At 43.1% G+C, this 70,812-nt stretch overlaps 3 protein-coding genes across 5 annotated transcripts; all 3 read left to right on the top strand.

Annotated features, from left to right (window-relative positions):
* The first annotated feature begins 4,150 nt into the window (after positions 1–4,150).
* PIGA (phosphatidylinositol glycan anchor biosynthesis class A) lies at positions 4,151–11,745 on the top strand. 2 transcript variants are annotated; one of them, XM_054840280.1, is made up of 6 exons: positions 4,151–4,243; positions 4,523–5,187; positions 5,755–5,887; positions 7,166–7,298; positions 8,688–8,894; positions 10,614–11,745. In XM_054840280.1, the coding sequence occupies exons 2-6, from the start codon at positions 4,536–4,538 to the stop codon at positions 10,854–10,856; spliced, it is 1,368 nt and encodes a 455-aa protein (XP_054696255.1). In that variant the 5' UTR covers positions 4,151–4,243; positions 4,523–4,535; the 3' UTR covers positions 10,857–11,745. The 2 variants fall into 2 exon arrangements, with proteins under 2 accessions (XP_054696255.1, XP_054696248.1); XM_054840273.1 differs by lacking the exon at positions 4,151–4,243 and having other exon boundaries at positions 4,273–5,187.
* Positions 11,746–18,053: 6,308 nt separating this feature from the next.
* Positions 18,054–32,007, top strand: ASB11 (ankyrin repeat and SOCS box containing 11). Of its 2 annotated transcripts, none has more exons than XM_054842990.1 (7): positions 18,054–18,240; positions 21,244–21,323; positions 24,362–24,469; positions 27,377–27,527; positions 27,733–27,867; positions 28,793–28,984; positions 31,824–32,007. In XM_054842990.1, the coding sequence occupies exons 1-7, from the start codon at positions 18,063–18,065 to the stop codon at positions 31,946–31,948; spliced, it is 969 nt and encodes a 322-aa protein (XP_054698965.1). In that variant the 5' UTR covers positions 18,054–18,062; the 3' UTR covers positions 31,949–32,007. The 2 variants fall into 2 exon arrangements, with proteins under 2 accessions (XP_054698965.1, XP_054698975.1); XM_054843000.1 differs by lacking the exon at positions 18,054–18,240 and adding an exon at positions 19,464–19,593.
* A 16,123-nt stretch (positions 32,008–48,130) lies between these two features.
* On the top strand, positions 48,131–66,587 carry ASB9 (ankyrin repeat and SOCS box containing 9). Its single transcript, XM_054812503.1, has 7 exons — positions 48,131–48,480; positions 55,093–55,172; positions 56,353–56,460; positions 57,388–57,538; positions 58,561–58,695; positions 60,083–60,274; positions 63,705–66,587. The coding sequence occupies exons 1-7, from the start codon at positions 48,387–48,389 to the stop codon at positions 63,827–63,829; spliced, it is 885 nt and encodes a 294-aa protein (XP_054668478.1). The 5' UTR covers positions 48,131–48,386; the 3' UTR covers positions 63,830–66,587.
* The last annotated feature ends 4,225 nt before the right edge of the window (positions 66,588–70,812 follow it).

The raw sequence follows: 70,812 nt of genomic DNA on the forward strand, positions 1-70,812 counted from the left end.
ACAAGGCAGAATGCACCCAGCACCCAGGCTTTGTTTGCGACAAATGCTCCTGCTAGGGACTGGGAAGGACTCTGAGACCAGGCGCTCGGGTGCCAAAATGGTCCCTGCATAGAAGTGGTGAACGACTTACGCCTAGGTGGTGTAAAAGAGGATTATTCACTGCAACTGTCAATGCGGTGCAAGCAGCTGTCCTGTACTGGTAAGGACACAGATGTGACCTGTGTGTAAGCCCAGGGGACTGAGTGATCGAGACCTCGGGGCATGTGTGAGGGGCACAGGTTACATACAGATCTGAGACCTAACTAGCCTTGCTGATCAACTTCTCACTTCTGTTAGCAAATTCATCTGCCACAGATGAATTCCACCCTGCTTGGAAGGGAGACGTGCCTGTAAAATGGAAAACCAACTAATTTTTCGGCGTCTAAGAAAGAAATCTGGCTTAAGGTAAAGAAGCCCTTTTTACAGTTTGTGTTTAATGGTAATTTCCTTCATGGACTACATTGCAGTTCGTTAACCTTTCAACTTGAAACCTGTATTTTAAAAGTACATTAACATGTCATTTAATCCAGCTTCTGTGGAATTTCACAAATACGGGAGAAAGACCCAGGTGCTTGAATGAGAAACCCATGATTTTTCTTGGCTGCTTTGTGGGTGGTATTGCAGCCAGATACAGGATTGGCTGTAGGCAGCAGAAACCAGGCAAAACCAACCTTTTTAAGTTACTACAGAAACCTGTTAGATCCTGTTGTTAATTCCTAGCACCAAAAACAACAGCTGAGGTAGACAGTTGGGCCCTCACTCTCTCTTCACTTGAGTCTTAGGAGAAGTGACCGGCTCTCCAGCCTTACCATATAAAAGTAAACCAAATGGAAGGACAGTTCGTCCTTTCCTTCAGGACAAAAATTCCAAATATTGCTTTCCTCCTCATGTTGGAGCATATTTAATTCCAGCAGGATCAGAAACTGAAAACACTGTGTGTTTTTAAACAGGGTGTTGGGCTGTCTCTGGCTCTCTCCTGCTTGGTTTTACTAATCAATCCCGCTCTGTGCTTGCATCTATACACCACGATTCTCCATTTGGCAGTACTATTTTTCACTAATGTTCTCCATTTGGGGCTTCCAACAATTTCTGCTGTCCTGAATCCACAGAAGGAAAACGTCCTTCGGTGTGAGCCAGTTGTGCACTCCCACACCACTATCCCACGTCATGAGATTTCTTTTCCAGGAGCACTATGGCTCCCTCGCCGTGGCCACAGGCTCTGGAGCAGCACTGCTTTGCAACTCTGTTGTGAGCTACTTTGTGAACAATTGATTGCCTCTTTTTGTCAATTACTAATGTTTTGAAATAATAAATGTGCATACTTTAGGCATATCAAGTGTAAATAAATGCATTAATTTAGTACACCAGCCACTTCACCAAGCTGCTAGTTTTTCGTTACGACAGACATGCAGTAGAAGCAGCATCCTCCGCCAGGCTGGGGACAGAGTAGCAAATTCAGCCTGAGAGGAGGCTGAGAGGGAGATGATGGAGCAGGGTACCTGGCAGAAATTTTTCTGGCATTTTCAAGAACACCAAAGTGGTCTCCTTGAGGCAAGACGGCATCTGCTACCAGAACAAAGTCACAGGAGTCTCTTTAAGTCTCCTCCATCTTCTCTCTCCATTAACTCGATTTATGAGGGTGCTTTAGGGAGCATTTGAGGATCAGGCCTAGAAGCAGTAATTACTCTGCTGTCGTTGGTTTAACTTCTTTACTCTCTACTTTACATGTCCCACATTCTCACTCTGACCTTGCATGTGCTTTAAATGAGGGAGTGAATGCATCGAGTTAAGGCATTTAGAACGGAAGAAAATTTGATTCTCTCTTCAGCTGTTGGTCCCTTCCAAACAGCTTCACCTCGGATCAGGGCAGGGCAGACTCTGGATCTGCCCAGGATCAGTGACAATTTTATGAATAAACAACACAACAACACAGCCAGCGAAAAGTGCGGGGTACCCCATCCTTGTGGACAGAAAATTTAGCAGCACCATTGCCAACCTGGCAGTGGCAATGTTCCTTTCCTTTCCATTAAGGTGACAACGGGAGGAGGCGGCTGATATAGGGGGAATGAGTTGGACTATGGACAGGTATGACATTAAGCACAAGTAGATACATTTAATGAAGAACACGGATGTCAGATCCCCAAAGCTAACATACCAGGTCAAGGGCAGGAAGGCTTGGGCACAATACTGTTTCTGATTTCCCTCAGAAAGACGTGCAGAGCCTGTGGCCAGCTGCTGGGAAAGCACCAAGTCCTCTCCAAAGTGCAGGTAAATATAGAGGGACAAAAAATCACAATTGCTGTGGCATAAAAAGAGTGTTCTGAGATTAAGTGGATCTGTTCTGTGGAAGGTTTTGTAGGTCAGTGCCTGGTCAGTATTCCGGATTTGCACAGTGGTCGGTCAGCATCTGCTTATGGAACATGTAAAATCCCAGTTCTTTCGCTGAAGAGAGGGGCTGCTATGTTGTATACCAGTTATGATTTCTCTTTGGATTTTTTAAGCTTGCATACCAAGAATTATAACTTCTCTAGACAGGAAACAAGAAGAACAAGTCTAAAAAAAAATACAAATTTTCCAAATAGTTTAAACCATAAGCATTGTTTTTCTGACAAATAAAATTGGAATGACTAGTACAGCTTGATTCTTCAGGGCAGCCTGACACTGAGGGAGGTCACCATCGTCATTTACCAAGGATCACATCATGGGGTGCTGCAGCTGAGAACCTCCAAGTGCTTTCCTCCTTCTCTTGGCACTGGAATTTAATGCAACCTGAATTTCAGAATGGGAAGCTAAGTATGAGGCCAGAAGGTGGGACGCTTCTCACCTGCAGTGGGAGGTATCCTGCTGTGAAAGAAGAGGCCGGGGACCAGGTGGCCATAGGGATCCTAGTTCTCAGAAGAAACTGCAGCCTCCCACCTTCTGGCCTCATACTCAGCTTCTCATCCTGAAATTCAGGTTCTTACCACCTAGGAGGAGCTCCTGATGATGAAATCAGATTTACCAATACTGGTCTCGCCTTTCTGAACACGTGGGAAAAATTCAAACAATGAGCAATATTTTTCTTATTCAGCACACTAATGTCTTTCATTCCTTTCAGTCCCCAGAATTAAGTGTCTGATTTCCTCCTTGGTCCTTCTTGGGATCAGCGCCTCCAAACCATGTCTGTCCAAACTTGAACCTAACCAGGAATCCAGCCAGCACTGCAGCCTAGGTCAGCTTGTGCCGTCACTCATGACACACATATTTGCATAGGTGCGATGACGGAATCAAATCTCACAAAATTAATCTCAGAAATCTTGGCAAGAAGTAGCTGCCAAATATAATTTTGGGAAAGTTATAGGAAAGACATGAACAACCCTAGCCTGGTGAGGTAATGTCCTTCTTGGCAGTCAGCAGCAGTCAAGCCAGTGCTGGAGCTGCTTATGGCTGCTTGCAAAGCTCCTGGAGACCAGAAATACACAGCCAAGCGATACCAGCCCGGGGCATCAGCGCACAACTCACACAACCTAGCCGCATTTCTCAGAGTTCAAGCTCCTGGACTGTCAGTAAAAATCACGGTATTTTTATTTTCATTTAGACAGAGCAAGCTTCCAGCATTTGAGAACATTTTGGGAGTTCCAGCTGTGACTGAGCCAAACAGTACAGCAGAAAAGCTTCTCCACTGGGGGCAGGGCAAAGCCTTTGGAGTTTTAACGCACTTCTATGACTTTACAGCGTGTAGCTCACTTCGCTTTTTCGTGTACAAGATTTTTTTTTTTTCACAGCTACTGGCCGAGGCAGGCTTCCCACCTCGGCAAGGCCATCGCTGCTGCAGGACAGCGGACACCCCACTGCCCGGGAGCTCGCCTGGAACACCGGCCGCAGGCCTGAAGCGAAGCCCGCCGCTGCCAACGGCCCGCACTTCCCGCCCCTCCGCAACCCGGCACGCGTAGGGCCCGCCCCGCTTCCGTCACACGTCCCTTCCCTCTGTCGCGCGGTCGACATTCCCCCGGCCGCTTCGATTGGCCGTTTCTTTTCCCGCGTGACGCAGCGCCGGGCGCCGATTGGCTGCGACACTACGACAGTCTGGAGGCGGGAGCGCTCGGTTGCGGGGCGGAGTGTGTGTGTGGGAGGAATAGTCGTGCGGTTGCCGTGGTGACGGGGCGGCCGTGCCCGGAAATGGGAGGGGGCCGGGAAGCGCCCGGCGAGCGCTGGCGGCCGGCAGGTACGTGCACGCGCGCGCGCGCGGACGCACGCTCCCCCCCATCCCCCCCCTCCCTCCCCACCCCCTCGAGGCGGCCGCCGGTTGCCGGGGTGATCGCCCTCTTAAAGGGCCCGCGGCGGCCGCCCCTCCGTGCGCGTTGCTGGCGCTGGCGGGGGCCGCGGTGCGGCCTGCGCGGGAGGGATGGCAGGGCCCGGCGGCGGGGACGTCGGCAGTGAGGGGGCCGGGGGTCCTCGCGGGCGGCCGCCGGCAAGTGATGGCGCCTTGTGGTTCCCCCGGCAGGAACGGGCCCGGGATGGCGGCCGAGGGCCCGGCGGGGACGGCGCACAGCATCTGCATGGTGTCGGACTTCTTCTACCCCAACATGGGGGGCGTAGAGAGCCACGTGTACCAGCTGTCGCAGTGCCTCATCGAGCGGGGCCACAAGGTCCTGGTGGTCACCCACGCCTACGGCCGCCGGAAGGGCATCCGCTACCTCACCAACGGGCTGAAAGTCTACTACTTGCCCCTGAAGGTCATGTACAACCAGTCCACGGCGACGACGCTCTTCCACAGCCTGCCCTTGCTCAGGTACATATTCGTGCGGGAGAGGGTCACCGTCGTCCATGCCCACAGCTCCTTCTCTGCCATGGCCCACGACGCCCTCTTCCACGCCAAGACCATGGGGCTGCGGACGGTGTTCACGGATCACTCCCTCTTTGGGTTTGCAGATGTCAGCTCCGTGCTTACCAACAAACTTCTGACGGTGTCCCTGTGTGACACAAACCACATCATCTGTGTCTCCTACACAAGTAAGGAAAACACGGTGCTGCGAGCAGCTTTGGACCCTTTGATAGTGTCCGTCATCCCCAATGCTGTCGATCCCACCGACTTTACTCCAGACCCGTCAAGGAGGGATGACAGTACAATAACAATTGTTGTTGTCAGCAGACTTGTTTACAGAAAAGGTAATGGGGGATAAAATGTAAGTTTATTTTGGTTTTTTGGAGGGTTTTTTGGTGTTTTTTCTCTCTAGGATATGGTAAGAAAGGTCTTGGTTAGGTACCACTTACGCTGTATCTGTGGCATAGACTGGATTTTAAATGGGAGTTGTAAGGTGACAGTTCTGAGCTTTTGTGTCTGTGTGTTCAAGAAGAGGGAATGTACATTTCGGTTTGCATGTGTTGGGTTCAGAAGTGCATTGCTTTTGTAATATTGAAAGTTGAAATTTGAAAAATGGAAGATTTTGCTTGTATTTGGGCTAAGATTTAGGCCATAACTTACATATTCTCTTAAAAGTATTTTAACTGTTTTTTTATTTAATCAAGCATCGGCAACTTAAGTGATTTTTTTCCCCATATTTGTCTCCTAATAGATCACAAGTTGTCTTTTTTCAGAATTTTGTGCTCAGTGGTGTAACTGTCTTCAGACACTTTTTTTTTCTTCTCTTGATGTAGCCTACTACTATAACTCTATTCATGATGAGTTCTAAAATCATATACAATAATCGCTTGCTCTAACTTTTCTACTTTTAGGTATAGATTTGCTTAGTGGTATCATTCCTGAGCTCTGTCAGAAATATCCAGAGTTACATTTCTTAGTTGGTGGAGAAGGACCAAAACGAATCATACTGGAAGAAGTCCGGGAAAGATACCAGTTACATGACAGGTTTGTTCTATGCATGCCTATCACCCTTCAATGTACTTTAGGGGTGGGGAAGACAACAGCAACATCCTTTCTGCCTGCCTTCCTCCCCCCACCCCCGGAAAAAAAGCACCCAAAAACATGAGGCTGGAGAAGATGACAATTACTGAAGGCAAGGCAGAGACACCAGACACTAACTGAACACTTAACAGAGTTGGACTATGAACCTGCAAGTTAATTGATAGAAATAGAGCCTGTATGAACCTTCACTCAAGTCAGGGTATCATAGAATCATAGAATGGTTTGGGTTGGAAGGGACCTCAAAGACCATCTAGTTCCAACCCCCCTGCCATGGGCAGGGACACCCTCCACTAGACCAGGCTGCCCAAAGCCTCATCCAGCCTGGCCTTGAACGCTTCCAGGGATGGGGCATCCACAGCAGAGTAATCTGACTTTCAGAGAGGAATATGATTTATGTCAAACTGTGATGCTTGGATCACCTTTTACCATATGGCTTAAGGTGTTAGGCAGCTAGTTTGTGTCACTGCTGCTTGCGAGGATGACTGCTAGTGATTCATTTCATTATTTCAGTATGCCACGCTTCAGTGTGGTGCTTATCTAGTATGTGTACTTGTGGTACTCCAAACATGTTCCCTGGTGCTACAGTGTTCTCAAAATGTTTCTTTGCATATGCATTTGTGTATTTCTTTGCAGTTTTCCTGTTCAAAGACAGTTTTATGTGGCAAGGACAAGGTGCTTAATTTTCCTTTTCCTTTTCTCTGTTTTCTGTTGCCCGTTCTGTACTTCAGCCAGTGATTCCTCTGATAAAATTGTTTGTTAGTATCATTCTTGTTTTGCCCTTTTCTGTTTCCTAGTATCTCTTCAAAATAAGTATTCTAAGTACTTCCCCTTCCCACCCCCTTCAGATTTTGAGATTGATCAGACCTTACCTTGAAAATTCAGATAATACACCTAAACAAAGGAAGGATGACAAATTTTAATTATTAACTGCATGAAGCCATGTTCTCTTACAGAACTAGAAAACTCAGAAGCAATGTTTTGAAGGCATTTACTTTTAAAACAAAGTAACTTCTTCTCCCAACTTTACTTTCAGAAGGTTTTTTTAGTGTGAAAATAAGAAGCAGAGTCTTCTATGTCTTCATTTCTGGAAAAAATTCGTTCTCTTGCTATATAAGTGTGAAGCATTGGTACATTTTTCAGAATATGTATAACACTATACAGCATTATTACAGTCCAAATCTAGTGTTTTTTTGTTTTTTGTTTTTTTTTTCTTTTATGCAGGGTACGTCTCCTAGGAGCCTTGGAACACCAGGATGTTAGAAATGTTCTAGTCCAGGGGCACATTTTTCTCAACACTTCCCTCACTGAGGCTTTTTGTATGGCAATTGTGGAAGCAGCAAGCTGTGGTTTACAGGTAAAACCAAACAAACAAAATACTACCTGGAATGCATGTATCCATTTTAAACAAAGGTTATGATTAAATAATATGTGCTTGTAACATTTCATTTCATCTGAGGCTCTGTCTTTACAAAGGTGAGCAAATACTATCCCCATTTACACATCACCTGGAAGCTGGGGCAGAAGGGTTAACCAAAACTGCTCAAGCTCCCAGAAGAGACTTGTGCAGAATTGGGAATAACATGTAGATCTGCTAACTCTCAGTTCTCTGAACTAACCAGGCTGCCTCTCCAAAATGCTATTTTTTTATGTACCCCTTTACAGAGTTTTGGGGTAGTTACTGTTGATGAAGGTTTACTTTGACACTACTTTAAGAGGAGCTGCAGAAAAATGGATTATGAGCATGGGTGACTGGTCAATCAGGCATATTGAATTACTAGACTAAACCATTGTACTGGAACAGTTTTCTTCCTGCGCCAAGAACTGACATTTGTTTTCTTCTGTTAACTGAGGATGTATTTGCCTTACCATGTAGGGATTCAACGTGAGAGTTGGTGAGAGAGAAACTAGTAAAAGCCTTTTCTGGGTAATTTACAGATTAACAACTCAAAAAAAAAAAGTTAAATCAACAGACATAACTTAGATTCTTACATTAAAATATAAAGAAACTTTTTTTAAAAGACTGATAAGAGTATCTAATATACAGGAAGTGTAGAAAATGCAAGGGATTTTTTTTTTTGCTCCAATATCCTTTGACAGTAGTTACTACCTAGTTGTAATTATTCCCCTGTCATCTGTTTTCTTCTATAGAGGTAAGGAAGTTCTGCAGTTTTCTTACTGTTACCCACTGTTTAGAGATAATTGTATAATGTAGGCTTTAGTAGTTTCTGATTTCCCTTTAAAAATAATAATTCAGATTAAAATTAGTGAATTTCTAAAGAAATTCTTGTAAATGTTCAGTAGCCTGGAAGGCATAAACTGGAGTCAGATGTGGTAAAACTGTCCTCTCCAAGTAGGGATAACAGTTTTCATGAGGGACTCTGGAGAGAAAGTCCAAAATCTAGTTACACAGATTTAGTTGTGTACTGTGACAAACACCTGTAGGGAAGATGTGTCATAAACCACTCCTTAGTCTAAGTCTTCTGTTTTATCATGCTACCAAAGAATCATTCTGAACATCATTAAAGGTAATCTGCTTGCTAGATATTTTCTAGGGCCTAGGCCGTTAGGTTGCATATAGGTAAAAATCCCAAAGCATGATATCAATCTTTGCCTTCATGACAACCACTCGTATTTTTTTTTCCTGTTCTTCTTAAGTGCTGCATCTAAACAGTGTAATAGCAGTGTCATCACTCTATCTTATTGTTATGCAGGATATGTGCTATTTCTTTTGTTTCTTTTAAAGGTGGTGAGTACAAGAGTTGGTGGGATTCCTGAGGTGCTTCCAGATAATCTCATCATTTTATGTGAACCGTCCGTGAAATCTTTGTGTGATGGATTAGAAAAAGCTATTGCGCAGCTCAGATCAGGAACACTACCATCTCCAGAAGCTGTCCATAGTAAAGTAAAGACATTTTATACATGGAGGAATGTAGCAGAGAGAACTGAGAAAGTATGTGTAACCTCTTCTTTTAGATTATCTCAAAGTACGATTCTGAAACAGCTGCTTCTTTGAAACATTATTATGTGTGTTTTCATGTATTCTCTATGTAATCTTTCAGTGTAATTTTTCAGTGTGCTTTCTGTCAGAACATACATGGTTCAAAAAGGTTCAGAAAATACTTTGTTTTTCCCCACTAAATACATCCCTGGATAGGTGTTTATTTTTTCTATTTGCATTGTTTTATATGTTGTAACTGCTGATACATATTCTGAAGAACAGCCTAGATCTTTAGTTACATTTCTACTCATATGTTTTCCAGTCTTTACATTAAGTAACTTTTCTGGCATAACTGGAAAACATGCTGTATAGGATGTATGAAAAGGAAAGGACAGAATTCATGACAAAGTTTTGTCAGCCACATGCTAACAAGTGGTTTAAAATTCTGAGAGGTAGTTTAATACTGGTAGGCTGAACATAGCTGAATTTATATAAGCTATGGATGTAATGAAAATAAATTATCACACTTTTGAAATCATATTTCAGAATTAGAACCGCGCTTCAGCATAAAAACTCTGCCGTTAACAAAGAGCATTAATTGCAATAATGTTATAAATGCCTGTGGAGATCTGTCATTTCTGACTTCAGACCCTATGTTTTAGGCAAGAGAGTAGCTGAATCACATGCCTCTTAATTACATTGTAGTGTACTCATATCTATCTATCTATCTCATATAAGTCTCCTTGATGTATCGTGTACAACCAGTTTATTTTATAGTTTTCAAGTACTGTCAGTACAATTCATTTTATGATTTTGTCACTGCAAGCAACATTTCAATTGCAAAGTTTTTATAGAAGTCAGACTACTTTTCAGTATGCTTTATAGCCCTTTCTTAAAAAAACCCACAACTAAAACTCTGTAAAGGAAAATACTAGTATAATTGGAAGAAATATGCATGGAACTTACATTGTACAAAAGATAGTTGTTTGTTAGCTCATTGTGAAGTTACCCATAGGGTGAAGCCTGTAATGTTCTCAAGGGAAAAACTGTATCCTTTAAGCCTTTTTTGAGTTCTGTGTAGTGGGTATTTATGTTTCTGTTCTATGAAACACAGGAATATATATATTTTTTTTTTTAGTGGTTGTGGTTAATATGTATATTAAGTCACTAGTAGCATGTATTTCCTTTTCACATTCATAGAATTTTAAAATTTCTACTAGCAATTACTAGTGTTTCTTTAAATAAAAATCAGTATCCTATTTTGATTAGCTTGATTTTTCAAATAGAGGGATTTGGAAGATTGCCAACTCCTCTATGAGTTCATCCATCATTGTGTGGAAAATCTAGTAATTGCATGTTCAGACTCCTTTCCTATGACTGATGTGAATATGAGATTAATTCAATTAATTAAACCCCCCCAACCCTCTCTATATAGTATTACATGAGAGACAAATTATGCAGCCTTCCTATTTAATGAAATACTCTTGAGGTCTGTCAAAAAAATAGAACATTTCTTTTCCTTTTTCTCCTTAAATAAATTAATGAAATTTCTAGAACAGTACTCATAAATCAACATTTAAAATCTGCAAGACTTTTTTGGGGTAATATTTGTCCCATCTAGTAGTTAGGAATAGATAATTTATGTTGCGCACTGACAACAAAGTACTGCCTGATTTTTGAGGTGGAAGCAACATGTTTTAAGATCTTACTTTCTGTCTCTTCTCCTTTTAGGTGTATGACAGGGTTGCAGATGAAGTAGTTTTACCAATGGATGAGCGACTTAACAGACTAATGTCTCACTGTGGCCCAGTGACTGGGTATATTTTTGCTCTGTTTGCTGTTCTGAACTTCCTTTTCTTGACGTTTCTGAGGTGGATGACTCCAGATTCCATTATTGATGTTGCAATAGATGCCACAGGACCTAAAGGTGCATGGACTAAACAGTATTTTTTGGGGAAAAAAAGGAAGAGTTAAAGAACAACTTCCAAGCTCCTAAAATGCTCAAATGGAGAGGAAAGAACCCATCAGTCACTAAAAGTTTTAATGCTTGCTGATAGAGACATTACTCTTAAAATTCTTCAGTTTCTTTCTGAAGATACTGGAAAGAAACTTGGTTAAATGTGCTACCTCAATTTAGGATTATGTTTTAATTTAGTTTTGGATTCATGCAAGTTTATGGGCATCTCTTTTGCACTTAAAACTGGGAGGAGAACAAGGGTTTTTATAGGTGTCAAAAGCCTTTGAGACAAAAATACAAGATTTTTCTCAACAACTTGAATATTACAGAAAGTGACTGTAAACTTTAGTGGTTTTTGGGAAAGCAAAACACAAAAATTATTAGCTTACTGTAGTCCCTGCTAATTCCTGATATTTACTGTGATTTTTACTTTGAGACTCATTTAAAAATATTTAATTAAAAACCCAACAAGACACACCTTTTTCTCTCCTCAGATGAAAATAGCATTTGACATTAGTCATGGAGTCTGTTACCATGGAAATTTCAGACTTAGTTCTAGCAGTTGTGTCCCAGTGACAGTGTTTTACCTGCATAGCGTTATTATTTTGGTCTTCCCTAGTAAAACTGGATCATCCTGTTGCTAAATCAAAACTCCATAACGAATTTTTGATATTTTCAGAGGTGCTAAATTTGTCCTCTTCACTTACATGTGTGAAAGTAATGTAAAGCTTATGTCATTTTTTTAAAGCACATAGGTGAAGAAATTATATTCTTTAGAGATAATACAGCCTTCAGAAACAGCTCAGGCCTGATAACTCCTCCAGCAGACTATGCCAAAGTGTGAAGTAACACCCGTATGTGTGAAGTAACATGTGTGTATGTGTGTGCGAGAGAGAAATCTGTGAAGGGCTTAACAAGCACCATCGTGCTCGCTCGCTCGCTCTCTCTCCCCTCCCACCCACTCCCCCTTCCTCTGTTTTCTTTTTTTTTTTTCTGTTTTCTTTTTTTTTTCTGTTTTCTTTTTTTTCTGTTTTCTTTTTTTTTCTGTTTTCTTTTTTTTTTCTGTTTTCTTTTTTTTTCTGTTTTCTTTTTTTTTTTCTGTTTTCTTTTTTTTTTTATGTTTTCTTTTTTTTTTTCTGTTTTCTTTTTTTTTTCTGTTTTCTTTTTTTTTTTTCTGTTTTCTTTTTTTTTTTCTGTTTTCTTTTTTTTTTTCTGTTTTCTTTTTTTTTTTCTGTTTTCTTTTTTTTTTTCTGTTTTCCTTCCCCTTACTTATGACCAAAATGGCATTTCAGTCCATCTCTGGGAGGGATGGTGTTTAGTGTGCGTGAGTTCACCTACACCACATCAGAAACACTGTCAGGCAGGTTCTGCAAGTGGAATCTTGGGAAGGTATCCCTTAAATGGAAATAACCAATAGCTATGCTTTTCAAGGAGAGGAAAACAAACAACAAAACAACAAACCAACAAAAAAGAAGTGGCTTCTTGCATCTGTTAGCAGTCCCAAGTAATATATACCTGGGACAACAGGCGGCACAACATACCAATGTGTGAGGGGAGGCATTGATCTCATTTACGTCAACCACATCTAAAACTGCCCCCCTCCCTAATGCACTGGGTTAATTTTTTTTTTTTTCAAGCATCACTGAAGACTGAAAATCTTATGATTTTTATGACTCTGACTATGTATTAATATTAAAAGAACTGTATTAATATTAAAACTGTGCAATATGAAGATACTGTTTCCAAACCCTCAAAGGGCAGTATTTAAAACACGACTTCTGTCGATATCATCTGGTTTGTGTAGAGCCATAGTTACCCTAACATCTGACACTTTATAATTTCATTGAACGTATTTTCACGAAAACCAGAAAGGTAATGTGAAATAAATGCCATATACAAAATCTATTTTATTTTACTAGAATTTTTAGCCTTTGATATGTAATGTACAATGTGCATTGTATTACAATTTGAATTTTTCAAGCTCTGCATTAAAAGTGGAGATCAGCTAAAATGGTGCCACACAGATTATGGATAAATGGGTGGAATTAAGGTAATAGTTTACTTTTCAAAGTTACTTCCTCCCCTCCCCTACAAACATTCAAGTTTATAACAACTTTTTAAAAATACTGATTATCATTCCAGGGAAATGTTATATATATATATATATTTAAATAATACTTTGTTCATTTGGGTTTATTTCTTTTTGGTTTCCTGCAACATCTACAACCACAAATCAAGTTTTCAACAGGATTGTGAGAGTCTATTCAAAATAGTTCTCTCTTCTTTTCTGGAACATTGTCTACTTGTGAATAACATAATAAAACCTTGTTGTAGTCTTGTTTACAAGACAAATTTACAGTTTTTCTAAAAGTTAGTTTACCTTAGCATAAAGAATGGATATTTTTAATTAATATGTGGGAACACACAATGAGAAAGTACAGAAATACACTCCATATTGCTGCTTCCTATCACTGGTGGTTGGACTTCTTATGAGAAAGATGATTATTACAAAACATGCTGCACAAGCTGCCACAAAAATTTAATCCATAACTGGTTTAACTGGAATTATGCCTTTTCTCATCAAGTAATGCAAGTATTGCATATAACTCTTTGCAGGACTGATTCACTTACTGGCCTTGTGTAGTAGAGTAAGGGATGGTGTCACTGAATCATTTACGTTTAGTTTTAAAAAGCATCAGTGGGTGAAATGGAAAAGTTTAATAAAACAATCACAATAATAATAAAAAATACCCCGAACAGAGATAATGAGTGTATTTAGAAATTAATAAAAAATAACTATTTTAAAAAATCTAAGATGTTTCAGTTGTGCTTGAAAGTAACATTTGATCATTGTGAAATACTGGGGAAATGTTACCAAAGAGAGAGTGATACTGAGTAATGTCTTGCATAGAGCAGAGCCTCTAGTGTGGAGGAGGAGGGAACACCCCAAAATCTTCTATATAGAAGGGTCCCCCCCACCTTTCATAGAAGGGACCATTGATCTGCAATGAAATTCCATCCCACGGGCACAAGGAGAAACTGTTTCCAATACATTATATGCAGACACTGTGATTTAAGGTATAGACCACATGTTGATAATTGAAAATTGCGTGTTAAACCAGAACAAGTATCAAGTAAAGTATGAATGTTAAGATTTGTCTTTCAGATTGTGTTTTAGTGGATGTGGGTAGATCTGTAAGAAGGTAAATACACTGTAATGTACTTATTTTTGTGGTCAAGTTTTTCTGCATCTTTTTAAAATAAACTTATTTTTTCCTCTTTTTATATTTATTTCTCCTCATTAGTCCTTTGTCGTATGTGCTTAGGCCTATAAAGAAATAATTGTAAAAGTGCATCTTTTTGATGCTCCGGTAAAATACAGACTTAATGTAAATAGATAAAAGAACAATCAATCTCAAAAGAAAATGCTTTTACAAACTTTTAAAAATTAAATATATTTAAATATATTTAATGTTTGATTTTCTATCATGAAACTACTCTCATCACATTTGCTGTACATCTTTCATGACACTCAGTAGTACGTTGACTTCCACAGTTTTTCCTAATTACTTGAGCATTGACATAGATAAAAAGTGGATATTTTTTGTTAAGGGAACAAAACTAAAGGCAAGATGCCATTATACATCTGAATTTACCGTTGCACTGAAATTACGCATTTTGCTTGTAAACTTAACAGGTAGACTGGGTTGTTTTCAGATGACCAACACTGGTGTAACTCTGGAGATGGTATTTGTGTGGGATTCATTGAATTTTAGCCGTGCATAAGCTGTTTGCCTAATGCACGCTAGTTCTTTAGCTGGTTGTTGAAGCAGGAGGGACCGATGGCATCTAGAGAAGGAGTCATGCCCTGCTAGCACGGGCGTTGGAGGCAGATGGGAGGGGAAATTAATTGCCTGCCGGAATTTGCTGCCTCCCTGCCCGGGCAGCAGCAGGAGTTCAGATAACCAGACCTAATGTGGTGCGATGGGTGGCGAGAGGTGAGATGAATCCCATATCTGCTTGTTTGAGAACAACCAGTGAGTCACTATATGCATCCCCTTTTAAAAGCAGGAGTGTTTTAAGTGTGCTGACCCAAGGGTGCAAAAATGAGGCAAGGCTTATATGAGAAGTAGTATCATTTATTAGATCAAACTGATAGAAAAGAAATAGCTAGGCCCTCCAGTACATCTTTGTTCTCATCTCTTCCCTTCGAGATAAAGGGTTTCTGTCTCCTTTTTTTCCCCAGTTGTCTTACTTTGGCTGACCATATTTGATATTCAAACTCTCAACTATATACACTAGAAATACGCCGCTGTAATTCAAAGAGCATCTAGCATAAGAATAGACCAATACCTCTTTTACTTTCTTTAAGAGGATCCCTCTCATCTTTATTTCCTTGCCAAATACTTCAGGTCACATCTGAAATTTCTCACTGTTGGCTGAAGTTAAGGTTAACCCTAATGAAAATGAGTTGTCTAAGCTGGACTGCCTTTTGTGCTTATTCCTTGCATGTTTGTAATTTAAGGATATATAAATATTAGCTTTCCAGTTCTTTGGAGGATCTAGATAAACTACTATTCATTCACCATCTCATGACAATTTTATTGAAGGATTAATATATTTTCTCGATGTTTTAACAATTCAGTAATTACTCTAGCCAAAAGCTAGAGTGATTCATGAAGTAGTTTGGGCATCCTGCAGAAATTCTCAATAAGGCATGGTTTTTCTATGGAGGGCTGACTTGTTCCCTCCAGCCTATCGATGGAATTGCATAACCCATCTCATTCAACCCACAACGAAGCTGCCCAAAACAGCAAGGGGGGAAAAAATGAGATTCCTGTTTCTGCGTTGTCATTGCTCTTCTGTTGTGTTATATCTGTTCTCATGCCTATGTTATGTTGCTCACCTTTCTTTAGTTTCAGGAATACCAGGTGTTTCTTCCTACAGCTTACCTGACTACCACCTTCACCAGTATTAATACTTCCACCATGCTGTTCAGCCATCTTCCCAATGATGATTTTTTTTTAATCTACCACAGTCATTTTCCTAGTGTTCTTATGCACTAAAAGCAGATTAAGCAATTACATGAATTTTTCTCAAATGACTCCATCATTTAACTAAAAATCTTTAGTTGTCTTTTCGGAAGCCAGGAGGGTCATTTTGCTACTACACAAATGGAGTTTGTCCTTCTGGAAGAGTCACGTTCCTGTGACTGCTTCCAAGTGGTCAAACTTCTTCATGGTTTTTTAGACCACCTGAAGAGCTCTTCAGCATTATTGGAATTTCACCTTCCTCTAGGGATAAGAGAATTTCAGTGGAAATCACCTGATCTCCAGTTTCTTGTATTTTTCTGAGGATTGTGGACTTGTACAATTCTACCTACTATCTGGCAGGCTGATTGTGACGGAAGATCAACAGATATCCTTTGCAACCTAAAGTCTATTTTCTGGTCTTTCTCTTAAAAGGTGATACTCCTTCTTGCTTACATCCTATTGAGTGCCAGTTTTGTAGATCCCACATGAGAAAGATTTCTCCATCATCCTTTTCTTTGTAATGATTTTTTCTCCCTGTTTCTTCTTTTTCTCTGCACCCTATATTCTGTTCTTTACACCTTTTGCTATTCCTCTGGCTTCAGGAGGAGTGTTTTCATTATCTCATATTTGTCTAGGGCTAACCGATCATCCATTTTTTGCTCCATCTTTGTTTGCTAATTTCTTCTTTTTGTTTCCCAGTTGAGCAAGCTTAACTGTTTTTCTCTGATTCCTCAACTGAACTTCTCTTGTCATATAATCCATATCTTCAGCTGTCTTGTCCTGTGGCAAACAGTATTAAAGTGACTAAAAATAGACAATTTTCCTCTTTCAGATTCACAGGTATTCTAGTTTCTACAGGTATATTATATTACTGTGGAAGGAGAGGTATACATAATATTTATGTAAGATGTTAATTTACTGGTAAAAAATGTAATATCTTGCTTTAATTCAGAATTTTAGAAAAATTGGTTCACTCGAAAAATGAACAAATAGGTTGGGGTGGTTTTTTCAGTCTGTCCACATGTATTTTATATAGCATTCTAGTGCAGCTGGGAGGGCAGAGTGCTGAAGACAGCAAGGTACTGAGCCAGCCGTATTGCTGCAAAATAAAACAAATTGCATCTAAAATGTCCAGGGAAATAATTTGCTGTAAAATTTCTTTCTGCATATCCACCATCTCCTTGGGATCGCTCAGAGAGGAAAGCCATCCTGTTCTTTCCCTTGACAGGTAAATCAAAGGGTAAGAGAACCTGGGCAAGGAGAGGATTAAAAGAAAGAAATAAATCTCTCTCCTGCTGTGCATATAGGAAAACAGGAATCAAGAGAAGTTTAAATGAAAAGGAAGTGGGGTATTCTACGTAGATTCAATTAATTACATGCAGAAAAAATACTCTGTTCTCTGGAAGCCATGTGCCCTCAGAAAGAAAAAAACCAGGCAGTTAAAGAAAGGGTACATCTTCTTCAGTTTCAAATATTATATCTTTGAATCAATGATGGATAATGTAAAAATATTTCCATTCTTTCAGTACAGTAAGATGCTCTTTGCAAGGGATATTAATGGACACAATTCTTTATCCCTGAGTGATGGAAAATGCCAGTATATTGCCATGTCTTGCTGATTACACACTTTCAATATATTTTTTCCCCTCCCGCAGTAATTTTGACTTGTTAGCCCTGGCTTTGAAAATATGTGGGTTTATCTTAGATTCTTTCATGATAATGCTTTTTCTTTGATATGTTTGCCTTTGTTCTGTATCTGAGAACCAGCAAAGCCTCTTACCAAGACAGGAAAGACAGAAGAGTATTCTTCTTGCGCTATCCCTGAACAATTTCTGCAACTTTACCTATGCAGCCTTTCTAAATGTAACTGCTACATCAAAGAATACATATAAAGTGGATGTATAGGCTTTCAGGTGGTATGGAGAGCTTCTGCCTGAAAATTTGTTCTAATTCATGTGGGTTTGGAAAGGATTTTCTGCTTGTTTCCTGTATAGCAGGGGGTGTTCAAACTCTCTTATCCTTGGTATTGTTCTTTAGTATCAAATAGCCCATACCAAATAAAACCAGAATGTATTTCTGGTAACTGGGGAACAGCAGGTTCTGGAGAGTTTAAAATAGATGACACATGATACCAAGAATAGCCCGGTGCAACTTAGCCAACCTGAGAAACTATTCAAACAGCAAACCAAAATGGAGGGCAGTTCTATACTCCATGCTTTCACTAACATTTATTTTGCCATTTTTGCTTTGTTTTGCTTCAAGCTTTTAATTAAGATTTCCTTGGCTCTGCTGACCCATTTCTATATTGTTAAAGGCAACAGAAAAGAGGCTGCCAGGATAGCAGAAGAGATCTATGGAATAGTCCCAGGTAAAGTAAAAATAAGGACACTCTAACATTCAAATGTGTATTATTTGCTACATTTTTGTAACTTGAGGATTTAAATCATCGAGTTGCCTGAGATGAGGAATCTGTTGCTAAATGCATGGGTGAATGTTTTAACCTGAAGTGCCTTCCATTGCAGTGTCTTTGCAGTGTCAGTATGTGTTGGCATGAATTAGGTGTGCAAAATATGAGACTCCAACAATTACCCAGCTAGAACGAGGACAACATTTGCTCAAGGCACTACGGTAAATAAAAAGATTGTTCTCGGAAGAAAGGCATTCTTTAGCGGGGGTTACAGATGGTTTTACTAAATAGCTAGCTTTACTGCCAGAGAATATTTAGGGAAAAGTTTTAGCATGTTGATTTTCTGAAAGGAGATACTAGGAGGATATAACTAATGACTTTATGAATCCAAGCCAAGAAACCCTGTTTTGTTAAATCAGATGATAAAAATGGATACAGCTAAAATTATTCTGAAAAATATACAGCATGGGAATATATTATATTTAGTAGGTAATTTATTTTTTGGGTGTGGTTTTTTTTTTTTTTGGTAAGTGATTTTGCTCCTTCATATCATTGCCATAATAATGGACAGGTGTTTGCATGCCCGGTAATTCCACTAATTAAAACGACACAGTATTTTAAATTTACTACTAATGAGAACATATTTTCCTACTTGAAGTTTCATACCAACCTTGTGACATCAGAGATTTTTATGTGACTCATTTGTTGGGTGCTTGCTTCATGATGAATATTGCCGCCATGAACAGGCACCTGAGCGAGAGCAGAACACAGGTGGCGCAAGATGGCCACCCAAAGCAGAGATATTAAGATCCGTCCAAGAGAAATACTGCAGCAAAGCATTTCTTACGAAGCATTTTTATACAGGTGTCTCTCTCTGGGTTATTAATTTATTTGTTATTCTCCAGAATATAATTCCAATCACTTATTACTGTCATTTTTTTCCAAGTGCCTTCATGCAATTGTGGTCAGACATGTGGCAAACAGCAGTTTTTCCTTCATGCAGGTTCTGATCAAAGTGCCTTGAAGTTTAGCAGACTGCAACATATTTTTATCTGCAAGTTGCCATTTACAAAAAGCCATTAAGGATAATCTTTCAAAACATACGATCGTGTTGCTGGGCACTATATTGGATTACAGGCGGAGCTCCGCAGCCTATCTCTTTGCTGTGAAGTAGTGGAGCAGCAGCAGCAGCAGAGCTGCTTGATTTATCTATAGAAATTTAAAAAGATACAGTAGTTTGAGCCATGTCAATCACAACCGTGAAGGGAAGATGTGCCCCGTATGGGAACTATATTTGCCACATGTTTCAGGGAGGTAGGTTGCCGTGGCTAGCATGGAAATACGCAGCAGCATGTGTTTTCATGGTGAGGCCTGTGTGTGCATACACACGCATCGTAAACGCATGTGACGTGCGCTTGCACACGCTATACTATATACATAAGAGGTTAAAGCAAGCCCTGGAGCTCTGCTGTCTGAGTTATTTCTGAATCTTCCTGCTGTATAAGGGCTCTGGTTTTTGTCACTTGCAACGTCTTCTAACTTTTTGAACTGAGCTTGCCTATTTCAGTCGTCAGCATGATGATGAGGGATGTGGGTTTTTTGGATGTTTTCAGGAAAATGTTTCTTGGTCCCTACCTGGGTCCTGTTTCCATCATTTTGCCTGCTGCGTCCTTCTCGGTCCTTAGGAGCATGGTCACACATTGTGCCGGCTGGCCTTTCCACGTAAGCTTTTTCCCTTAGGAGCCAAGAACAGCTCCTTAAATAAATGGAAACAAAAGTAATAACTGTAGTTAAAACCATAACCCCACGAGCCGAAGTGCATCCCAATTCTCCCGTAACAAAAGGAGACTCCCTTGGCCAAGGCTGAAATCTCAGCTGTGTCCTTGGCCTGAAGTCTCCGGGGATGTGTCTGTGCCTCTCATTGATTTCTCTCTGCCTTGGGTAATACCTGAAATGGAGATAAATCACCCTTTCCATTCTCTCTGGTGTGCAGCATAGCTGAAAAAATTAAACAGGACAAGGGTTTCAAATACAGTGCTCACGGGGTTGCTGTACAACAGAGCATGAATGCAAACACTGGTATTGCTTCTGTCCTGTGGCACTGTAAATGCAGCCGGCCTTTGGAGAAATACTACACACTGTGTCGTGGTATGGTTATAAATTTTAATATAGGACAAGTAAATTTTGTCTCCACTTGAGTTGCAGGGATTTAACCCAGGCTGACTGACTATGCCTGTAGGTAGTAGCTAGGCTAAGGAATTTTTTTTCCTGGCACATGAATAGATTAAGATAAGAAAAAGGGCAGGCTAGCCTACATAAAGGAGTCTGAACAGTTCAACAACTCAAAATGATTAAGGAAGAAAAGTAAAGCTTCAGTCAGATTTTATTTTTCCATGTCTTTTCTGAAACCTTCCAGCGAGAAGGAAGATGAAACCTGTTACCTGGTAGTCTGAGCTGGAGGATATTATTTATGAAATTGTCAGTTCAGGAAAAAAAACTGCCAGGGACATGCCAGAATTCATTTGACGGACAAGTCATCCTCGCATCTCCCTGCTATGAGTCTCTTAATGAAGTGCAAGAGAAGCTGGAATACAATTTGTGACAAAAGTTCCCTAGGAAAGATGGAGGCTGATATGGTTTTGAATAGGAGAAGTGCAGGGTTCTGAAATCCCTGGGTGAGTCCCAGCAGCACTAAACTCGTGGTCTTTGCTGAAGCATGTTTTTAGCTATTTTTAAAAATTCTGCCAAGAAGCTTTTGTTTAGGTCCCTTAGTGAGCGGCCGGTTTTCTCAGGAGTGCTGAGCCCTCAGCTGCTCTGCTGAAATCAATTTATCAAAGTTTCACCACTGACCCCACATTGATTTCAGTCCTGATCTGCATTTCCACACTGCTGTTTTTTCCCTGTCCTCCCAGGATCTGCTTTCGCTGCTTGCCTGAATTAACTTTTCTGCATCTGGTGTTCCAGGCAGCTGGGCAGACCGATCCCCTCTTCATGACGCTGCCTTCCAAGGACGCCTCCTGTCTTTGAAAACCCTGATTGCACAGGTAAAAGCCCACAGGTAAAGAAAAGATTGGGAGGCAGCATAGTTTCTGTTGAATTACATCTGGGAGTTGGTGAGCTGGTAACAGACTGCAGCAGGGTATAAGAAATGCAGTTGTATAAATAATATATCTGCATACCCGCCTTTGGGCATGTGGTAGTTCGCTTAGTTAGGATGCTGGGGACAAGCCCAGGACAAAAGCTGTTACAGCTTGTAGTTTGCTGTATGATAAACAATGATCCTTGGGCTCTTTCTCAATGATAAACCATGCAAACCGGGCTTGAGAATAGGGACAATATATTTATCAGCTATTTAAAAAAAAAAAAAAAAAATCGGTAGAAAGCTCTCAAAGTGCATCTTGCTTTACAAACCAGCAAGCATTTTCTTCCTAAAGAGAGAGCTGTCAGCCAGAAACCCTCTGCTCCAAATGAATCCAAGAGCTCAGGCAAAAGAGAGAGAGGAGGAAAGAATATACTAGAAAGGACAAGAAGCTGGACATGAAAGCGGGCAGCTGCAAAAGAACGGGTTACGGTTCTTTGTGCTTTGCCAACCGCCTTCCTTACTGCCTTTGCTTAAACTCAGTGCCCTCATCTGGCACAAATGAGCAACTGACCCCCCCCCCCCCCCCAACCAAGGCAATTGCAGGGAAATCAATTCCCTGAGTGTAAGTTCTGTGACTTGGGCATCAGACTTTTTATATTTAAGGTAAATACTTTTTACCAGTGAGGCCACAGCTCAGGTGGACAACGTCCTCCAGGAGCGGAGCCGCCAGTGTAAAAGCCTCAGCTCTGGACACCTATCGAGGCATGGCTGCAGCTAAAAGAGATTGCTGTTTACGGCCAGTTTTCTCCCTCCCATTTCCTGATCCCTCTTTCCTTCACCTGCTGATATCGAATGATTTTACGGAAAAGAAAGTGACGGAGGTTAGAGATAATAAGGAAGAGCGCTCAATCATTCAGGACTTTGCCGGTTTTCTGACCCCCTCTATCTCCATTTATGTTGACCTTGCATCATCTCATTAGTGAGGGCCACCCAGAGTTGTGTTTAGACACTAGATGCCTCGGTTATACACTGGTCATGGTTATGCACTGGAGAAGCACCCGGTGTTGTGGTTATACATCATTTAATTAGTTCACCCTTTCTCCTTCTCCCAAAGACATTTAATTTTGGGAGTGAAGGATGAGGGTCCTTGCTGATGAAAAAAGATCAAGGCAGCAATGTCTGCAGAGAGTGAACTGGAGCTGATTCACCACAGCTTGGTAAATGTAGGGACAAAGCTGTCCATGGAGCAGCATAATCATTGCTCATGGCTTCTAATATAGTTACACTAGTAGCCTAAAATTAAATATGGAGCTATGCTTTAGAGTATACAGCGGACACTCAGAAGACTCTGCTGTAGGACCGTAGCTTTCAAGAAAGCCAGTGAGGCTTCTGGTCCCAGGGGATGCCTGGACATAACGGGACAATGGAGCACTGGAGTTTTAAAAGAGCTCAAGAACTCACCAGTGCCTGTTCCAGCACCAAAAGAATAGTTTAGTTTTTCAGATACATTGAGAAGAGTTTATAACCATCTGAAAACAAGGTTTAACATGAGCAGTGTTTGGGAAACAGCTATAGTAAGATCTATAACTCAATCTCCATTTCGTAATGGAAGGGATTTCCCAAGATATCAATACTTATTCTTTCACTCGCAATGACTGTTTCATTTTTTAAATATATATATCTGAATAATGATTGAGAATAGCTCTCTTCTTATCTGGACTATCTAGAAGACATTCCTCTTGAAGGAATATGCTGATCATTAAGTATGAAACATCTATACAATTAGAAAATGGAATAATCTCAACATTTTTTCAAGGTTTTATCTATTCCCCTGGCACTGATGTAATGTACGGGAAATTTTTAGTGACAGCTTTCACATTAATAATGCTTTCATGTAACTGAAAAAAGATTGTTTTTCTATCACAGAATTTCTATCTTAAAGTGGTTACAGTGGTTGCTTTTAATGCTCATTGCACGGGGACTGGTGACTTTTACAGTGTTAACATTACTCACGGATACTTATTTTTGCCCATCGCCTTTGCTACTGCCTACCAAAAAGTGCATTGCTGCCATCTTGTGAGCTGCCTGGTTTATAGCACATCAGGTAGAGACCAACTGTGTTACAGAATACATCAAGCAGAAAATGGAGCTGCTTCCAGGCCTGTTCTCAGATGTGGTTGTAAAATCTTAATTACCAGGAGATTTAGCTGCATTCTGGGGAAAATGCCTATGACAATTGCTTTCTCCTTTGTGAATACGTCTGGTTTCTGTTTGCACAGGAATAGATTTAAGAACTGTCATTTAGGCTAATACCTGTAATGAGGAATTTGTAGATCACAGTTCTTTCCTTCCAGTGTAAAATGTTTCCTGGGTGGTCAAATAAGAGGAACAGGTTCATGGGTGGGATTTGTATCATCTATTTTATGGGTCTACCAGGTACTTACTACCTCTGAGTGAAACACCCTGGGCACCCCATATAGTCAGCAGAAGTCTCTTTGAGACAGAATTCATCTGAGCTACTAGAAACAGCTGCTTTAGCATGGGATGAATCATACCCCAGGGGAGCCTGTTTCTCCCCACCGAAGGAGCCGAGGGCTCCAGCCAAGCTGCTGATACCTGTGCCAGAGGCATCCCCATTTGGGGAGGTGAATCCCACTAGCTGGACTTAACAGGGAAGTCAACATCACCCTTATAAGCTAAAGAAATGCAATGTCTTTCCTGCGACTGACTGTGCAATGTAAAGAGCTAGAAATACGAGACACAGCTTGTCCTCGCTTCCTCCTTAACCCCATCACCAGCTGCAGTCTTTGGGCACGAGCACCGAAGCACTGAGCAGCATTAATCCAACCCATGCACCTTCCCCGGACACGCACCCTGCCATGCCCACCGCATGGGTCTCCCCCACCGCGGTCTGACCGTCGTTTGCACCCGCGCCAGCCCCGGGAGAGCCGTGTGTTTCGGGCAGGGCTTTCCCCTTACACCCCCTGCCCTGCGTTGCAGGGTTTCGACGTGAACCTGGTGACGACAGACCGTGTGTCGGCTCTCCACGAGGCCTGCCTGGGAGGCCACGTCGCCTGCGCGAAGGTGCTGCTGGAGAACGGCGCTCAGGTGAGTCCCGGGGGTGCCGGCGGGGACGCCTGGAGCAAGGAAGCTCCCTGCATCAGCGGGGATGTCGGACGGGCTGCCCGCGGGGCAGCACCAGGATGCAGATGGACAAGAGCATCTCAGGCAGAAGTGGGAAAAAATAAAACAGTGCTTTGCTTCTGTGGGTGATGGATTTTCCTTCCCCTGGTGGCTGCTTGGGTCACCCCGTTATTCTGTTTTGTTTTCCCTCCGTATGTGAAACGTAGTCACAATTGATGGAAAAGGAATCAGAAGTACTAGGTGAAAATAACCTTTAATAAATTGACTTATCCCTTTTTTTCCCTCCATAACAATCACTGAGATTGCCTCTGGTTTTCTGTGGGATGGTTTGGGAGTCTCATGGAAGTTAAAATAGACGTGCACCAAGCAATGAAACAATTTATCTGCTAATAAAATAACATTTCACCCAGCTGGACCTAAGGTAGAATACATGTTTAAAATGGAGATACAGGAATGAATGAAATATATAAGAATATATTTAATTCAGCTGGGTTTTCAAGTACAATTTATATGGCAAGAAAGTGAGCAACACCAAAACAGGCAATCAAGCTATTCTCTGCAGAAGAAAATGCATTTGTTAACTTCCTAAACGGTAAGTCAAATTTCAATCCCTTAGAAAGATGAAAGGAAAACCCCTTTCTGCTTAGTTTTACTTGATTTTGGTATATTAATAGCATTATCTTTTTATAACTCAGAGAATAACTTCTGAAATACCTGTTGCTTTCCTAAGAAATCAGCCTATTCCTGGTATGATATATAGCTCCGATGTTTTTTGTTTTTTGTTTTTGCACCATTCTCTGTTTATACATAAAATCAACAGGCTGTTGTCTAATTTCCGGGAGAAAATGTGCCATTCTGCTGCTCTCCTTTATTGCTCTGCTCTTCTTTACTTCCTTTTTTTACCAAACCATTTACTCCACAACAGCTGCCTTACTATTGTCTTTCCTCTTTTACCAGTCAAACCAGTGCCCAGTGGAGAGGGAAACCAAAGAAGTAATTCTTATTATTCTTCTTCACTTATCTCCTTGCTTACCCTTGTTTATCAGCTTGCCTGAATCACGGGCCCTGTTGTGCAACGATGCTGACAGACCCCCAGGACCTCCAGCAGCTCCAGCCACATCTGCCCGATGGGACTGGGGAGGAGGTGGGGGGCAGTGCTGGGCTGCAAGGCTGCAGCATGTAATCTGTCTGAAATACAGATACCCCCAAAGCACATCTATTTCTGTTTGGGTTTTGGGGTTTTTGTTGGTGTTTTTTTTTTTCTTTTTTTTCCCCTGTTTTAGAAGTTGTGCTGGATCGGGGATAGTTTAGCTGAGCAATTAGCAGAAGGGGAGGAAGTTCAAGGAAGAGGACAGGACCTGTAGTGATGATGCTGTTGAAACAGAATCTTGGTTGAAGCCCTGCAATTTCAGGAAGAGCAAGCTGCATTTTGGGCTCCAAAATCAGAGCAGACAGATGTCCCCCATGCTGTGGTACCTGGTATCTCCCCATATCATGCCAGCTTGCCCACCTCCTGGCCCTGTTACGATTATTTTCCAGCCAGGTCTGTTCCTCCACTGCTTTTCCATGAAGGTGAACAAGCAGAGGAGGCACCAAGGAGCAAGGAGCTGCCTCCTCCAGCGTACTTGCCAAATGCACAAGTGCAGCTTCACGTGGGGGAGCATGCCCTCACGCCGGCTGCTGCACGGTTGGAGCCTGCTGAAGACGGCAAGGACTCAAACACTGGAAATGGCAAGAACTGGCTTATAGCTGTGGGAAAAGCACTTTGTGGGAAAAGGAGATAACTCATACAGCATCGTAAGCAAGTCAGTAGTTCAAATGAACAAGGACAAACGATGTTTAGGAAGGTATCAACTGCAGACAGTCCACCGCTGAATTACTCAGAATAGACCAATAGGTTCTTAAACATCTCTGCCTTTCTCTGCTTTAAAGGCAAAATATCTTGCCAGTTAAATTGTCTGGGCTGAGGTATTTCTACCCCGGCGCTCCGACCCCCTTGAGATAAAGCTCCAGTGCTTGCACTGGTAGCAAAGTCCTCCAACTTCTCTGGTCACCCAGGACTTCTGCAGCCCTCCCTCTCCTGTCGCTTTCCTCTTCTCCCTGATTTGGAAATGGCACAAATTGCCACATGCTTGCACAATGCCTCGCTCTTCTCCAATGTGCCACAGAATTAAAGACATGCAGATTTGCTGCATTAATTGCCTCTGAGGGCTTGCTTTGTAGTTAAACGTAGCAGCTACGGCACTGTGCACAACACAAGCCAGGGGCTGTGCTGTCCCCGTGGACAATAACGAACGGTGGAGTTCTTGCCAGGTATTTACATTGGAGGTGGAGGAAGGAAATTTTTTCTCTCTTATACACACACATACACACAAACTCTTTCAAGCTCCTTTTCTCTTTGGGGTTAAGACTATGTTTCCCTGAAAATTTCTTTCGTTGGAAATGTGTTTTCAGGTGAAAGTATTAACCGTGAAATAAATGTTTTCATTTAAAAAGCAAAGCCATTTTCATCTGAGTAGATTCTGGCTTTGGGTTGGTGCAAACTAGATTGTCATGAAGATATTCAAGTTCTCCACATTAAAAAAAAAAAAAAAATTAAAGTCTGCATTTTCTGAGCAACTCTAGGAGGAGCCTTCATAGCAGGCAGTGTCACTGCCTTATGGCACCAGCTCTTTGGGAAAAAGGGCAGACCTCAAAGGAGAATGTTATATGTGTTGTGCCACAACATATAACTCTGAAAGTTGTTAACAAAATCAATTCTGAAATTGAACAAGACAAGCATCTTTTCCTGGTGCATTTCTGGTGCAACTGGCACGCTGCAAGGGCGTTCCTCTTAAACTGAATTATCCTGAGCGTGTCTTGCTGTTCCAGGTCAACGCAGTCACCATCGATGGGATCACTCCTCTGTTTAATGCCTGCTGCAGTGGCAGCGTGGCCTGTGTCAACATGCTGCTCGAATTTGGAGCCAAGCCGCAGCTCAGGAACCACCTTGCTTCGCCCATTCACGAAGCGGTCAAGAGAGGTAACGTTCAGGCTGTGAATGAAGCGAACAATAACTGAGGAATACATCTTTTGCTGATGTTAAAATATTTTAAAAAAACAACCAAAACTTGTCCGTACTGGTATGGATAAATAGGTTTGGCTTATTCCCAGCTCTTCTGCCTCATTGGTTGTATCTGGGCGTATTCTGCTCTGCAGCACTTCAGTGACAGCTCTTCTCTCCACAGGTCACAGGGAGTGCATGGAGATCCTTCTGGCCCATGAGGTTGACATTGACCAAGAAGACCTGCAGCACGGGACTCCGCTCTACGTGGCTTGCATGTACCAGAGGACAGACTGCGTCAAGAAGCTTTTGGAGCTAGGTACACCTGGAAAAGGGGCCGGGGGGGAGAGCTGTGGTGGCGTGAACCAGCGCTGCTGGTCGCTCCGGGCTGCCTCTCCACTGCAAACATCATGGGTTAATTTCACAAGAGGTGTTTGGGCAGCCCAACTCTGTGAGACTCGTTTGCGGCTATTAAAAATTTCACCTGCATTCATGAAGAATTTATGATTTCCTCATTAAAAAAGCCCTAATTACAGAGGCCTCCCTGAGACTGTCTGAATGTGAAAATAAAATACTTTTAGTTTTCTAGAATGATAACAGGAAGCACAGACAAGGCTGGCTAATATTAGTGACCAAAATCAACTCTTGATTATGATAAACTGCCATGCTAAGCATTAACTCCACCTGCTTCTCAGTGGATGATGAAGACAGCAGTAAAGCTGCTTGAAAGAATAATCACTGCAGGTCGAGGCACAGCCTATGAGCTAGCACAAATTTTTGCTGTCACTGTATATTAGCTGACTCGCACCTGCTCAAAATGTGGCCCTGCTGTGCCTGGAGAGCCCAGGGCAAGCATTTCTCTTGCTGTGCTCCCAGAGTTATTACAATGAGATACCTAAAGGGTCTTTTTTCCCCTGGTAATTAAATTAACATAATCTATGTTAGATTTTATGTTATTAACAAATCTGAAGAGCATATGGTAGGCTTTGAACATCTATCGGGTTGAAGGTCAAGCTGCTCAGCTCTGTCCATCGCACACAGGGTTCGGTGGCTCAGAGGACATTTATACAGCAGCAGGTATTTGACCTGCTGAGTTTTGCACTGCTCCTGCTGAGAGACATGAAGGGGGCCTGTGTGCCATCCATCCTCACTTATAGAGGGTGGTGGAAACCAGCCTGTGTGATGCAGGTTCGGACAGTTCCTGCTGCCTCCCAGGTCTAACCGTGCACTCTCGTTCACTCAAGGAGCCGACGTTAACGTGGGGAAGCGATTAGACACCCCCCTCCACGCGGCAGCAAGGAAATCCAGCGTGGAGGTAGTCGTCCTGCTGACAGACTACGGTGCTAACCCAAAATGCAGAAATGCTGAGTTCAAATGTGCCCTGGACCTTGCTGTACCCAACAGCAAAGTGGAGCAGGCGCTTCTGCTTCGGGAAGGTAACGGTTTCCTTTCTTCTTCTCCTTTCTTAAGTAGAACAGTATTTATTTCCTTTACCTAAGTACATTTTCTTAACTGCTTTTAAATGCAATGCTCTATATAAGTTCTCTTAGCTTTTCTACTGATTTCAGGCCTGCAGCACATGACACACAAGTGACTAAAGAGATTTCTGTTTTGTTGCTAGATCTGCCACCAAGTGTCAGGGTTTTAGCGGGTAAATTGTCAGTTGTTCTGTGCTTTCTTTCCCTGTCTACTGAAGGAAAACTATACTTTTTTTACCTATCAGGACTCTAAGGATTAAAAACTGCCGTGAGAGTTTACTCATCGATAATATTTTAGTACCGCCATCTTCTGTTCGGCCTAGCACCGTGGCTCAATGTCCTGCTTCCCGCAGAAAAGCGGCAGAGCGCGCGCGCCCTCAGAGGAAAACAGAGATATTTGCCAGGCGGCTGTTCAGCTCCACAGCACGCAGCTCTTCCACGCGGTTCACGGGGCTGCAATCCCAGCGCAAACCAGCAGTGCCCTTCACAACTTACTTTCAGCCTTCCTACAATATTTCTAATTATCCTTCCAGTCTATTGGAAGAAACTCCTGAGCAGAAATGAATCTAGATCCTCTTGTGCCATTTTCGCCTGCATCACATACAGCCAGAACTTGATGCATCCGATAGCAATATCCCCGGGATACGGACATGCTGAATTAAGTGCCCCTCTCCTCCTCTAACCTCTGCATTTCCCAGCTCACCGGTACGCTGTTAGTCAGTCTGTGCACCCCGGGGCTCTGCTGGCACGGAGGGTGAGTGGTGCTCCCCCACGCAGGCAGCCTGCCGCCCTCCCGGGCACAGCTTGCTCCCCACCAAGGAGCAAAGCACGGTGTGCACAGAGAGCCTGCTTCCAGCTGCAAAATAGCTCTGGGATGGTAAATTAATATCGTCAGTGATGCACATAAGCTTTGTGCTGACCCTCTGCACGCAGGTGGGTTTTATAGAGGAAATTAAACATTGGCTTAATATCCTTCTGTCCTTCTCCCTTTCTCCATGGCTTTTCATGCAGAGCTTTAATTTGTCATGTCTAAAACCTTCTGGGAGGACTTTTGCTTGAATGCTTCTCACCTCTTGTGACTTCTGTCCCCATATCTGAGACGTTCAGGGCTCAGAAATGGCAGGATATGTGAGCAAAGGCAGTGCTTGCAGTTGTCCTGTTCCAGTTATCCTCCATGATTGAGAGTTTGTGTAGATAAAGAAATATTCCAATATTAATAATTTTCTTTTCCTGAACCTTCTTTCTGATTTCCATTTTCTACTTGTCACTCTCTCCTACCTTACAGTCAGAGGGACTATAGGGGCACTTGAGCTCCTGTTGACTCTTTACTTTTCAAAAATGAAGTTTCCTCAGTTTCCTCACCTTTCCCTTCAGTCCTGCTTTCAGATATTTTGCTGTATCTAACATCTGCATCTGCCCTTTTCGCCTACCTTTTCTGTGTTTTCTGAGGTCTTTCTGTATGAAATAAGCACCCCACGAACCTGTCTTGAAGAGTTTTCTTTACACTCCCTGACTTTTCTGCTGTGATTACTTAGATGGCTCCCTTTAATTGCTCTCCTCCCTAGCTATTAAGTGATGTGAAATATAACGTTTCTGTTTTCCTAACTGCTTTGGAAGATGGTTGCTTCTTTCTTCACTTCCAGTGATAGTAGTACAAGTGCTTTTTTTTCTATATATCCCATTTTTTTCTATTAATTTCTTCTCAGGGAGCATTATAGGCCTGTTTAGGCTTCTACATTTTCCTGTAGTAAAAGCACAGACTATGAAGCTTATCTGGAAGATATAAGCACAGACATTTAAGGACAGACCTCTACCCCTTGCTTGCCAAACACTGCTGTGATTGCTACTATTTGGCCAGAAACTGAAGGGGCAGGGCTGATCCAGGGCTGGAAAACCAAGCACATCTGAGCAGGCATAAAGGTTCAACCTGGAGCAGGTCGAACCAAGCTGGCCTCCCCGTCATCCTGACAAGTCCTCCAACAGCTTTCCTACCAGTGGATTCTCTGATGTTTAACAAGAGTTTTTCATGTGTGGCAACCTTTCCCTCAAGGCACGGGAGGGACAAAAAGGCCTCATTTTTTGTCTTTTTAATTTTTTTTTTAATTTTTTTACCCTGGTTGCCTTTTTTCACAAAAATTGTGGGGACTTTCTATCTTCAAGATATTTTCCTTGTGGTCAGACTTAATTAAAATTGGATGACACATTAAGAAATTATTTTGGGGAACACTGATAGACTGACTGACATACATAAGTACTCAGAGACAGTGTGGTCATGTAAAAGGTCTGAGTTGCAGTTACTGTCTGTGCAGGTACCTGGTGAGACAGCCGTGGCTGGAAGAAGCATGTTCTGTATATATGAACAAACAACTGTATTTGCCATATCCACCCAGTTATGGTTGGTCTACACTGAGCACCTCTGCAGCTCCCTGTAATCCCTCTTCTCTTTATCCTCACAAGACTGCTGGGAGTTAGTTGTCTTATTTCCTGAGCAAGGACTACACATCCTGGTGCTCTCTCTCCAGTGCAGACACCTTTACGGCATTTTAAGTATTTGCTCAAGAAAAGATGCAGAAAAGGTGTTTAGTGCTCATAGTTTTCAGATTGCTGACTCAGTTTTGACAACATATGTTAAATATGAGCAATAATGTATTTCGGTCTTCCTGACTTCAACAGGTCATTGTGTAGTGCTTGATCTGATTTGCAAATCTTGCTGGTGTTTGTTGCTTTCTGACTTCTTAAACTGGTGGTGGGGTTGGGTGTGCTTTTTCTCCCTTTTTCTTTTTTTTCTCCCCCCCAGGTCCTGCCAGCCTTGCCCAGCTGTGCCGGTTGTGTATCAGAAAGCATCTGGGTCGGTCATGCCTATATGCAGTCCACAAGCTGCACCTGCCTGAGCCACTTGAGAACTTTCTGCTTTATCGATAAGTCTGTGGCTATCTTTGCACTGGAAAAGAAAGAGGAACAAATGGTTGGTTGCTCCAAAATTATTATATCAAAGAAAAAAAACAAAGACATCATTTACTGTCTACTGTGGATACCAAACATTAGCTGCTATGTGACAGTGCAAATTGAAAACACCTTTTCACAGACAGTGAATGATATTATGGATACAGTTCCCTCACAGTCTGTTGCCACATCCACTTACTCCAGCCTGAGAAGTTGTAGTACATGAACAGCTCACCTGACATGTGTTTATAGATGCACACGCACACATCCACCCACCCACAGACACACACAGAGATTTCCCCTGCATTTAGTGTTATATTTATTCCTGTAATATCTGTGCAGGTTCTTCTTCTTGTCTATCCATTCTCACTTTCAAAATCAAGGTAGTGGCTGTTATTCTCCCACTAGAGTGAGAATGAAAGCCTTCAGTGCCCAATGTCAGCCATATTTAATATATTGCACACCATTTGTCTGCTTTGACTTTGCATCCTCCACCTCTTTTCCGTGGTCTAATGGAGCCGTAGCAACCTCCAGCAGGCTCTGGCTGTCCAGCCGCTGCACGTCCCCTCGCCCTGAGCCCAGCTTCCCCCAGCGCTGATACATCTTGTCCTCTGAAGTACAAGTGATGTTACCAAAGCAGGCGCAGGGGATTGGAGTAAGCACACAAAAATGTGGGAAAGTCTTAAAAAAAAACTTAATCTCTTCTAAAAAAAAATCCCTCCTAAGATATATCACCTAAAATCTTACTGTGTTACGTGAATAATTTTTCTTAGCTGAATTCCAGAGCAGAACTGCAAATGTTTTCATAGGTACAGCAGGTCAGCTTTAAATGTCTGTCCTTTGAAAGGTTTAAAGATAACTAAAGGAATGAGTTGCTGCTCTTCTTTTGGGCTTGGCATGCTTTGATGTTTCTCAAGACAAGTCCTCAGACTGTAGACCATGACAGAAGCAGGGCCCCTAAGGATGGTTGTGCGTCACTTAAATGTTTTCCTTGATGGATATTGCTCATTGTGGGGAGAAGTTGCAGGCTTGTCTGCTCCCTCATCCCCTGCTCTAAAGGCTTTCATCACCTTCCCATGAGAAGGGATTTTTAGAGTGTTATGACTTTGCCTATTGTGGTATTAGTTTAAACATTGTCAGGGTTACTAGGTTGGACACAGCAGAGCGAAAAATGTTCACCTCTTTGAGTTGAGAAATGTGGGATCCAGCGACTGGTGCAATGCCTGCATGGGTCTGTAAAGGTTTGTTTATTTTTCCCATGGAGGTTGTTTTGAGGGGAGAAATGTTTCTTCAGACCTGAGTTTTGGTAAACTTCTGCCATGAGACAGGCAATGGTGTTTCACTAGTTGTAGCAGAACAGGAAGCAGAGGTAAAAGGAGAGTCTGTCTCCACCTAACTTCACAGGTCTGAGAGGCCGATGACACGTTCTCAGGCTATGAGACGTACTGGTTTTGTTATGAACTATGCATGCCAGTACCAATTTTCACTGCCCATACATCTTAAGTCAGGGGGAATTGTCCTGCTGGAGCCTAAATACAGAACTGGCTTCCAGCAGCCTTTCAGCTGCAGCCTCTCTGGTCCAATGCTAATCCCTTAATTTCACCGTGACAGTCCCCCTCTCTGGGACATAGGTCTAATGTTTCCTGTACTTTCTTAATTCAGCACGAGTAAGATAAATTGTGCTCCTAGCAGTTCATGAGACTGAACCTGCAGTGTTACAGCCAAAAATGAATGTAGTTTTCAGCCTGTGTTTGCACATATTGAACGCTATCTGACGGCAAGAGCTATTGCCCATAAAGTTGTCAGTGACATGGATGACCTTGCATAGTACAGTACATCATGAATCTCAGAGATCTGAGATTCGAACTCTAAATTCTCAAGAGCCTCTGCAAATCAAATACTATCAAGAAAGCAATGTCTATATTAATGATGTCAGCAGATCTCTCTGTCTTATCTTTGTTGCCAGCTCACCTGCTCTGTTAATAAGGTGGCAGTCAGAATACCATCTAAATAGAGACATAGAACCGCAGCTATGTGGGTTGTCAGACTTGCATTGCAATCAAGGAGCTAAGGCAATTTATGGGATCTATTTCAGAATGTGTAATACTGAATTGATTTCCTACTGCGATCATCAATGAAAGCAGTATTTCACTTGCATAGGATTTTAAATTGAAAAAATGTATCACCATTAAGAAAATGCAAAGTCTATTCAGCCTCCTAGAAAGGTTTATGTTAAGAAGCAGCATAAGCTGCCCTATATTTATTGCTGATATTAGCTTCCTATCAAAAAATCACTTCACCTTTGTTTCCTCATGAAGACATCATTCTTTAAGAAATTCTGTGTATCAGAGAATCTGGAGGGAACAGGGCCTTAATAAATCAGAAGAGAAGCTCAGAAGTCCTGATGTTAAGAAATTTCATTAGAAACTTTACCTGGACTTTCTTGCTCTTATCTCAAAAGATTAAGTTACCCATTTAATTCTCATTGACTGTGCTTTGTGTTGTAACAATGCACGGAAATATTACTAAGGAAACAGCTGTAGGAGGCACTTCATTTTTTTGCAAATATGCCATCTCATATGAGAATAGGGAAAGACTGGGACAATTTTCTAGGAGACCACTGAATCTTGTTGGTGATTTTTCAGAATGAGTTTGAAAAACTGTCAGATGTGGATACAGCTGCTTTTCCCCAGGCAGGAGAAGGGCTAATTAACCTTACAAGGTCTCTTTCCTTCAAAACAGGTTGTGTCTTCTCTGTCTTTCTATGATCATTGACAGAAACCAGTTATTTGGTTAAAATATGGTTTTCCTGGGAACACAAGCATTTTTCTGTGCTGCAATGTCCACTGCTATGCCACATCCCTATGACTTTACTCCCAACAACTGCCAGTACTATCTGCTTCATGAAAAGTGCTGCATACCTCAACAGGAATGATTACACAATATGCTGGCTATCGGAGAAGTTTTTCTGAACCACAAACACTTACTGATTCTGAGTACAGACACTGACTTGCAGTGTAAAGCACAAGCTTGGGCTATGGATGCTCGCTAGTCATAAAGTCCCTGGTCTTGAGTGTATTTTGCAGGAGTGGCTTAAATAGGTTACTGATGTGCAATATAAACCCAAAAAACTTCCTTTTATTATTCTCAATCTGCCAGGCCACTTTTCAGTTTTCTTGTCCATTATGAGAGATCCAGTGTAGAACTCAGAAATGCCAGTGATGAGGACCTCACAGATCCCAACCTAATCAGATGTTAACTTCAAGCCATCATTCATTACTCAACATATGTCTACCATTGCTCGTGATCCAAAGCTAAACAAAATTAAATGGGCTTTGTATCAGCCCTGTCTTTATCTTTAAAATAAGCAGTCTTCCTATCTATGTTCTTTCTACCAGTAGATGCATTCCCATGTTTCCAAACATCTTTGCAATCCTTTTTTTTTTTCTTTCCCCCACTGTATCTTTTCTCACATCGCTAAGCTCTTGTTCATAAGCATGTCTTTCCTGATCAGCTTCTCCTGGATTCACGTATTTCTCCTCTGTCACTAAGAAAACAGTTTTGTTTTCCTCCTCAAGGAGGCTAACTCTTCAACAGCAGGCATTTTAGCCAAGGTTAACCTGTCTTCTTGTTGAGTGTGTTATTTCTCTTCCTCACCAGGCTGCTGTGTTGGGGTTCCCCCCTCCGAACCTGCGCTTCTCAGCCCTCCCTAGCCCCGGGGGAGGGCACTGGTGTTCAGAGAGCTATGGCCCCCTTGGCACGTGTCCTGCTTACAGGCTCCCCAGCTGGTGTGTCCTTATGGGAGCAGGACTGTACTGGCCACTGTGTTCATACAGAGCCAGAGCAAGTCATTTTGCCGTGCTGGGTGCTGTCTGGGCTAAATCCAGGCACGGCCCCTCCCTACTTGCTGGCTTGCTGGCTGCACATAGCTGGTTTTCTCCATGTCAGATCACAGCAGGAGACACGTCGTTGTTGTTCACAGTTTGCACAAATTTGTAAAGACAGCTGTGGCGATGCTCTTCTTGTTGTCGCCTTGCTGCTCTCTCAGCACCCTGGCCCAAAACCTGGCTCCACAGGTTTCCTTGTTGCTTGAGTGCACTTTTCCCAGAGTCTCATCTGCAAGCAGTCTGGCCAGTGGGCCACCTCAGGGACATCCAACAGTGAAAACAGACCAACACATTTTAAAAGGGTTTAATGAACAATGTTTCTCACAGTAGGTAGGAAAAGAACCAGCCTGCTGGGTTCAAGCTGCTTCCAAGAAATCCCGTCTCAACTTTTCATAGCAGATATCCCTGATTTTCTATCCAACCGAATCTCCCATTCACAGACTGAAATTAAAAAGGGGGGAAAATACTATGCTGCTGAAACTTGTGGTCATACTGTAGGAGCTGAAATTCCTCACATCTGCCTTCGGGTGCCAACATCCCACCTTCCCAGGCAGATGCAGACTCTGAGGAAGGCTGTCCATCCATCCGTTCACCTGTGTGCCCCTTCTTCTTGTGACGGGACATGTCCGTGACACTTTGGACAGCCAGACTGGGGGCTCATCTCCTCCTGACTCTGTCTTCCCCCAGGGAACTCAAACCTGGTCATCATCCACCTGATGGCATTTAGACTTCTTCTTGCCACCCATGCTAGAAATCAGTGTCGCACTTCCCCTGTGCAAACCCCTGTGAAGGGGGTCAGCGTCCCCTCTGTGCCACTCGCTGTCCTCCACTTGCTGTCTACTCTGCAGGGCAGGAGGCGCGGGAGCTCCCTGACACCTTTCTGTCCCAAATCTGACCTCTTTCTTCTGCAGCACAACTCTGCTAATGGCATTTACAACCCTGCAGTCCTTATTGGATTGAAAACTGGTGATGTGTCCCAGCAAGGCGTTAGGACAAGTCTGATACTAATGAAAATGAAACACATTCACTGCCTCTTAGTTGAAAAATCTGGCTGACCTATATGCTGGGCTGACAGTTCATGATGCCTTTGTGTATTTTTTTCAGAAATTAACTTTTTTCACATGCCAATTGCTCCTCACTGTGATTTTTTTAATGTTCTGCAAGAGGTGTATAATATGTTAATGTCAAATACAGATTATTCCACACAGACCTTCTGTCTAATTTGATTTCTATTTCTTGAAAATTCCTTTATCCTGAAATTTTATACCATTTGTAGAAACTCGTCATGCATGTTGCAAGCAAATGGAAAACTACGTCAGGTTTAGAACTGAAAAATGTTCAATACCAGGAATTGTGGAAGAAAGCATAATTTGCATATTCAGTTGAGAATAACATCTGGAAGGGAGGAGAGAGATGAATCAGAGGAGCATAACATTCTCGCCTTTTATTTAACAAGTCAGCCAAAGCAACACATTAGTCAGCAAACCATTGCAACTAGCAATGCATAAAGCTTCACATGCATGAAACCTTTTGAACTTATTTTTTAGTGGTTTAGACCTATATATCCACAACTTTCATTTGCAGCAATCAGAACAAAACTATTTTAAATTCCGAAACCCAACACATAGTCAATATAGTAATTTTTCTCATTATGCATCTAGTTTGTGGTATTATCTTCTACAAATTTGGGTTATCAGAACCACAAACACTAACTTGGCTCACTCTCATTCAAGTGCAAAACTGAGGTCTCAGAAATAGAATTATGTTCCACCTATGTAAAAACCCCAACAAAACAAAACAAAGTGATTTTGATATTTATGGTAACAAGGCATTTAATGCCTTCAGCTAGAAGATGTATCAAACTTCGTGGTGACTAGGAACAGGGGAAAAAATGAGGGGAAAAACTAGTCTTTGTGGGGAAGGGAAGGTTTGGGTTTAAACCCGTGTTTTCTTGAAAGAATTTAATGGACTAATACACAGGGCTTGCTAGTTTTGGTGTTTCCCCCAGATGTAGAGATTCAGTGGAAAAGACCTGAAGACAGTGAGAGAAGAAGAAATATCCTGCCCTTTAACAGCTTTTCAGGCCTGGATGCCGCGGCTATTTCATCCGATCTCCTCCGTAAGGGAAGCCGCAGGACCTCACCCGGTAACCGCGCTAACCAGGACCGTGCTTTGGGCATGGTTTTACACAACGTGGAGGTCACGCAGGCCCCCCTGCACGGCCGGCCTCTCCGGGAGCCGCTCTGCGGCTGTTAACGGCCCCAGCCCCGAGGAGGTGGTGGGATGAGGGTTGTCTTCTCCTTTGCATACATCTGTTCCTGCCCAGAGCCAGGAGCTGCAGGCATCGCTGCCGCCAGCAAGACGGTGTGCCGTGCTGGAGGGTGGTGCCTGGCCAAAGCCTGCTGAGTTAGTGCCTGCAATTCTGGGAACCCAAACTTGCAGAAAATAAGATGAAAAATAAAGTCAGTAAGGACAAAAAAATTGCTATGTTGACTATGTGCTTGTTGTTTAGCATTTTGTAGGTGAATTTTGCAGCTTCCTGCCATACTTTTAGCCGTACGTTATCAGGGACTTGCTAGCAGTATGTTTTTGAGATGGATGGTTCATTTTCTGCCAGGTCTACCTGCTGGCTATAGAGGTTAACATGCCATAACAGTGTAGAAATTAGACAGGATGGGAAGGAAGGGAGATTTAGAGATTTCCAGAGAAAGCTTGTTCCAACATTTATTTTCTGCCCTAGGAATGTTTGTGGGTAAAAACTTCAGCATTTTACTGCATTTTCAAATATTACATCAGGGTATAACTATCCCCAAATATGTTTAAAAGAAAATGCCCACTTTTCAGATGGACCTTTATGAATTGCTACCCACTTAAAGATCAGCTTTAAACTCTGTGTAAACTCTACTGTTCCCTTTTCATGCTGTCTCCATCACAACGTAAGCTGAAATATTTTTAAGGACACTGGCCCAGAGGCACAACCTTTGCTTATTATTTGTATGTCATTATCCTGCAGAGAGATGCTTGCTTGTAAGAGTTTCAGAAGGTGAGTTCCTGCTGCCAGTAGTCTGAGATGTGTATAAAGATACTTTGGCTTTGTCCCAGGAGTACATCACTGAGTACATCACTTGTCGAAGACCACTCATCCCCAAATATCCCAGAATGGCTCCTAACTAACGAGAGAGATGATTTTGGTTTGCTACTTGTCCTTTCATGGTCACTACAGATTTACAGCAAGGCATGTACATGAAACGCGGCATCCTGAATAACTACAGTGACTGAGCAACAGGTTTTTTGTGTTGGGGTTTTCCAAGACTTCAGTGAAAACTTTCCTCTGAATTGATGCCAAGAAGCAATGCCAGCTTGTTTCCACAAGCAGGTTCCCACAGGCTGCTGGTGTAGATAGGGCAAGAAATTTCACCCTGACCCTGACACTGCTTTTTTTGCTAGAAGTGCTCTCTAGTTGTGCCCCTGACGTGCTCGCCTCCCACCCACTGCGGGCAGCCACGGTGGCAAAGCACCACAGCTGCTCTGCCGGGTGTCTGGGGGGATGGCAGCTCATTTGACATTTATTAAAGTCTTTGAGCTGAAATGATTCATTCTGTGCAGAAAATTTCCCTGTCTGCTACTCACCCATTATAAATGGATGAGAAAAATCTAGGCTTTTCATGCTTGCAGCAGCTTGGGAAGAAATATATTTTTGTCACTGACGATGAAATCACTTGTTAGGGATTTTGTTTCTTTTTTAATTTTCTTTCTCCTTTTTTTTTTGGATGTGTTGCTAACAACTAAAAAAGCTCATCCTTTGGACATTTTAACAGATAATTCTCTTTGCCAGTATAAACCTCTAGCAAACTTTGTCATCAGAAGAAACAGTAAGCTGAGTGAGGGTGTTGCTCCATATCTTCAGATGCCTGCCTCAGTGCTGTCACGAGGAGAGGTGATGACAAAATAATATCTGTGTGCAACCCCCTCACCTTTTCAAGATGCAGAATGATTTAGAGAACTCTTGTTTGTGGTCTGCAGCTGCAGGCAGCTTCCAGATCTGCTCTGAAGAGGGCAGGTGTGTGGAGAACTGGCCCCTCCAAGCAGTCTGAGGGGGTGCGCAGGCTGGGAGGACGCAGGAGCACATGGGTCTGGCACCCACCACCTCCCTGCACCCCTGCCAGGGTGAGAGCTGGGTGCAGGCCTTCCCCTCCCCACCACCAGCCAGAGAGCAGTTGGGGTCCCAGGGAGGGTCTGTCATTCCTGGTCTGGGACACGGGGGATGATCCCGGGACCTGGTGCGGAGTGGCCCACACGCCAGGTTAGGTGCAGCCTCGGGAGAGGTTGGCTGGAGCCTGCCGTGCGCCAGGGATGTCCCCACGGCTGGGGGAAGAGCAGGGCCAGGAGGTCCTGCCACACACTTTGGTCTTCATGCTTCAGCTTCAGGTAGTCTTGCACTCTCTACATCAGTTTCCAGAGGTGGTTTCCCTTCTGCCGCAAGATCAGATATTCAGATAAGTGTCCAAGCTGGATGGGTGGTAGCTAGGACAGGCTGGTATACTCGTCACTGTGCTCAGATCATAATCCTTTAGGAAGGGAAACTCTTATTTCTACAATATCAGCATTGTGAATCAGCATCCGTTAGCTGTTTCAGAGGATTTCCAGTCTCATGCACAACAAAAGCCAAGCTGTGCATGGGGGCAGCACAGGGAACATCTACCAAGGCACGCTGCTGCTGAAGATGGATGCTTATTGCGGTCCCAACTTTGCATTTTCAAGACAGAAAATAAGGATAGCTCCTGAGCTCAGCAGCTAATCTGTCCGATACCAGGTGTGTGGATTTCTTAGGACTGAAGAAGATAACGTCGGGAACAGTTCCGATCCTATGGGCTTGACTTAGGCTACTCCACAAGACCTCTTCTCCACAGGACCACATTCCAGGAGCAGGGCAGGGAGACAAGTATGATGATCAGGAGAGTCTAGTAATTTCACTCACCTTAGCTTGCTTGTGATACATCTGGGTTTTCTCCATGCTGGTCTAATCACTGGGATTGGTGGAAAACTATCAGAATTTTTTTTTTTTTTTTAAAAACGGAAATTGTTTTTCTGACAAAATTAATGTCTTTGTGGAAATTATTTTGCTTTCTTCAGAAATAGCTATTTTACAGTGGAAAGTTTGGAAACAAAAAAGATTTGCCAGCAAACCAAATAATTCCCACTGTTTTTCAAAACTAATAATGAGAAGTTAGAATAGAGGAGGAGAGAGAAATTGAAATCTGCTCTATGCCTGGATTTGGGTTTCACTTAAATTTGGTATTGGACAAGACTACATTACTGTTAGCGAAATTCTAGGAGACTGTGGTAAAAAACTACCACAGGTCTCAAGTACCAGGCTGAGGTTTTTGCTGTTGTTACAACTACTGTCTGCTTACTAGTGTGTACTTGTCACATGAGATCATTTCACCACACTATTAACCTGGCAGTGCTGACGAACCATGATTACAACCCATGAGACAGGACCAAAAAAAAATCCGAAGAAAGGCTTGGAATCTCAGTGATTTGAAAAAAACCCCAAACTTTCAGGGTTTGGATTCTTTTTGCATGGATTGTAGTTTACAAGTTTTAAAGCCAGTTCAGAAAGCAATGTCAAGATTTATTTTGTAGCATATGAAGACACTTATATAGGTGTTCACTGAGAGACATTTGGTACCGGACGGTGAAAAATGGAGTGTTGTTGCTCTTCTGTCTTGGCGGAGGATGCCCCTAATCCCCTCTTTGCCACAAAGAAAAGACAAGAAACTTGTGTGCAATCTCCCATGCGAAGTTTGTCCTGTTCCCTGGGAAATCTTGGTGCTTCTGTACATCTGCTTAACATGAGTTAAAGCACAGGTCCAGGTGCTACTGACACCAAGATGTGTTTGCTACTTCCTTCAGAGTTTGTTGGCTTCAGTTTAGAGACTCTCTTGTTAAGTAAAACTGCCAACTTGCATAAAGCAACAACAGTTACGTGCATAAGTCTCTTTGGTCCGCAACCAGGCTGACAAGATATTTTTGCAAAGGGAAGCTTCTGGGAGGGTGAGAGGAAGGGAAAATGAAAACACCGCATGCTCAGAACAACTGTAAGAAAAGGAAAGCCTTTGGAGGAGAGACTTAGTTTGAGGAAAGGAAATTAGGGATACAAGAACTGGACAATATTACGAATTTCTCCAAGGGAAAACTTCACTCTGCGTCCACTCAGAGATTTCACAGCAGCTTTTCAAAGAAAACCCAGGTACCTCTGGAAACAGCGCCGGTGATTTAGTACTCCTGCAGACAAGCTCTGGCATATTTAACTGCTGTGATTTAAAACCTGGCTGTCCCAGATGTTTGCCTTGCTCATCAGCTGGAAATTTTGGCCTTAGAGGAGAATGTGACATGTGCTAGTGTCTCAGGTCTCAAGTTTACAGGCTGGAGAAGAAAACTGCTTTTACAGGGTTTTCAGCTAACATAATGGACTTTGTACTAAGACAGTTGTGGCATCAGTTTGGAGCCAGTGCTTACACCCTTTGTAAGAGTGTGGGTAATCTCTGCTGAAGGTAGGGAACGGGGCAGGTGGCAACAGCTTAGACCACTGCAGCCAAATCTGCCAGAGCTGTCAAAATCCTCCTCTCTGAGGTGTAGGTGCCTCAAAGTCAAATTGTTTTGGTTGAGGCACAGGACAATGCTGGAGTGAAGACATTTCACCTGGAGCTGTTGCATCCAGAGGCTGCGTGGTACGGAGCACACAACAGCGCTGGTGGGTGGTCCGTCAGGTCACTTGCCTGTGAATTTAGCCATGCTTCTAAGGTGGGTTTCAGCTATTAAACGCACACACCTACCTCCCTTCTCATCATTTGAGGCTCCCTTTTACAGTCGGTGAAGGCTGACTCTAAAGGTCCAAATCATGTCCTCTCAGAGCAGATATCTAAAATAGGTCAGATGAATCATGGTCTTAAGATGACTATTTCTCTTCATTAGCTCTGAAGGAAAGCTAGGATTTCTGGCTCTAATTCTGAAGTTAAATTGAACAAATCCCATGTTTTGTGTCCAATTTTCTAAACATTATCTGTAATTCTGTGGTTTGCATGCTCAGAAACCAATGCTGAATTTGCATGCCAAGACAGATTTACCAGCAGTGTTTTCACTGTTTATAGCAATATTTGTGCTAATAATAATAATTAAAAAGTGTGATATGTGTCCAAAATAGTAAACAATAATGAATTATCTTCTGTGATGAATAACTGATGTGCACAATTTAAAAACTGATTAGCAAGTGGGAGAAAAAAATCAAGATAGTAGAACATTTCATTGAATTACTTATAAAAATTTAAATTTTTGAAAGAGAAAAAAATATTCTGTTTATAAGATGTGCTGCAAACGAAAAAAGTAATATTGAGTGTTGTACATTCAACTTTATTGTGCACTTTTATCCACTGGGGATGGTTGCATTTGAATAACGATGCAGTGATTTCTGTAGCTAGCTCTGTTTATGTAGAACTGAGGGATGTAGGTGCTATTTAAATGGAAAATAGTATTGTAATGACTAAAAGCGCTGATGTGTCTCTGTGTTGTGTAAGCTGTTTCTGCTCTGTATTTGAAGTTGTGTGCTGTTTATCTTGAGATCCAGGTTGATGTTAAAACTTGTTCCCTTGTTGCTGGAGAATTTTCTGCTTGCTTCCAAAAAAGATTTGCAGCTCAGGAGGTTAAATGAATCAAAGCTTTCTTGTGCATTCCTGGCACCCAGCAAGGCTCTATAGACCCTATAGGAATCTCCTGATTTTGGGATGTTTTATTTGGGGAGTTTCATTTAGCTTGATGATGTCACTCATATCAAAATGATGCTTAGAAGCAAGTGGCTCTAGATGGTAAAATAATATTATGGTAAATAATACTATTTGCCACACCAGGCCAAAATCAGCACACTGCCTCTGTAGGTATGTCTGAATTACTAGCTGAAGCAAGAGCCCAAGAGACAATTAATGTCCATCAAACTCTTGACCTCTCTGTTTTCTAGCTACTCTCTGTGGTTATCTGGCTGCATATCAGCATAAGGGCATCTACAGCATAACTCAGAGGAGCATGAGAATTCAGCAGAAAAAAGTGACTACACTCTCAGCTCTGAGCATGCCCCCACTTGTGAAGAAGGTGAAGGAGAGCTTGGGCTCACGATAAAGCAATATTTCAGGGCTTGAACCTTGTCTCTGAAGCTCCCTAGAGCTCACTGCTCCAGGGACGCACACTTCATTGCCAATATAGGTATAACCAAGGAGGCTTTAATCCTGGGAGATAATGGTACGTGTCTTATAATGGAGGTTTTTGGAAACACATACTGATTTCCTGGCTGCCCATACTGTCATGGGTAAAATCATAGGGAAGAGAAAGGAATGTAATTATACAATTGGGAAGAAAAGTGTTTCTTTTTCACTCTGTTCTCTGTGTTGCTAATTCAGCCTTTTCAGTCGTTGTGCCTCTACTACAAACTCAGTTAGCAGAATTTAAAACTCAACTCCTTACAACTGTAAAAAGTACAAACCTTATTAATGTATGTGACACATAAAAATTGCTGAAAGGTGAAATCTGGCCAAACAGAAAATAATTCTTTGAGGAGAAGGTGTGCATGTGCTGGAGAGAGGCTGTGGTGGGCACCACACAGAGCAGATGCAAAGGGTAGGGAAACCCAGGAACATGCATTTTCATAAGCGGCAAGAAAAATATTTATGGACCTGTGATTTGAAAATAAGGTCTCATTCATCATGGATGAGGACCACAAACACATTTCCACAAGTGAGAAAGCCTGGGAACTGCACCTCAACAGCCAGTTGAAGAGAGAAAGCATGAGCCAAGGTTTCCTTCAGTTCTTTGGGGTCAGCTTGTAAATCCAAGTGCACTATCTCGTCCCTTAGTAAGTACAGAGGAAACTGCACTGTTCTGGGTGCTGGCTAAGGAGTTCACTTCTCATAGGTCCCTCAGCAGGTACTTTTCCTTCTCTCCTTCTCATGTGATGGGAGAAATTTGGTTTTAAATAAAATGGGTACAAGATGTAATTTGGCTATATATGTGTACACAGACCTACACACGTGCACACATACACGTACAAATATACGTACATATCTGTCTATCTATGTATCTGTATGTATGTATGCAGGTAAACACACACATATATATACACACTTATCTACACACACACACACATATATATAGACACACCATATGAAATGAATCCCCAACTTCGGCAGAGCTTCCTGCCCCACCTAAATCCTGATGGACAAAGGGAACTGTGCTGGCCTCCCCCTGCACTGCCCTACCCCTGCAAAGATTGCTGTGCAAGGTGGCAACATAGATGGGTCAGGCAGGGCTCAGGGGAAATCAAAACATGCGGTTCCAGGGACTGCAGCATTTCTTTCAAATGGCGGCTTTGCCCCACTGTGTCCATAGAGGTAGTAACCTCTTCTCTTCACTTTCCAGTTCCCTGAATCTCCCACCTAATGGCCCAACACCGTCTATGCCTGTAGGCCCTTTAGGATGCAAAGATAGGATAAGGTGCATTTGGAAATAAAAGTAGTGTACTTTTTTGAAGACTTTGAGTGTAAATTTGTTTGATCTTATGAACTTTTTTTTAAATTTGAAGTTATTAGCTGTTCTGTCTTGTTATCTCATATTCCTCCCAGGAAGAGTCAGCCAGCCAAGTGCCTAATTTTGGGTAGAATTGTTGCTAAGACTATTAACACCTGAAGAAATTCTACCTGCACCAAGAAACGGGATGGCTATGTCCCAGGTAAGGGTCATTTGTCTCCAGTTTGTTAGCAGACAGGTAGGATTTTTGGAATGTAAGACTTTTCCAGACTGGAACAAAGACAGGGAAAATCATCACAGGAACTGAAGATGCTCTGACCAACAAAGACTTCAGGACCAGCCCAGGGGACAGGTGTCTGGTTCTTTGGAAATATACCATGACTCAAAGGAGAAATCACGTCCAAAAAGTGAAATTACTGAGAGTGGTCCTTAGCCCTGAAAGGAGCCCTAGTTTTGAGGAATGGATGTGGCAACTGGATCCTGCATTCACTGTGGCTTTGCCTTGGTCTTTGCCTCTCTGGTGCTGGCAGACGGCAAGTATGATCAAACCAGAAACTCCTTTTGTGAACCCTGTGTCTATTTACTCCATGAGATACACATGGACCAGGACACCAACAGCCCAGGATAGAGTATGCCTGTGGGATACCAACCTGCTGTGGGCACCTCAGAGACCCCCCCCTTTCAGAAAGGGTGATGGAGGGCAGGGATATCTGCCCCCATGGGGAGGACTGCAGGCTCAGCGGCCCCAAGAGGTGTTCTGTGCGACCTTATCAAGCCTCCAAGAAGACCAGGCTGCAGCGCATCTGTCCAGGCAGAGGTTTATGTGACACAACATTACCAAAATATGTACAACCAATACCAGACTGTTCAAACAATTACCCTATCAGTCAGCAGGTCTCTCAGTCAAAGGAGAAAACAGCCACAGTCTCTCTGTCCGTAGGTGATTAGGGACTAAGGGACTTCTGACTTGTAGGCTCCTTCTTACTATGGTTGAATTTAAAGCTCTTAGCTAATGCTTCCTCACTTATAACTCCTATCGGTGCACATTTGGATACATATGTGGATTCCTTTTAGTGGTGGAAATGCTGACATGTTTGCTAATAGGGATAAAGATCATAGAATCATGGAATGGTTTGGGTTGGAAGGGACCTCAAAGACCATCTAGTTCCAACCCCCCTGCTGCGGGCAGGGACACCCTCCACTAGACCACGTTGCCCAAAGCCTCATCCAACCTGGCCTTAAACACTTCCAGGGATGGGGCATCCACAATCACAAGATATGATTATACATGAGATGTGGCAACCTAGCCCCTAAACTCAAGCAATATTAAAGGGGAAAAATTGTTTTTCCATTCCTCATTCTATGTGTTAATCATCAAAACCAATATTTATACCACTTTCTCCATTTACACAATTTTTCCCCACATTTTTAATGCTGAAATTTCAATGGCTAAGACACAAATGTAATTTCCATTCAGATCATAGTGTCAGCTTGCATCCAGAACACGGGGCCAAACCCAGAACCCAGGAGGGCATTCTGCAGGGAAAGCGCAGGAAGGGGCAGTCCCTGTCCTCATCCGTATTTCATCAGCAGTTGTGCACCCACGTGTGCTCAGGTTGCCTTCACAGATTCCCGGCTGGCGGCTTTTGTGGATGCTGTTCAGCTGCTGTTTGTATCTTTTAACGTAACTGATTATTTTTAAGGATATGGACAAAGAAATTCTAAATACAATTCCAGATCTCTTGCATGTGTTATAGATAGGAATAAAATTGAAACTCAGTTGCTTTGGCTCAGATGAGTTAGGATTAGAATTAGCCCAGGATTAGAAACTTTGCGTCTCCAAATACAGAAATGTAAATTCTGCTTGAGTGGACAAATTAAAAAAAATAACAAACAACAATTTATTTTTTTATTTACATGGTTTAGACTTTTACATGGAAGTTCTGCTTACTTGCAATTGTAGACAAATGAGCAAATATTCAGGGAGAGAAAAAGGATTTTGTGCTTGTAAATTATACTGATTTGGGAAAGAAAAAAATGCAAATGGAGATTATCTGTGAGAACAGGATTTTTGCAAACAGACCCAGAGAAATGCGGCGGAGGTCCTCCTGAAAAAACATTGCCATTCGTTCGCCAGTAGGTTCACGATGTTTGTTTTAGACCAAGAAATTACTTAAAAATAAAAGGGCACTGCTCGGATACCACACTCCTGGTGTGACTGCGACTCGGTGAAATTGATTGAACTGGGGGTATGGGGGCGGGAAGGAAATGACCCCGTGGAGCACTGCGATTTCCACGCCATGGAGACAACACAGCTCCCCAGACATGTGGTTTCAATATCCGTAGGGTATGCCGTGACCACTGCTGAGCTGCGGGCGCTTGGCACTCTGTTTCTCACACACCATCGGGGCTTGGCAGATAAGAAAGGTGGTTTCACACAGCGTCCAGCGTCCAGGGAGGCGCGCGGCAAAGTTGCCTGCAAACAACTTGCTCAGGAGTGGTGCAGATCCGCGCGCGCGCTCGTATCTCTGCGGGTTTTCTTTGCAAATCCCCCGCAGGCAGAGTTTGCTCAACTAGTTGAACTGGCTCTTCTGTCTTGTTTTTTTGGCAAACTAAGAATTTCCTTCCTGATAAAAACGGATGGCGGGCGCCCCGATTGGGCGCTGCGTTGGAGAGGATGTGACATCAGGCACATCTCTCACTTCGCCTGATCGCTGGCTGCCTCCCAGGGCAGCCAGGGAGCTGTTTCATTAATTCCCAACCAAGGTACTCGAGTTTCTGTACAAAGTGCTGCCGGCACCACGTCCCAGTCTGCTGCAAGGTCTGTTCGACTCGTACGCGCAGAGCCTGCTTAACAGATCACTCCCACCGCCGGGGGCTCGCCTGGGACGATGGAATTTGAACTCTCAAGACTGACTGCGAAGTGAAAAAACAGAAATCAGTCAGACGGGGCTGAGATGGATGATGAGGGAACAAATCAAAACGCCAGCAAATTGCAAGGAGCTGGAGGCCAGGCGTCTGCAATGTCTCTATCAAACCCGCTGATGAGGGGTAAGTAACGCTCCTGCCGTGCCGCCAGCCTTCGCCTCTGCCAGCAGCGGTGGAGAAGCAGCGGAGAGGGCAGGGTCAGGCTACGGTGGTGTGCTCCTCCTGATGTCCTGCTTCCAGGGCAGGTCTGCAGCGAGTCCCGCACAACAGCCCCATGCCCTCGCACTTCAGAAGGGATTTTAATAAGCTATTCCTATTTAATACTGAATTTTTCGTCTGATTCTGTACTGCAGTTTGTACAAGTGGAAACAAATGTAGTATTTGAACCACAGCACACTGAAAAAGAAGTTGCAATGTGGCATGTTTGACTTAGATTAGTGCCAGCTGGTAGGTCAGTACCGGCTCAGTTCCTCTTTCTTTTTCCTTTCTTTTCCTTCCCTTCCTCCTTCCTTTCCTCCTTTCCTTTCTCCTGTCTTCTTCTTTTATTTCTTCTTGTTTCCTTTTCCTTTTCCTTTTCCTTTTCCTTTTCCTTTTCCGTTTTCTTTCTCCTTTTTCTTTTTCTTTCTTTCTTTTTCTTTTTCTTTTTCTTTTTCTTTTTCTTTTTCTTTTTCTTTTTCTTTTTCTTTTTCTTTTTCTTTTTCTTTTTCTTTTTCTTTTTCTTTTTCTTTTTCTTTTTCTTCTTTTTCTTCTTTTTCTTCTTTTTCTTTTTCTTTTTTCCTTTTGTTTTTATCCTTTTCCTTTTCCTTTTTCTTTAAGACAAGCAGACCCAAGTGTTGTTGCCCAGGCTAAGCCACCAGCCCTAGCAAGTTCTTCCCCAATGGCCAGGGCATTGTGGTCAGCTGTGACCAATGCTGTTGTGGTCACCAGTGAACAGTTATTCAGACTAATGGCCTTACTCTGATCATTGCTCTGTTGTCTGGCCCAGAGCCATTGAAAATAAGACATGGTGACAAAAGACAAGTAAATTAACCTCACATCACCGTTTAGCTGGACGTGTTCCCTGTAGCTCTGTTTTCTGAGAACCTATTCCTTCAGCTCATGGTGAGTGCAGAGGGAATGATCTAAATTAAGACAATGTGACTTTACACTGTCCTCACTCCTTTCCTGGGCCGTTCAGGATGCTTTCATTCATACCAAATAGAAAATTAAGACCTTAAAAACACAATGCAAAATGATCAGTATATCTGCTGTGTTGTCTGCCTCTCCTCATGAATGTCACGTATGTACATCCTGAGGCTGGGGCAGGAGGGAAGGGATGGCGATATTATTAATGGTATAAATTGAGCCAGGTCCACACTGGAGATGAGCTCCAGCAAAATGGAGGCTGGAAGGAGGGGAGCCCACATGCCACAATGCTGCACACAGATCATTTGGTCCTTTCAAAATCAGAGTTCAGTCCATTCCTCTTGTGTCTGCCTGCTCCTTAGCAGAATCAATAAGCTCTGCTGGTGACTTACAGCAGGAATGTATTTGGCTCAGGCTACATATATCACAAACCTTAGGGGAAAGCTTTAGAATATGAAAAATACCATTTGTAATAGTGTTATATATAATGCCATAGGCATACGTGTATGCAAATATGTATGCAAGAGCATACCTCTGATGAAAAGATTTCAAAGCCCCTTGCAAGCTGCACTGTGCATGACAACCACAGAATAAAACCAGCCTGGGGACAGGCACAGAGTGTGCAACACCCTCCACGTGGTCAGGGGCTGGAAAAAGGTACTTTCAGCCATCACCACAAAAACAACTGCTCTTCTAGAAAGGCACTGTGATACTCTGTGGTCCACAGGAAGCAGGCACGGTTTGCATGTTTGTGTGGTTATTGCTATAAGGCTCCCTCTGTATACACCACACTGCCAGTGTTCATGTGTGCAAGTGATGGCAGTACAATCAAATATGACCAGAAGGTTAAGGTAACCTCTGGGCTGGCTGGGATTTTCAGTGGTGAAAGGGGAGCTAGGTGACCCAATGCCACTGAAAGCCAGTGGGTTTTGGATGTCTAGATGCTGAAGGTCCTGAGGCCTGACTCCATTTGCCTGTGGACTAAGGAGTGGGTAAATTTCAAATTTGGATAAATGGTGTCATTCCTCTTTGAGAGAGCAGTTGTACATATTTTTGGCAATCAGAAATTGCTGTGGTGGTATATGCAGTGAACACAGCTGTGCCACTCACATATGTTGGCCTTGCTCCTTCATGGGAAGCTCTAGTGGCCAAAGTGGTTTGAGGACTTTCACAAAAGTCAGTATTTCAAGATTTTAAACGTCCGTGGCCAGCTAACACTGGCATTTGCTTAGGCTTTAATCAAAAGCCTGTGTACAGTATAAATACTGATCATGTATATTACCGACAGTGTGCCTCCCAGGCTGTGCAGAAGCGGGGAGCGAGACCCCAACATCCACTGCAGCCTCCATCCTCCTCCAGGCGAGAAACACGAGTTCCAGCCTGGAGCAGGCAGAAAACACAAACTTTGTGGTTTGCCGGAGGGTGATGCCCTGGGTGCAGGAACTAGGGAAATTTGCCTTTCCCTGCAGGGAGGCTGCTTACCTGGCATTGCTGGGGCAGGACGGATGGCAGCTTGGAGCCGCGCTCTTCATGGTGGCAGATTTGGAAGTACATCGCGGCAGTTAGTCATCAGACAGGCCTTTAAACCCCTTCTTCCCAATGTATCCAAGGCTAATGTAAAGCTAGCATAGGCCTCCACTTCCATTTAGAAGAAAAGCCTCGGTTCCTCTCAGTACAGAATTCCCAGCTGGATTATGACGTCTTGGCACATACCTCTCTTTATTTTCCACTCACATTTTGACACTTCTTTGGTCAATCTTTTAATTCGTTGTTAGGACGTGGCAAAATTGCAAGCTAATGGCCAGTCCATAGATGACTATGGTCTGGTCTGGCTGTTTTTTAGAGTCTTGATAGAAACCTGCCTTTTCTCAAGCGAGTACTGAATGGATAAATTCTGCACAAGGATGTGATGGTATGACCATGCACCTACTTCTTTGTCACCAGAATGCTGGCACATCAATATAACAACTTGGTAGTTTGCACAACACCCCGCCTGTACTTGTGTGGACAAAAAAAGATCAAGCTGTAGCTCACAAAACTTGTTCCTCAATCTAGATTTTTAGAATTACTATAAACATGCTTCCCTTGCAACTTACACATATTGGGCAATGGCATTGGTTTCTAAATGGGAAAATCAAAAGCTTTTTACAGATCCTGGATATAAAACCAATGGTAACACAGGCAGAATCAGCAAGAACAACAGAATGGTCAGCTAAGCATCATTTGACACACATCACTTTTAAAACAAAGCTATTTTAGTCAATTAATAATACCGTGCTTTAATAATTGTAGCATAGTTTGGCTACCCTTATAAGACCAGAACCACAGATTCTGGAAATGGCTGTCCATTTACTAAAGGCAAAGGATATTTGTGAACTTACTGGAACTACATGTTCGTTGTGGGACATGGCTCATGGAACATAGGAGGAGGCAAGCAGAGCTCAAATGATGCCAATAACAAAGAATACGATTTTCTTTAAAACCTGATTGACTTACATTTACCCAGATTTCCCAAGTTCATTCCTCTGTTCATTTCATGCACTCAGTACTGCACATAAAGCTGTATTGGGGTTACATCTCTTTCATACTTTGGCCTTCTAATTTTGAGGCTTCTTTCAAATATGAAACACGTCTGAGTTGATGAATCTTTCTGTGCTTGTGAAGTTTGACTTGCTTCTCAGTTTCTCATTTTTTCCCCTTTGACTTTCATAGTGAAAGTAATACAAAACTGGAAAAGATCCCCTGACCCATGGAGCTCATCTTTTGAGCTATTTCTATACTGCTAAATAAAAGAGATTGGGACCATTTCTGTCCTTGAGACTGAATGGTGCAGCCTGACTTGCCTTTGCATCTTTACTTACTTAAAGCTCAGTGCTGAACTACCCTCCTGGCTTTCTTTACTTGGCAGTGCAGATTTACCTACCAAGTCTGCATAGTCTCTGACAGCGTCTCATAGTCACAGGCAGCAGTGGAATAGATGGTAAGTTTCAAAGTGTCCACCAAACACCTAGTCTGTAGGCCATGGTCAATATATCACCAAACACCTTCCCAGTTCCCTGGCAACAAACTCGTGATCTGAAGGAAAAGACCCAAACCTACAGCTATAACAAGTATGTGCCAAGAGCAGGAGAAGGTGCCAAGCTTTCTCCCCGGGGAGAGTGCAGGAAAAAGACTGTGCCCCATGCTCAGAGCAGGCTGATGGTCCCTCCCAGCCTGCTCTCCAAGGCATCTCTCCTTCAGAATTCAAAGCTGATGATAGTCATTTTAACTGCACCCATGAGCAGGATATACTGACCAGGTAACAGAAGCCCCAGCCACCAGATTTGTGTCCTGTCTCAAGCAGAGTCAGTCTCCGGTGGACACAAAATAAACCTCCTTTCGAGTCCCAAGTGTTGCCCAGTGATAGCTCAGATCAAGTAAAGACAAACCTAGCATAAACCAATGAATGATCTAGTATTTTATACAAGCCCTCCTCCTTTCCCTTCCCCTAACTCGTTAGCAGTCATAACCAGAGACAGGGAAATGAGGAGAAATGGTGAAAAACATGAATCAGCTGCTTGTCCAGTCATCCCTGATGAGACCCCTGTTCCTAAGGGCCTTGTACTGCCCACAGCTCCCCCCCTTCAGGCTTCAAACCCACCTCGAGGTTATTTCCAGGGTGTCACTGGGATTGTCCTGTGAGCCAGGAGCATGCCGGAGCACTGTTGTAAGTCTCGCTACACTAGATTTTATCTTGTTTAAATTTGATGTCCTTTACTGAGCACACTTGAAGGTGAGAGAGCTGAGTGATGGCTGAGAGCATCGGTTATCAGCCTGTCCCAGCACATCGTGGCATAGCCAGAAGTGGCAGGACATCAGCCATGAGGGGTTATGCATGTTCATATCTGAGACAAGGCAGGATCTGCGCATCTCGCATAAGCACTGACATCATCAGCTAATCTGCAAAAGTTATTTTAAAGACTTACGATGGCTTATTAGGTTTTGTTGCTGAAGGCAGACTTCTTGTTGTTAAGCATCCTATTCTATGCATATGATCTAGTCTAGTCCCTGAAAACCTCAGCAACTCATGCAAGTTGGTCAGTGGGGTTTTCTCTGCAGTTAGTGGAAGGAAAGTGGGACATCTCCAGAGAGCAGAAAAATGTGTTTCCAAAAGAAGCTGGGTGAAATGACCTCTGGAAATGTTTCTCTTCCTTCCCAGGGGAAACCTGGGCCATTAACATAGACCAGACACCGAGTTTTGAGGCAATGAATACTGAAGGAGGTAAATGTCTCCCAGAGGGATTATTGCTGTCAGCTGGGCCTGAGGCATAAAATCTGTAATACTGAAGATCCCCTTCTATTAATATTTGTATGGTCCTCAGCACTAAGCTAGTTTGTTTCACTATATTAAAATAAAGAACAAATGCAGCAACTGGAGAAGTGAAACATAGCAGTCATTAGCAGTAACTATTTCCTCAGACCTTTATGTTACTCAGCGTAATTGAGGAAAGATAAGCATATCTTGTAAAATGCATTAAATAATGCTCGTGTCTGGCAGAAAGATCCTTCAGAAAAGCACTCTACATGACTTGACAAGTTTGGTACCAAATTTAACCCTAAGGATTCCCTCCCATACCTCCTTGATCCAGCCAGAGCTATGCCAACTCATTTCTAGTAATTATATTTTGACGTGGTATTTTTCTGAACATCAAGCTTTATATACCAAGATTACCTGGGAACACTACTTAAGGTTCAGTTTCTGACACGGACCTTTCGTGCCTCCTCAGCTGTCTGGCAAAGTGACCTGAAGTCAATCTTTCACATAAGACCTTATAAGAGCAAATATGAATCTGTTTGCTTTATACAGGCACTTAAACTATTAGTGTATTTATCACGGTAGTAGGAACACTTTCTTTATGACCTACTTCACCCCTCACAGGCTGGGCCTGTGCCCTCACTGCCATGCAGCTTGTGTACTATCCTGTCCCCTCGGCTGTCCCTGCAAGCTGAGGCAGAGCCTTCCTTTGAGCTTCCCTCCATACATGGTGTATCTCGCTTTGTGGTGTCTACAATGCAGAAATTAGTAATATTAGTAATAGCAATACAGCTATTACTTAAAATAAACCACTGCACAGGCTAACACCAAAAATGAGGAGCAAAATCAATAGGTAACACAATTTATCTCCTTGTACTTTGGTACCTTCTCTTGTTAGGTATCGTTGACTCTAGCCCAGCTCTGAGCAGGGGTAAATGACTGAGCAGCCATGCCCTCTTCAAAATGTAGTCCTTCTGACCTAACTGGTAAAGTGTAATGAGTTTGTGAAAACAAAGGCACTGGAAATAATTCAAAGTGACAAGCTCAGTCAGAGCAAGGTAATGTTCTGCAAATCCCTCTCTTGTCTGCTGAAGGGGAGTGCAGCCAGTACCAACACGGGATGAGTTAAAAACACGTCCAGATTGAAGCCATCCTCTTGTCTCACTCCCCCCCGGCAGCTGCTCCAAGGAAAGCTTGGCAGCTCAAGTAATAAATCAGAAGAAGAAAAGTTTGCTGGAGTCACGCAGTTGAAGTAAACTACACTGATGAAACAGTCCATGGAGTTGTTAGCCTTTTTCCTGTCTTTCTTTATACAGACTTTGTTTCAGACTGGTCTCCTTTACACGATGCCTCTATCCATGGGCGTCTGCTTACTCTGAAGAAACTCATCAAACAGGTACCCCTCTGCTGGGTTGATACGATCTCTGCTGGGTTTGCTCAGTTGTTGAATGCAGTCTGTCCTTTACTGTGAAACCTCCAGGGTGAGAAAATCATGTTGACTAGAATGCAGTGAAATCTGCTCATAACAGATATTTTTTTTTTTTCTACAAGCAGTTCCTTGCCCAACACAAGGTCTGTGCATTAAGCTGATGACGTATCAAAATATCTTGGGTCATAGTTTAATTCTGGTGCAGGTAATGGGATCCCAATTACAGGGATCTCCAGGTGGCTGGGGGATTCCTTCTGCAGCTCCTGTGCCTGCAAGCAGCTTTTGGTGCCCCAGATGGGGGGCAGCTCTGGACCCAGGCAAGGCTCCAGCTGAGGCTTCAATTCAGCCACCCACATGTCTGTTTCTGAAGTGCCTGAGGGTGCCCAGGGCCCATGCTCCCACTGCAGAAAGGCACAGCTAGGGAGAAGCGAGTTCTGAATCTCACTGCTTCGTTCCCTCAAAATTCTTGGATTTAGCCCATGGAGGAGCTGACGGAAAGGGAAGGGTTATTGGAAAGTTAGAGACTCTTGCAGCTTAACCTTCTGGAGCACCAAGATTGCTAGAAACAAAAGATCCTGCAGAACCAAACCAATGGTTTCTAATGCAGGGGCTTTCTCTCCTTCAGAGCATGTCACGCTCTGACCAAAGACCAGAAAAGACCTCAAAAACATTTCAGGATTTGACCCAGTCAAACAACTGCACACTGAGCAGGCAGGAGGTCAGAATGCTTGAGCACTGATGTAAAAAGGTGGCAGTCACAGGCCTGCCAAGAACTCTAGCAGCAATTTTTAATATTTTTTTCTTATTTCAGAGTTTACTATTCATGGTGCAATAGAAATAAAATTATGCAGAATTCCTAAAAGGATGTCTGTATTGACCCATCTGACAGTCCGCTGCCTACAGCTTTCTGCACCAATTAGCAGTGTGCAGAAGGCATGACCTCTGGTACGCTGTGCCAGTATCCACTCCAGTCAAAGCATCACAGCTTCCTTCTCTGCTTAACTATTGAGATGAGCATCTCCAGGCAGTTGAGAAAGGTGTAATTATATAGAGCTTTAAAGGTCATTACAGAAAGGGTTGGGGCTTTTTTTGTTTGTATGGGGGTTTTGGTAGTTGGTTGTAATGATATTGTCTATTAATTCATCAGGGGAGTGATGTGAATCTTGTTACAGCAGACCAGGTGTCTCCTCTCCATGAAGCATGCCTAGGGGGTCATGCTGCTTGTGCCAGTCTCCTATTAAAACATGGTGCTCAGGTGAGTGCATGATGGACAGACCACAGTCTCCAGTGTTAGTATCTTGCATTATCACTTTTTAATGCTAGGTGATATACTATTTCATGACAGTGTATCACTGTGATTTACACTCTGTACTTAGCTCAGCTTAAAGTTCATATGTTATAAAATGCACTTCTTGATAAAGCAATCCAAAAAGCACAGATAAAAACAACAGTTACTAATGTTCTTTAGATGAAGGGGCAAAGTTCTCATTATTTACTGAAAGAATAAGGGGAAGTTCCTCTTACAAAGGTTTATAATCCTGCAACAATTAAGGGTGCATTTTATTTTCTGCACATGCTAATCCCATTGGTGTCAATATGCAGAGTCTTAAGTAGAGATGTAGGACTGTTAGGAGCAACTGACGATAAAATGGGAAGGAAATGGAAACAGCATGCAAGTACGATGGTGAAATGGGCGTGTCTCTTGGCCTCTACTTTTCAAGCTAATGTTGAAATTATAGTGAATAAGGAAATTAACTCATTATACTCATATATTACCTTTCAGTTTATTTTTTTTTTTTTAAAGGGGGCTGCACACTTTCAGCTAAAAATGGACCATTTCAGGACAGGGAAATGGGCAGGTGTGTTTCAGCTGAGATAACTGAGAAATGGGCATACGTTTCATTCGGTAATTTAGTAATTCCTGGAAGACCCTGGAGAGGCACTGATTAGACATTCATTTGCAGGAGGAGAGACTTGGGGACAACGTTTAAAAAGATTTTTTTAATGATCTTTTTAATAAAAACTTGTAATCCTCAGAAGCAGTAGGCAGTTTCTGTAAGGACTTAAATAAAAAAGTACTGAGAACCTTATTTTCTGTTGAGAAACTGGATAACTTTAATCTATTTTGAAATAGTGAGAAGATGAAGAAAAAGCCTGATTGTATTTCCCCCCCCCCCCCCAGGTAAATGGAGTTACTGTCGACTGGCACACTCCGTTGTTCAGTGCTTGTGTCAGCGGCAGTGTGCCTTGCTTGACTTTATTGCTGCAGCACGGAGCCAGCCTGCACCCACCCTGTGACTTGGCATCCCCCATCCATGAAGCTGCTAAGAGAGGTAACCCCATTGCCGTCAGCACTCCTTTCCATGTTACTAGCAATGTGTTGAGGTGGAAAAGAGAGATAAAGAATCATAGAATCATTAAGGTTGGAAAAGACTTCTAAGATCAAGTCAAACTGTCAACCCAACACCACCATGCCTACTAAACTATGTCCCCAAGTGCCATGTCTACACTTTTTTTGAACACCTCCAGGGATGTGACTCCACCACCTTTCTGGGCAGCCTGTTCCAATGCCTGATCACTCTTTCGGTGAAGAAATTTTTCCTAATTTCCAACCTAACCCTCCCCTGACGCAACTTGAGGCTGTTTCCCCTTGTCCTATCGATTGTTACTTGGGAGAAGAGACCAACACCCACCTGGCTACAACCTCCTTTCAGGTAGCTGTAGAGAGCAATAAGGTCTCCCCTCAGCCTCCTTCTCTCCAGGCTAAACAACCCCAGTTCCCTCAGCTGCTCCTCATCAGACTCGAGCTCCAGACCCTTCACCAGCTTCGTTGCCCTTCTCTGGACACGCTCCAGCAGCTCAAAGATAAGATAATTTTCTTGATTTGAAATACCTTCCTAGTTGGCCTCATCATGAGTGGTGCAGTTCCTCCCACCCCTAGTGCTCACCAAGGGCAGCTCAGCTGGGCTCTCGGGGCCTCTGAGTTCATGTGGTGACACCTGGAAGGGGTTGCATCATTCAAGTCAGTTGCCTACAATGTGGACATCTGAGGGAGTCGTCTGGCTATCTTCAAAAGCGGTGGAGAGAAATACAGCCTGATTCATCTCATTTTTGATAGACATCTGAAATGAGTCAGATAAAATGCGAGGGCTTTAGCCTGTTTTGCTAACAATGGGTTTGCAGCTCCTGTTTTCCAGGTTGGAAACACTGGAGTGGACAAAAGTATTACACTACCATCTCTTGACAAAACATTGAATCTTTGCCAAATTACACTGCTGCAACAGAGAATTTGCTGGGGGAAAAAAAAAAAAAAGCCTGATTTCTGTGAGTTCACTCTTCCTTTATTCCTTTTAAGGTCATGTGCAATGTGTCGAATTCCTTGCGTCCCGTGGGGTAAATATAGATCACAACATTGAGCATCTGGGTACTCCGCTTTATGTAGCTTGTGAGAACCAGCAAGTGAACTGTGCCAAGAAGCTGCTTGAGTCAGGTAAAAAACAAAATAAAGGATGATGTACTTTCATTTCCCACAACATCTACCTTTGGATTCTCTTTGCATGAAAGATTTAGAGGTGCTCCTGCTCTGGGACGTGGAGATGTTTTGCTCCTAATGGCAGCCCTGGGTTAAATGGAGTAGCAGGGAAACCAGGGTCTTCCTCACCCAGGAACTCAGCTTTACAGCTCCCAAAAAAATGATGGGCGATCCTGGATTTCACATGGCCAGTGATGCCTAGAACAAACACTATCTTTTCCAGTGCCTGTGTGTGTGATGCTGCACTTATTTGAAGTGGGCAGGAAGAAATTTCTTTTTTTTTCCTTTTCCTCCCTCTTTACTCAAAACAACTGACTCAATCATTTTTACATAGTATTTCTGCAAACATGTTTTAATTCCCACTGAGTTCATAAAAAAGTTTGAAACGTTTCCAACACAGAAAAACATTCAGCACTATATACTTTGCATGAAACAAACGTAGCTATAAGTCTAAGCAGATGGATAATTATACAAAATGATTTATTGTTATCTACAGTAGCGCATCTCTTCTAACCAAAGGGGCCATATAACCAAAAGTAGCCACATAGCTAGTACAAAAACAATAGACCAACAAAGCTGCTTTGGAAAAAACAAGCAAACATCATGTAGATCAACTTACGCACTATTTAGCACAGTGATCTTTCTTTGGAAGAAGTCAATTATAAATCAATCTCAATATTAAATGCTTGGCTATTATTTTCTGCTTTCTGCCGTTTTTGGGGTTTGTGCTGCCTTCTGTATATGAGGATGTGTACTATAAAAACATTATAAATAATTTTGAATTAGTTCTGCAGCTCACCCTTCTTAGGGTGTTTTAGGAGCCATTAGCCCAGGCTAACGGATGAGGAACACTCATCAGGGGTGCTTGCTTATACCCTCCTCTACCAAGGGCCTCTAGAACTTTTCCATCCTCACATTTTTTTCCCAACAGATGCTTCAGCATTTGGAAATCTCACTGACTTAAGCTTCTGGTACAGAGCAGGTTGAAACCCTGCATGCATTTTAAGGGAATGGGGCACTGGGACGAGGAGCAAAGGCGGACCACAGGTGGAACTACATCTTTGTCCTGCTTCCAGATATCCCTGGGCTGGACTGTGGATGAAGGACTTCCTCATGAATTGTTCCTCTGGGATCATTTCTTTAGCCGCAACCCCACTCCTCCTCAACCAGTGCGAGTTGTGCATATGAAAATTGTAGTACTGAGCCCCAGCATAAGGAACCCCACCTCTGGGTAGATGCTACAGGATTTACAGATTATTCAGAGAAGATAGCGTAGAAAATGGAAATAGGCTACTGTATAGTCATTATTCTTTGTCATTGTTCTTTGTCATCTGTTGGTGTTCAGGAGCAAATGTGAACAGTGGCAAGGGCCTGGACTCCCCTCTGCACGCAGCTGCCAGGAATTGCAGCGCGGAGCTGGTGACACTGCTGATTGACTTCGGAGCGGACATTTGGGTGAAGAATGCTGAAAGCAAGAGGCCGATGGAGCTGGTTCCACCCGGCAGCCCCGTGGGCCGACTCTTCCTGCAGAAAGAAGGTGCCCTTTAGCGTTTGTTTCATTTGTTCACTCAGGATTCGTTAGGGAAAAACTACACAAACTGCTGCAAAAGAGTATGCTATTCCATGCTACAAGCACTACAAAACTGAGGAAAACTAAGCTTACCTCCATTCGCTGACATATGGGCACTATGTTTTCTAGTGTCAGAATATAGTGGTGCACTAATAGGAAGAACGGTAACAACAATAATCCATCTTTCAGCCTCCAGGTTGTGAATCTACTGCATTGGGGAGCATTCGTATGGAGCTTGCAATAGAATGCAAAATAGAGTTTAGGGTGAAAAAACAGGCAAAACTCTCCTTAGAAATTAGTGGTGGCTTTTTCAGATTACCTAAAGCACTGAAGTCAGCGGGAGTCTCTCAGTTCCCTTGTTTCTGAGATGTGAGTAGACCCAGGAGTGTTATCTGGAGCGTGCCAATAAACACAGGCAGAAAATCACCTCTCATGGGAGTTGAAGCTAGCTGGTCAATGCTAGGACAGGGATCTTTGGTTATACAGTATGCTGACGGTCAGGTACATGCCAAATACTGGTCTCAGCATAAATGCAAAATTGTGACCAGAAGATTTTTAATGTACGTGATACTGAAAAAAAAAAAAGAAAAAGTTCTTTGCCCTTTGCTTTTATTGTTTGGCCAAGATTTTATGTAGGTGCAAAAGTATCTTTAAAATGAAAGACTCTATATTAGGCTTTTTGTGGGGATTAAGGAAAATTGCACAAGAATGATAATGAATATATATATACACACACATGTTTAGAAACTAGGTTTTTTTTTTAAAGGCCAACATTTTGTGCTGCATAATCCAGCAGTATCAAACTGTAGGCTTAACCCTTAGGAAGTGCTTATTTTGTACCTGTAAATGAAATATTTCCAGATCCATTTTGTTTTATTGGTTATGAATACTTTTATGAATTATGGAGAGAAAACATACTTACCAACCTTCAGGAAAATTAGAATAAGGTTTCTCGTGACTAATCGTTGGTGTACTTCTGTTCTCTACATGTTCTCATTCAGTTAGAAAACTATGCACATTACTAAACAATTTTCATTATTTTAAACAAGTTGCTGATGGTGCGGTCCATGACATTATTATTCCAGTTACATGTCAATGTGATTGTTGTCATGAACAGATTTACACCAAGGTAAAACTGGAATAATAAAGTGACGAATCAAGCCCTACTTGAAATAGTAACATGAAAATAATAGCGTGAAAACAACTGTGCTGTGCATGCTATGTATAAGCAATGGATATTTGGTTTCCCAGCCTAATCTATGGTGCACAGAGCAGTGATCTTTTCGAGCTCCAATCCCTGTTGCCTTAGACTCCTGACTCCTGCGGCACCGCGTGTGTCCTGTTTATTTGAGATAGAAAACCATTTCAGGCACACCCTGTGGAGCCAGCCCAAGAAGCGCTGCTCGGGCTGAGCTGATAGCTTGGGCAGTAAGGAACCTTTCTAAGAAAAACTTCAGCAATCGAAATCAGAAATAATAAAAGCCTGAAGGGCATTTTACTTCTGAATTATTTTTTGTTCTGATGCTTTCCAGCATGCACTTCTCTGAGTAGGGGCATGCCTCATGGGCAGCTCATGTTGAACTTCTTTGGCCGGCTGAACAGTTGCGCACTGGGGGAGCGGTGCAAACGTTACCCCTCTGGTTTCATGGGGAGGTCTGGCAACGTGCTGTGGGGATCAGAGTCACCCCACTGCCCCACGGCCCCTCGGCACCGGCACGGCTGAGCTGCTGCTCTCCTGCCCCGCTCCCGCACGCGGCTCCTCTCCCCGCACGCTGCAGATGCTGGGGGGCAGCAGCCCCGCACCCATGTCCGGGGCAGGCTGAGGGAGCGTGTTTTTCCACCAGAGATGAGTCGGTGAGTGTGCCGACCCAGAGTTGCCCTAGGACTAACCCAGAGCAGGTGTAGTACATGTGGTGGTCTCCCTTCCCAGGACCTCACCATGCTGCCAGACCACTGCCTACCCTGCTCGTGTTGCAGGGAGAGTCCTGCGCGTGGGTGGGAGAATTAGCTGATGATCCAAAAATGCAATTTTTTTTTTAAGAGTATGCTTGCAATTGCTGAATATTTTTCAATGTAGTCACACTGCTTGTGCTTTGATAAGTTTTTAGTTTTTGAGGTGGTTTTTCTTTTGATGGAAGCTTTTTTCAATGAGATGTTTACAGGCAGGGCATTTACCTGTGGGATCAGAGTGGACAAACACACATGCAGTGTGAAACTGCAATAGCTGGCCTTGCTTGCGCTGTATCAGCTTGCCTTGTTGTCTCATACCCAAGCATAGGGTAAATCATCCGCTGACGCCTAGCAGGAGGCTGCAGCCCTTTGCACAGCCCTTCAAATAGTGCAGCAGTTTTCAGCCTTGCAGAGCTGTTGGAAACATGGTGGCCTGCGTGAGGGAAGATTCAAAAGCTGATTAAAGCTGTCACCTCACCGCATTTTTGCTGCAGCCCCCGTTTCCTTCCCGCTGCACTTCACTCCTCCACCAGCACTAACATTTCGGCTCTCTGGTGACTGCTACCTTACCCGCCCAGCAGGCAGGCACGGCGGTGGCACCTAACCTGTCCCCTCCCGGTGAACTTACCTCCCTCTTGCTTTCTACAGTGTCTCTTCTTATCTCCTCCCCACTCCCAGCACCCAACCCCACATCCACACTCGCTGCTTGCCCTGCTTTGCCTTTCTTATCTGCCCTCCCACAGCCCCCGCCCCGGACCCACCGTGCTTATCATCCCTGCCTGCAAATGACATTTTGGGGGGCTGAACGTTGAAAGCTGCCGCATTTAAAAGCATCACGCAGGATCCAGCTCTTTGTGAAAAGGATAAGCCCCCCAAGTAAGTGTGTAATGCCATTATACTTAAATAAAAAAGAAAAAAAAAGAAGCACCACAGATTCTTCAGCAGGGCTTGTATTTATCAGCATGGGACCGGTTAATCTGGAAGGTTTAAATAAAGGATTATATAGTTTTTCTTTTGCTATGTGTTTGTTACTATTATGAAATATGTCTCAAGAAAGCGGTAGGCTGCAAACTTGGATCTCACTCCGGGGGAGTCAGGGGGGAAAAGGCTTTGAAGGAGCCATCTGTCATCTCTTCTTCTCAGGCAACACAAAACACTTCACACTCGTGCAGCTTAAAAGGGAAAGACTGACGCTGCTAATGCTAACCATGGCTGTGTAATGACAGAGGGTGACTAGGCTGGAACTGAATCGCAGGCAGGCTGATGTCTTTTGCTGGGTACGGGTCTGGCTTTTCACTGCTCAGCATCCTGGGGTGGCTGCACACCCCCTGCGCAAAGTGGGTTGCAGGAGCTGAGGGGGAGTAGTAATGCACAGCTGCCATTTCGCCTTCACAATTTTTGGGCAATAAAGCCACATGTGTAACCTCTTCCCCGGCTCTTTCTCCAGGGCCGCTGTCCTTGATGCAGTTGTGCCGCCTGTGCATCAGGAGGTGCTTTGGACACAAGCAGCATCAAAATATAACTGGACTTCTCCTCCCGGACGAGCTGAAACGTTTCCTTCTCCACGTTTAAGCCTTTCATCTTCAAAATGGTGCCTTTAATAACACAGCAAGGTTCGTTGAGGAAAGACTCTTCTCATCAGTAGTGTTTCCAATGCCTGCAATGTTAATTTATGGAAGTTGCTGGTCCCTAGTAAAGCCCTGGGTCCAAGAAGCACAGGACTGACCAGCTCAGTCCTCACTGCCACCAGCCCTGGCAAATCCATCATTTGGAAAGGAACAATTCTGCATGGTTGCATGGTGAAGCTTGAAGATGTGACTACAAAGTGTAGAAAATGAGCACAGCATTTTAAAATAGAGCTCTTGATTCTCTGCACCCTGGCACAGTTTCAGAGGGTTCATGGTTGACAACCCCTTACAAAGAAAACACATGTCCCAGCCCAGCACTAACAGCACTTCACATATATTAAGGATACGAGGGCTGTACCCACACCACTGTACAGATAAGGAAAGGGAACCCAACTGAACCTACTTGCAAAGCAAGCGAGGCCCTCTGGCAGATGTTATTTATTTTCTAAGTACATCACGCTGCGGATAGATGAGTACCAACCAACAATCATCTGCATTTAGGCCAGCATCTGAAACACGCATTTCTGCCGTGACAGCAAGTAGGTCACTGCTGATGGCAGCTCCCTACAGTGCAATAATAGTGGGGGGAAAGTTCTTAATCATCCATTAAAGTCACTTATTCCTGACGCTTTGAGACATAAGGGAGCCACACTTCAGTACTCCACATTTTCTCCTTGTAGCGTACTATTTTTCAAGGACATAGGCTAACAGGCTATCAGTGGCAGGCATTGAGTGCTCCCCCTTTCTGCCCTGAAAATTAGGCGATAGTTCCTAAGCATTTCTCAGCATGCATCAGAAAAACAACAGCTTCTATCCCCTTTCCCCACCCAAGAAAAGAGATCATCTTAAGACTGAGATTTTTTTTTCCCTTGGAGAGGTGCTACCTCATTCATAGCATTTTCCATGGGAGTGGTAATAATAACAGCTCTAATGCAGGGCCATAAAACAAACAATGAAAATACTGAAATTAAAGTCCATTCCAAATTAGAAGGATAATGGGTAATTTCTGCCCCCTGCTTGGCTGATGAGCTGCTGGCTTAGTGTGGTGACTCTGAAACAAACATGACATGTGGTTCTTATTCCATTGAGGTCATAAGACCAAATATTTCCTCCAGCTAAACTTCGACACTGGATATTTTTCTTTCCTCCCCCCAGAAACACATCCTGCTGCCACAAACCAAAGCACGGTTACGACTGCTCTGTGCTCTCCCGGGTGCTCCCCTGGGAATATTGACTGCCCGATACATGCAGCAGCGAAGATGCTCAAGTTCTGCCTCCTCTGCCTGCCGCCCTGCCCCCTCCCCAGCTCTGAACCACGGTGCATCTGCATCACCTGGGAGCAGCAGCTCACCCACCCCCTCCCCTGCGGGGCTACTGCCACGTCGCCCCTGCGGCGGAGGGGCAGATCAAGCACTTCAGTGATTTTGGAGATCCTTTTCTTCTTGACTTTGCTGTGAAGAGTGGGCCTGGTGTGTGAAAACTATGACGACACTGTTAATGCCAGCAATGACATATATGAGTCCTCATCTCGTAAGTGGAGACACCAGCAGCCTTCAAATACACAAAATTATTTTGATCTTTACTAGTGTGCCAGTGTGTGCAGTGCAAGCCCTCCTTTTGCTTGGATCAAATGCGACCTGGATGCTCATATTTGATGTAAATTACAATTCAGATCTGAGCTGCACAACATCACTGCTGGCTATAGGTATCCAGTATGATAGTTTGATTATTTTTGTGCTGACCAAACACAGCAAGAGCAATTCTGATGGTTTTGTGGGATATTAATTGTACCTTAACGGTACAAAATGACTAACACAGCGATGTAACTCCTCTTGTGATAGAGACACCTAGAAATCTTTGCTGATCCTACCCAATACATCACACATAATTTGAGCCACGTAAAAATTCACTGGCTGGTTTTAGATGGCCTTCTATATTCTTTCCCTCCTGTTGGGAAAGAAAAATAGACAACTGTCTTTACACATGGAATAGAAACAGGTGTCTTGGATAAGTGGATCCTTCTAAAATCAGTACCTTGGTTAAGCTGAATCTGCATCGAACAGGCAGGGAACAGACAACTAAAACAGTGCTTAACTTTTGAAGATTAGAGTATGAAGAATCCCAGCTTTGGTTAAACATCTGAAAACTGAAGATTCATCATTTTAGATGACGAAGAACGATTTTTTAACCTACTAGTTTTATTATTTACCTTTAAGCATCTTCTTTTGTAACTTCAGCCAATGGGTTTATAGGAGTAATGCTAATACCAGGAGAAAATTGCTCAGAGAAGGCGGTGAGAGTGTTGCTTCTAGATTGCTTTTCTTCCAGAAATCTCATAGTGTGACTCTGTTTACTTGAATCCCTCCGATCAAGTGTAATTAGGATGAATTCTGTATACTCAGCTTGTATCATCTCAGTATACTTGCTTATTTATTTTAATATAAATTGTGATCAACACTGGTGAATTACAGTTTTATGCATCAACACTTATCCAGTTATAAACTGTAAAAGTTGTACAAGATGCAAACTGAATAAGCTCATTATAGGTGAGGTTTGGACCTTTTCCTACATTTGAAAGCATTCCAAATGTAATGCAGGACTTGAAAGACTGTAAGGAATATATTTTATCAAATTCTTTGCTATTATTTTGTTAGCAGTTTAATGATAGTCAAGCCACAATTGTATAGGATAATTGCTCAAAAATAAATGGTTTATACTCTTTTTTTTGATTTTCATTCATTTTTTTAAATGATAGCACTAATTTTGTGGATCGTCTGATACTATGGAATTTTGAACTGAACTCTAATTGTTTGCAATGCTGCCTACAGGTAAGTAGTGTACAGGATAATGCTTTAAAATAAACCTATAGTAAAGCTCATAGAATCATAGAATGGTTTGTGTGGGAAGGGACCTTAAAGACCATCTGGTTCCAACCCCCCTGCCATGGGCAGGGACACCCTCCACTAGACCACGTTGCCCAAAGCCCCATCCAACCTGGCCTTGAACACTTCCAGGGAGGGGGCACCCACAGCCTCTCTGGGCAACCTGTTCCAGGGCCTCACCACTCCAACAGTAAAGAATCTCTTTCTAACATCTAATCTAAATCGACCCTCCTTCAGCTTAAACCCATTACCCCTTGTCCTGTCACTACACTCCCTGATAAACAGTCCCTCCCCAGCTTTCCTGTAGGCCCCTTCAGGTACTGGCAGGCCGCAATTAGATCTCCCCGGAGCCTTCTCTTCTCCAGGCTGAACAACCCCAACTCTCTCAGCCTGTCCTCACAGGAGAGGTGCTCCAGCCCTCTGATCAGCTTCATGGCCCTCCTCTGGATTTGCTCCAACAGCTCCATGTCCGTCTTCTAAAGATAAGACTAAGATGCAAATACTGTGCAAATCTTGCCTTTTGCTCATGTTTTAAGGTAGAGTTGGACTCCTGTAATTATTTTTCTACTCACTTGAGGGTTAGTGAAAACGAGACGGAGACTTCACAGAGTAGAAAATTATATAAATTAAATGGTCGTCGTCTTTAGTTTAGCGGATTTTTACTGATTTGAATCAGTTTGTTTCTCTTGTCTCCTCAGCAAGAGGCACATGTAACAATCTGTGTGCTTTTGTGTGTGCCTACACAACAGGAACTCTTGAGTGGAAGTGAGCGTGTGGAGATCGCAGCACGGTCAGAAGTCCAAGGGGTGTCCACCAGTATCCAGGGGGTACACTGAAGAGACGTGGGAGGGCAATAATTCCCTCTCCATTCAATGCATCTCTGGGTGTCTCTGCCCAGAGACCAGCTGAAAGACAGATGGCAATGCCAGGAAATGGCTTTACAAGATGCTGCTTCTGCTGGATACAGAGCTGCTTGTGGAAGTAACCAACCAACACCTCAACAAATGAAGGCAACTGATTTAAGCAAGCAAATTCTCTTTTGATTTACTGGAAGATGTCTGATGCAACAAATCATTGCAAAGTTGTTTTGGATCTTCTGCAGTAGCTAGGTGGGATCAGCCACATCCCAGTACTTGCTGCTTCATTCTGCAGTTGCATGCAAAGGTCCACTGCTGCCCTGCCCATTTCTTGACATTTCATTTTTTTCTCTTAACTGGAAACCACAGACATCCTAATCCAGTAAATGTAATATACAGCTTTGGAGCGTATGCAGAGAATGTCCTTTTGCCTCCCCACTGACATGAATTCATTTCAAGATGACAAAGAAGTACATAAATTTTACTTTACTAGCTTAGCAAAATGGTACAGACCAGCTGCAAAATAGCAGATTAGTGGTGCTAGAAGAGAGAAAAGAGAATGTTTGTACCCCTAAACATGGGATATACTCAATTCCCCTCAGACTCATGTTCTTGAGACCCACAGGTTCAGGACTTGATGCTCCTAAAGCCACTTTTTCTTGCTTAACACATGCACTGTATCTGTCAAAATGGAGACTGCCTTGCCCTCCAGTCCCAGCCAGAACTGTGCTGGCTTTGGATATTCTCTGCATATTGAGCGATAATTTGTCATTCCTTGATACATTGCTCAGCTCGCTGCTCCAAGGGATACTCACTTTCATACACACAGGCAACATTTGATACAAAAATGCGCTCTAGGATGCCTTGGGGAGTTCACTTTTCTTTAAAATGACAGCAGTGAACAATTGCTGGTAAGAGAAACGTTTCAAATTCTTATATCCCCATTCAACACGGTAACCCTTATTCCAGCTCTACCTGAGTACTGGGGTAGCACACCTGGACAATACCTGGGCTGCGTCACAGTGCAACAAGGTCTTGTTTCGTTTCTATGCCAGGTGAAGCCTTTACTTTCTGAACTACTGCCCTTTACATTTTTAAAAGCCCTGAAATTCATTAATCATCACCAATTCAAGAGCCACAGGACTAGATTCATGGCTTTAGCACCTGTGAAGTAAAATTGAGTTTGTAATCTGTCAGCTGCCTCTCTTCACAAATTAAACTGTGGAGTCTCTGCTGAGTCTGAGGCTTTTGAAATCCCCAGAGCTTTCCTTTCTATGATCTGAAAAATACAGCGGTAGCAGTTAAAGCAGGTCTTTTTCTCCTGAAAGCATGCTGACTCTGAGTCCTGAAGGTTCATACAGACCCTGGAAAGATGTTACGAATACAACAAATATAGGGTTATCTCATTGTTATTGAAACTGCACTTTTTATTAACTTATTTTGGAGAACGGGAGTTGTGTTGGTTTTGTCTTTGATTAAATAATTGTCGCAAAAAAAGAACTGTTGGTGTTATGAACTTCTGCATGGAGCAAAGCTCCCAGCAAGGGCTTTGCTCTGCCCAGTGCTCCCCAAAGGTGCGTCACCCCTGTACACACCTGCCCTTTTGTGCCCTCCTGACGAGCTCGAGGGCTGAGACTGCCAAACTCTTTATCCAACTGTTTATATACAATTTTTTCCCATACACTGGTAGGCAGCACCTCCACCTTTCCAAGTCTGTTCAATGAGAACTATATACTTCCCTTTCCATACCAGCTGCACTCATATTCGTGGGTTCAGAAGAGGTGATAAAGGTATTTCTACTCCTGAGCTCAGTGGGTGCAAAGTGCGAGCAGATCCTGTCTCCCTTGGAGTTAAGTCTATGAATTCATCCCATGGGAAAGGTGAAACTCAGCCCTGGGACCACCAGTTTACTCTCTTTGCTCACTGACTGCTGGAGGGTGACAGCTTTGCTCACAGCTCCCAGTCACGTTTTAGTCAGCCAGACACCCTACCCAAAACCTTTTCCTCATAGATCAAAGGTTAAGAAGTAGCTTTTTCTCTCTTTTAAGCTATATCTTTTTTTCCCAGGTCGAAGACTCACAGCCTCTTTAGCCACTCCTTGGACAGAAGCTGGGTGACTGAAATATTGTGATTCTGTTTGTAAATAAACTATTCCCCCTGCCTGCCCCATGTCCCGCCCCCCCCCCCCAAAAAAAAAAAAAAAAAATGGCCAGAGCTATCTAATGCTTCCTGGCTGCTGTTCTTGCATGCCTTGTAGTGTTTCTCAGATACTTCTCTGTTCGTGGCTCATATAACCAGACAGCTTAATCCAAAACAAATATCTAGCGAAAGCACCGTCAGCTCAGTTCCTGAAGGGAACATGCTCTTTCCTTTCAGTTACCTCATTCCATAAAAATGATCTTAATTGTTTTGCATGCTTGTCCTGGATTAAAGGGGGACTGCTACGTGCAAAGCTCTGGCAAAGGGCATAGCACAGAGAGCTCTTCTTTTCCTGAGATATGGAAAAGGGATTGTGCCTGATCCCTGCGCACAGTCCGGAGCTTGTGTCTGCTCTTCTGTGAGCCTGGGCAGCCAAGCAGAGACGTGGTCAGGCAAGGCGTTTCTGTCCTGTTAAGCATGATGATTAAAACTCCCAAACCCCCAACTCCTGTGAACCAGGACTGAAAGCCAGGACATTGAGACGCATGCGGGATAGGAGTAACTGAATACATTTCTGGCTCGGGAGGCTGAGATAGGGATTTTTTTGCCGTTCCCCTGTTACGGCAGTTCCCCGGCACTGGCTGCCTGCTGCCCCAGGCACAGGACCCCTCCTGGGGCAGCAGGGCGAGGGGCAGAAAAGCGGCTGCAGTGGGGGTTGTTGGCCCCGCTGCCTTTGCCTGCTCCTCCGGCCAGTGCTAGGTTTAGCCAGCAGATGGTATTGCTGGCACACGCCTCTGCAGAGAAGTTTTGCAAGAGGAATAATCAGGGGAAAAAAATGAGCTAGGAGAGTTGTGGTGCTGGGAGTGAATGCAACCTCAGGCTCACATGGACCAGAGGATCATCATTGCCACTTTCAACTGAAAGCCATGCAGCTTTTGGTTTGTACTGTCCTTCTATTGCCCAGATTTTCTCCATTGATTGTCCAAAAGTGGGACTCAGCAGGTTGCATACAACACTCAGAGCTTCTCTTAACTGATGGATTAACTGTG

The sequence above is a fragment of the Grus americana genome, chromosome 1, assembly GCF_028858705.1.
Source record: "Grus americana isolate bGruAme1 chromosome 1, bGruAme1.mat, whole genome shotgun sequence".
Classification (NCBI taxonomy): domain Eukaryota; kingdom Metazoa; phylum Chordata; class Aves; order Gruiformes; family Gruidae; genus Grus; species Grus americana.

Bases quoted from the DNA above. Each gene is read 5' to 3' on its own strand.
- PIGA (XM_054840273.1), top strand. From the start codon at position 4,497: ATGGCGCCTTGTGGTTCCCCCGGCAGGAACGGGCCCGGGATGGCGGCC. The intron at 7,299-8,687 runs GTAAAACCAAAC...TTTCTTTTAAAG, and splicing joins CAGCAAGCTGTGGTTTACAG to GTGGTGAGTACAAGAGTTGG. The intron at 8,895-10,613 runs GTATGTGTAACC...TTCTCCTTTTAG, and splicing joins TAGCAGAGAGAACTGAGAAA to GTGTATGACAGGGTTGCAGA.
- ASB11 (XM_054842990.1), top strand. From the start codon at position 18,063: ATGGAGGGCAGTTCTATACTCCATGCTTTCACTAACATTTATTTTGCC. The intron at 18,241-21,243 runs GTAAAGTAAAAA...CTGGTGTTCCAG, and splicing joins GATCTATGGAATAGTCCCAG to GCAGCTGGGCAGACCGATCC. The intron at 24,470-27,376 runs GTGAGTCCCGGG...TTGCTGTTCCAG, and splicing joins TGCTGGAGAACGGCGCTCAG to GTCAACGCAGTCACCATCGA.
- ASB9 (XM_054812503.1), top strand. From the start codon at position 48,387: ATGGATGATGAGGGAACAAATCAAAACGCCAGCAAATTGCAAGGAGCT. The intron at 56,461-57,387 runs GTGAGTGCATGA...CCCCCCCCCCAG, and splicing joins TATTAAAACATGGTGCTCAG to GTAAATGGAGTTACTGTCGA. The intron at 57,539-58,560 runs GTAACCCCATTG...ATTCCTTTTAAG, and splicing joins CCATGAAGCTGCTAAGAGAG to GTCATGTGCAATGTGTCGAA.